Source organism: Physella acuta, unplaced genomic scaffold, assembly GCF_028476545.2.
Source record: "Physella acuta isolate Inbredline_101_S28 unplaced genomic scaffold, ASM2847654v3 ptg000482l, whole genome shotgun sequence".
In the NCBI taxonomy this organism is placed as follows: Eukaryota; Metazoa; Mollusca; class Gastropoda; family Physidae; genus Physella; species Physella acuta.
In genome coordinates, this window is record NW_026732001.1 from 1 (window position 1) to 72089 (window position 72089).

The 72089-nt window shown below is 39.7% G+C and overlaps 2 protein-coding genes across 2 annotated transcripts; one reads left to right on the forward strand and one right to left on the reverse strand.

Annotated features, from left to right (window-relative positions):
- Positions 1-503: 503 nt before the first annotated feature.
- On the forward strand, positions 504-35878 carry LOC131944123 (nuclear transcription factor Y subunit beta-like). The gene is made up of 3 exons (XM_059304635.1): positions 504-545; positions 29128-29848; positions 35856-35878. The coding sequence occupies exons 1-3, from the start codon at positions 504-506 to the stop codon at positions 35876-35878; spliced, it is 786 nt and encodes a 261-aa protein (XP_059160618.1).
- A 9290-nt stretch (positions 35879-45168) lies between these two features.
- On the reverse strand, positions 45169-45988 carry LOC131944124 (ESX-1 secretion-associated protein EspK-like). The gene is made up of 2 exons (XM_059304636.1): positions 45895-45988; positions 45169-45533 (listed from the first exon to the last, which is right to left on the reverse strand). The coding sequence occupies exons 1-2, from the start codon at positions 45986-45988 to the stop codon at positions 45169-45171; spliced, it is 459 nt and encodes a 152-aa protein (XP_059160619.1).
- Between the last annotated feature and the right edge of the window lie 26101 nt (positions 45989-72089).

A 72089-nucleotide genomic window follows, 5' to 3' on the forward strand; every position in this document is an offset into this window, starting at 1 on the left:
GACTTATAGGATCTTTAATAGAGGTAGCCATACTGGCAACTGGTGGGACATTATGGATCTTTGATAGAGGTAGCCATATTGGCAACTGGTGGGACTATAGGATCTTTGATAGAGGTAGCCATACTGGCAACTGGTGGGACATTATGGATCTTTGATAGAGGTAGCCATATTGGCAACTGGTGGGACTTTATAGGATCTTTGATAGAGGTAGCCATATTGGCAACTGGTGGGACTTTATAGGATCTTTGATAGAGGTAGCCATACTGGCAACTGGTGGGACATTATTGGATCTTTGATAGAGGTAGCCATATTGGCAACTGGTGGGACTTTATAGGATCTTTGATAGAGGTAGCCATACTGGCAACTTGTGGACTTTATAGGATCTTTGATAGAGGTAGCCATATAGGGTTCTGTTGGGAGATTATGGGGTCTTTGATAGGTAGCCATATAGGGTTCCGTTGGGAGATTATAGGATCTTTGATAGAGGTAGCCATAATGGCAACATGTGGGACTTTATAGGATCTTTGATAGAGGTAGCCATACTGGTAGCTTGTTGGACATTATAGGATCTTTGATAGAGGTAGCCATACTGGCAACTTGTGGAACATTACATGATCTTTGATAGAGGTAGCCACATAAGGGTTCTGGGGGACATTATTGGATCTTTGATAGCCATATAATGTTCCGTTGGGACATTATAGGATCTTTGAGAGGTTCCTAGGTGCTTTGACCACAGGAGCTTTGACCATAGGAGGTTTGATCACAGCGGGGCTTTGACAACGGATTGGCTTTGACCATAGGGGGTTTGACCACAGCGGGGCTTCTGCTGTTTTACTCCCTCCCTCCACTTCCATCTGCATTTTAAATGTAAGGTTAGGCTCTTGAAACTTCCTGGGGTGAGATGTTGGGGGCACTGGATTAAGTAGATATTTTCTTTATAAGTTATATATTATTTCTATTTCGTCTTGGGGAGGGGGGAGGTAGCATTGCTCGGAGGGGGGTGTCCCCCCCCCCCTTCCAACCACTTGAGAGATGCCTGAAAGAAACACATATTTCAAGTCTGAACTCGCTATTGCTATAATGACGTAAATATTCCCGGCCCGTCTTTAAAAACCCCGACTTGCTCATAACCTGGGTCCCTCCGCCGCCATTGATTACCTCATCAATAGCAACCTTGACCTCTGACAATGCCGGTAATTACAAGAGACGGCATCCAGCGCCGACGGACAGACCTAACCTATGGACTATCGACAACCAATCAAAGCCTTCATGCGCCCAATTAAAAACGTTAAGACATTACATTCATTGCCGAAAGACATCGGTATGTCTCAGGCGTATTGGGAGTATCTATTGATTAGACCTCATCTTTCCAATGATGAATCTATTTAGTCACGATAAACATTGGTATTTTCATCAATGTTTTTTCTTTATATTCGACGGCCACTACATTGCACAAGTTTATATTCAAAACATGAGTGATTTCTTCAGCTTTGTTCATATCATACAATCATACAACTATTAACTCATCTTCTTCATATATATATATATATATATATATATATATATATATATATATATATATATATATATATATATATATATATATATAAGTGTATATATATATATATATATATATATATATATATATATATATATATATATATATATATATATGTACATATATATATATGTACATATATATAAGTGTATATATATATATATATATATATATATATATATATATATATATATATATATATATATATATATATATATATATATATATATATATATATATATATATATATATATATATATATACACTTATATATATGTACATATATATATATGTACATATATATATATATATATATATATATATATATATATATATATATATATATATATATATATATATATATATATATATATATATATATATATATATATATATATATATATATATATATATATATATATATATATATATATATATATATATATATGTACATATATATAAGTGTGTATATATATATATATATATATATATATATATATATATATATATATATATATATATATATATATATATAATATGTGTGTGTGTGTGTGTGTGTTTGTGTGTGTTGTTTCGACTTAGATATTTAAAAATCGCTATAACCACTGTTCCTTAACTGGTAACAAAGTATACGTTTTTTAGACTGACAACAAACAGCCACAAAACGAAATGCCGACCATCGAACACCCCCCCCCCCCCCCACACACACACACCCTTCCTTCCCCAGTTACCGATGAGATCCTATCCTCATGATTGCTGGGTCGGCATGCCAGGTATACAAACACGTCCAACCGTCACGGTAGATGGCTGTCACGTGAACGTTTTGTTTTTATCTCCTCTCGTTACGAATTTGTGACGCCACTGTGACGCCATTGTGAAGCCGTTGTGACGCCATTTGTGACGCCACTGTGACGCCATTGTGACGCCTTTGTTATGCTATTGTGAAACCATTGTGACACCATTGTGGCGCCCCTACTTTCTCGCCTGAAAGTGCTTATGTTTTCGAAGTCTTATCACCCCCCTCACCCCCTCCCCCCACCCAATTTTTGCAACCCTCTTCTTATTTCAGCCCTGTACATCCTAAATTGTTTCCCATCTCCTGCTATTTGGCCAACCCTAATTAAACATTTATTTTTTAATCTTTCTAATTTCCTATTACTGGAAAGGTTTCTGATCTCCCGAAATAAAATATATTGTTTTTAAAAAAAAACTGTTTTATAATTAAACTACGCCCAATAAAAAAAAATTTAAAAAAAAATTAATTGTTCCCCCGACTTTGAAAACCTTGCGTGCAATAATTCCAAGTTTTCAGATTACAACCAATTTTCAGACAAGATTCCAGCGCCGCTTTACGAAGAAGGCGTGTATCCAACGATAGCATGCACGAAGGATTTCCCTCTATCTAGCGGCTCTCATTTCCTGGTCTGGCATCCTCCCTTTTTTACCCCCAGCTTCTAAGTGGCGAGCCCCCCACCCCCCGAAACAACCCCCCCCCCCCCCCACCGCTTCACCATTTTTTTTTATTCCAAAAAGACAGCCGGGCGGGTGTCAAATCGCCCGTAATCGCCCTTTACAAATTCAAATGTCGGTCGATGCTAGCGGAATTATTGTCCTTTACCCGACAAATTGCAATCTTTTGACGTCTTTCGATTTCCAACGGAACTTCCCGATTTTCATTACAGGGACAGTGGGTAAAGCCTCCGTATATTTGTGATGTCTCCCCCCCCCTTTTCTCCCTTCTTCACCCCCACCCCCTCCCACAACAAGAGTGGGGTAAAAAAATCTTCGTATGTTTGCGCTTCTTTTCTCTACCCCCCCCTCACTCCCCTATCAGACAAATACAATGACTAGTAGAATGGGTGAAGCCTCCATTTTAGTCTCCCTTTTTTTTTAACCCCCACAAACCATCTCACTGTCCTTCACGACCCTGGGTGTTTGTTTAAAAAAATAAAAATCAGAGGATCGGTTCCGGTGGTTGAGCTCCATCAGATTCACCCCCCTCCCCTCCCACCCTACCATATAGTGTCAAAGAGCGAGTAGGGAGAACTTAACGTTTTAGCGTTTTAAAGTTTCTGGGGGTGTGTTGGGGTGTACTTAAAATACGATTTGGCGAGTCAAAGTTGGAAAGGGGGGGGGGAGTAAATTTGATCTCAATACTAAAACATCATGTAGGAGCGAGATGGAGGGAGGGGGGGGGGGGGGGGGGTGAAGATCAGGTCTAAAAAACAAAGTGTAATTTGGGGGGGGGGGGGAGTAAATTCGATCTCAATTCTAAAACATCAGGTGGGAGCGTGGTTGGGGTGGGGGGGGGGGGGGGGGGTTGAAGATTTGGTCTCAAAAACAAAAAAAAGAGAGGGGGGGGGGGGTAGGGTGGGTAACGGGACAATGAAACAGGATCCATATAAAGATCAATATAAATTGAATTTGTAAAACCGCTGCAGACGATCGAAGGAAAGAGGTGCGGGTCCCTTTCGTGTATGTGTGTGTGTGTGTGGGGGAGGAGGGGGAGGTCTAGACGCTAACAATTCAGACAACGTACATGTCGATCACTTGAATATTCTTAACAAAAAATGACGGGATAAGACGCAAGAAAATGCCGATTCGGTCACGGCCGACCATACCTTTTCACATTTCAACCAATAAACTACGGTTCTGATGATGATGGTCCGACAAAAAAAAATTTACCCAATAAATCCAGAATTATACCCTTGCAATAATTTTATAAATTTACAAATCCGCTTTTAATTATTCTGTTGTCGTCTTTAAAAGGAAAACATATTTAGAATGCAGCTCCAAAAATTGACGTTAACTTAAATAAAAAGTTATTTCCCTTGAATATATGCATTTACAGTTGTGAGGAAAGTTCAATAAATAATTACTGTAAACATCTATGAATAAATTGATTACATTGTTTCCATTTTAAAAAAATATTTCCCGTATTAAATTGTAAATTAATGTACAACACTTTAAAATAAAACCTTTAAAAGTAAACGTTGTAAAATTTCTGTTACGGTATATTAGAAATGCTACCATATTTTATCAACATCCATTGAGAACCACGTTAAATTACTGAGCAATAAACAGCGTGAAACACGCTTTAGGAAGGGTGTGATTGTGACGACAAGTTTAACATTCGAATGTCGTCGTGTTAAAAAAAAACTCAGCGACTCTTCTATTCGACTAATCGTCTGTGTCGGGGAGTTAATCAAAGAACGATCGAGACCCCCACATCGATTGTTGAGTGGGGTGGGGATGGGGTGGGGGGTAGAGGGCAGATTCGATCCAGTTGGCTGCGTAGCTTTCAGCTTGATTAGGTTGGTGAGTGTCAAGACGCTGATGTTTGTTCCTTAGGTCATGCTGGTGGGTTTGTTTTCGATTGTCTTGGTATCTTCGCACATTAAGCTGATCTGTTGGTAGTCTCCGAATTTCCCTTAGCCCCCCCCCCCCTTTCCCGACAAGCCTAAAGTATTCGAACTGGCCTAAACTCCAAGACTAAAGTATTATTTGAACTGCCCCCCAAAATTTCAAGCCTAAAGTATTCGAACTGCGCCTAAACTCCAAACCTAAAGTATTCGAACTGCCTCCTAAATTTCAAGCCTCAGATTATAACTGGCCTAAACTCCAAGTCTAAAGTATTCGCATTGCCCTTAAACTTCAAGCCCAAAGTATTCGAACTGCCCCTGGACTCCAAGCCAAACTTATTCGAACTGCCTTTATACTCCATTCCACGCCTTAAGTATTTTAACTTCCAAGTTTTGACAAGCCTCTCAATATACCCCAACGTTAGGGCCGGACTGGTCGTATGTTAGAGCTCACGACCGCAAACACGAAATTCTCGAGTTCGGATCCCGTGCATGATCCTCTGTAAAACTCCTTGGGTCAACCAACCTGACTATCTGCAGACCACACATTTGAGTACGTTGAAACGAACTAACTAAATACTCACCCACCCCACGCGTCTTGAGCATGAACGGGAAAAGATGACGAATCGTACGATTAATTAAAATCTAAAATCATTAATTAAAGTTAAAAAACTGGAGGTTAATATTTGTCGTTCGTTTTTTTTTAACTAATATTTTTAACCGGTCGATATTTGTTTTATCATTGTAGAAACCTCAAACTTGTTTTTGTGAAAAGTTGAATGTCCATTTTGTCCTTTAGTTATGAATCGCAAATTTGCGATAGACCATTTGATACATATTTTTCAACACCAAAAAAAATTTAAAAATTCCTATGATCGAATATAAAAATTGTGAAAAAACTTGCCTCAACTAAACCAATATAATCCTTCTTAACGAATGTATCGAATTCAAATCACTTTGCATTTTTTTTTCCTTATTAGCTACTTGACACCTCTAATGTTCTACGGAGGGGAGCTTTTCTGCTTAAATGAATTTGAAGTGTTCGGGATTGGAACAAGGGGTTTTTAAAGCCGTTTGTAAAGCGAGTTTCATTGTTTTTATATGCAAAACTGTTTAATATCCTGTTCAACGGTTTCCATATGGTCAAATAATAGTGGAACCAATAACAAAGCCAACTTCAATTTTTTTATTTATTTTAACGTGTGTGGTGATTATGGAGATGTAAGAGACGGCTACACACTAAAAGCAGTTAGACAGCTACAAACCGCGGATATGTACACACCATACACAGCTACATGCTACAAACAGCTACACCACAGATACACTGCATACAGCTACACACCATAGACTAACAGCTACACACCACAGACAACAACACCACAGACAACCACACCACAGACAGATACACACCACAAACAGCTACACCACAAACAGATACACACCACAGACAGATACACACCACAGACAGATACATACCACAGACAGATACACACCACAGACAGATACACACCACAGACAGATACACACCACAGACAGATACACACCACAGACAGATACATACCACAGACAGATACACACCACAGACAGATACACACCACAGACAGATACACACCACAGACAGATACATACCACAGACAGATACACACCACAGACAGATACACACCACAGACAGATACACACCACAGACAGATACACCACAGACAGATACACCACAGACAGATACACCACAGACAGATACACACCACAGACAGATACATACCACAGACAGATACACACCACAGACAGATACACACCACAGACAGATACACCACAGACAGATACACACCACAGACAGATACACACCACAGACAGATACACACCACAGACAGATACACACCACAGACAGATACACACCACAAACAGCTACACCACAGACAGATACACACCACAGACAGATACACCACAGACAGATACACCACAGACAGATACACACCACAGACAGATACACACCACAAACAGCTACACCACAGACAGATACACACCACAGACAGATACACACCACAGACAGATACACCACAGACAGATACACACCACAGACAGATACACACCACAGACAGATACACCACAGACAGATACACACCACAGACAGATACACACCACAAACAGCTACACCACAAACAGATACACACCACAGACAGATACACCACAGACAGTTACACCACAGACAGATACACACCACAGACAGATACACACCACAGACAGATACACACCACAAACAGCTACACCACAGACAGATACACCACAGACACCCACACCACAGACAGATACACACCACAGACAGATACACACCACAAACAGCTACACCACAAACAGCTACACACCACAGACAGATACACACCACAAACAGCTACACCACAGACAGATACACACCACAGACAGATACACACCACAGACAGATACACCACAGACAGCTACGCCACAGACAGATACACCACAGACACCCACACCACAGACAGCCACACCACAGACAGCCACACCACAGACAGCTACACACCACAGACAGATACACCACAGACAGATACACACCACAGACAGATACACACCACAAACAGCTACACCACAGACAGATACACACCACAGACAGATACACACCACAGACAGATACACCACAGACAGATACACACCACAGACAGATACACCACAGACAGATACACACCACAGACAGCTACACAACACAGACAGCTACACAACACAACTACACCACAGTTATCTACACGCCACAGTAACACACATACGAAACTACACACGAAAGAAAGCAACACGCCGAAAATACCCTCTGGATTTCAGTACAGCATCTAAAGTTGTGTCGGTCAACATGTACCGTGCTCTACCCCCCCCCCCCCCCTCCCAACACAACACGTCTTGACGTTTTCTGCATCATGAACTTTGACCTTTTGACACACTAGGCGCGTGCAGCTCTCGCCTTTTGATGAGGACATTAGAAAGTCACGTGCCATAGGTCGAGATAAACACGTGCATCTTCTAAGGAAATTGATTGGACGAAATTTTTAATCTTAATTGTACGTGATTGGTTCATTGGGAAGAGTGATCCAAGTCTTTAAGGAACCTTATGTTCGGACTGACTAAAAAGGCTTTCATTCACACAATGATACACGTGGACTGACTAAAATGGCTTTCATTCACAAAATGTGTTACATGGACTGACTAAAAATGGTTTCATTCACAAAATCATATACGTGGACTGACTAAAATAATTTCATTCACTAAATGATATACATGGACTGACTAAAAATGGTTTCATTCACACAATTATATACAAACTCTGACTAAAATTTTTTTCATATACAAAATAGATTAGTGTCTCACTATCTAAAACATTTAGTATGTATATAGAGTATATATATATATATATATATATATATATATATATATATATATATATATATATATATATATATATATATGTATATAAAGAGAGGTAGAATCAATGCATATGGATTATTTGTTTTTCCGTTTTTCACTTTGACCGTTAAACATTAATTTAAACTCTCTTTTACAAAGTAATTTAAGACCATCGATTTTCTTAAGACCATCAAAATATCAACACAGCAACAACAAATACAGCAAAAAAAAATCACATCTTATATTTCTATAGAAAGATCTTGTGATTAAGCCAATTAGTGTAAACAGACCCTTCACTCGGCTCAATCAAGTAATTTAAACTTGGGCTAATTAAGTTTAATCCAACCAATCAATAGAGGTCTTGTGTATGGCAGTGTAGTGGGGTGGGGGGTGGGGGCGATACCACTTAAACCTGTTCTGGGAAGTTCCTGGGTTCAGTCCTACTTATCCCTGTTTTCTTTCCAAGTTTGGACTAATTGAAATATTATTTTTAAAAGAATTATATTCTACGTTTACTAGCGTTGATACCGTTGGTTAGTTTAGTTATTTACATTTAAAATCAAGTTTGGCTCGATTTTTCGGATGTCTTCTTGCCAAAGTCTGGAATCAGAGAGCTGCTGTAGGTCTGTCTCCACATCCTCCATCCATCAGAGACGTAGCCAGTGTTTCTTTCAGACTCTTTTCTCCGAGGGGGGGGGGGGGGGGGCGGGCACTTGATACTTGATATTTTCGAGGGTGGGAGGGAGGGCGGACACTTGTGAAAGTATATGTTATTTTCTATTTAAATTCCATTCCGTTCGAAAGGAGAAGGGGGGGGGGGATTTTCGGGGGTGTGGTGTGGAGAGATGCCTCGAAGAAACTCTGGGCGTAGCGACCCATTTCGGCACCCAGAGTGAACTATCAATTTTGTTACTCCCCCTATTAATGTATTTTTTTGTTCTCATTGACGAAAAAATCGCACCCCCCCCCCCTTCCTCCACCCAACAACATTTCGGAAAAGTCTGTAGCGTTTTTTTTTTGTCATGCATTGTCCCTTTGCAGTTTTTATATTTGGGATCACAAAATTGATGTAGAAAACAGTCCGTAAAACCAAGCATCATTCTATTTTTTTCCTTAAATTCGACTGTATAATTCAGTAATGAAGTTCAAAATGAGAACTTTATTTTATTTTTCTACCCCCTTTTTTTTGCCCCACCCCCATTCCAGGATAGGCGCCCGACAAGGCTGCTCCACCCACCCTCCCCTACCTACGCCTAGATTATCCTGCAAAGCCTACATCTGTCTTTTAGTATTTTCCTATGGGGCTTCAGTCACATAGCACCTTCGTCTGTGATTTGATATCATTTCCAGATGTCTCAAAATATATACAGACAGCTCTAGTATGTCTGATTGGCACCACCAGCACTTATCACACAAGTATATCATACATTAAGGGACGGCGTGGCCTAGCGGTATAGTGCTGGACCGCTAACCCGAAAGTCTCGAGTTCGAATCCGGAGAACGTCCCTGAGTCCACCCAGCTCTGATGGATACTTGACTCACGTTACGGAAAGTAAAGTCGGCTGGGCATAGTGTTTACCACACTATCCCTACATATGCCGATGTCTCCGAAACAGATAAACTCTACTTCATCCTGCCCATGTGTCTTGGACAGGAACAGGGAAAAGATGATGAGATGATGATATCACACACACACACACACCTGACATCCGTGTACAATTCTGTCCCACACTGACGCCAACGTGATACAAATTCGTCACACCAGTGTGTAGCGCCGTGACATTACGGATGTCAAGACTTCCAGAAGGAAGAAACATGAAAAAGAAGTCACCGTCACGTACGTGACCTTTGTGGGTTTTTTTTTTAACTCAAGGTCACGTCAACATTGTGATCATATAAATGTGAATGGTCACTGACAGCACAGATCACATTAATAGTTGTTTCTATACAACAATGTTTATCTGAAGATAGATCTATTTCTTTTTTAAATAATGGTGGAAAAAAAAAACGACTAGATACGGTTGTTAAACAAACAGATAAACAACGACAAAAATCTGAATTAGAAAAAAAACATTTTAAATTTGTAACCAACGGATAGTGACATCTATAGCATAGTGTGACATAAAATGTACAATATGACATCTACAAAAAGGTCCCGAGTTCGAACCCTCGAGCAGATGAGTCTGGATAACAGGGACAACTACCTATCTAGGATTGAAAACTCCTAAATCAAAACAACTGCAGCCTTGTAGTTTGGTCTTGGATGGACAAAGACTAAATCCTTAACCGAAAAGCTGGCTGAAATCGGAGTCAACGGCCTATATGGCGCATAACATGTCGATATGTGATATATGTGTTGGAGGAAATATCGCCTGAACGAAGAAGAAGAGTCTGAAATTTCAGCAAAGTGTAATGTCACAATTATACATAGACATTTTTAAAATAGTGAGACTTATCTAAGTATAACTACGCAGCGTGATACTGTCACGCTTTCAAGAGCAATCAACGTGACAAAATCACGCGTGTTATCAATAACAAAAAAAAATAACAACAAATAGCAACAACGAAAAAAAAAACAAACAAGGCAATTTTTCTCACTGGCAAAGTGTTGTAGTGTTATCAGAGGCTGATCTAGATCGGTCAGAGACAAAACAAGCAAGGGGACACAATCAGAAAGGGAGGGGAGATAAATCTCCGACGATTTAGCTCCCATTTGCATACATGTCGGCACAGGGGTCGCGCATGTCTGTTTCCAAGTGTCGAGCTTTTGAGCAGGGGCAGATCACTCCGTCTTCCTCTTCGCAGTTTCGTCCCTTTCATCAGCGAGTATCGTTTTAACTGGGTGTGTGGGGAAAAAAAAAAGAAAAAAAAGGCAAAAAAAAAAAAAAAAAAGAAAACAAACTCGTTTATATTTATTAGATGATGAGGGAGATATACAAGCGTCTTCATGTTTTAAGAATAGGAAGTCTTCCATCGTTTGCCCTCCGCGTAATATCCTATCGTGTTGTGGGTTTGATAATATCGCTTCGTTTTTCCGGATGCTTAGCTTTAAACTTATTTTGTAGAATTGATGCCGTTTAACAATGGTTTACGGTTTAAGCTCTTTAAAAAATGTAATTTGTTTTTATAAACAGACACTGATATATATATATATATATATATATATATATATATATATATATATATATATATATATATATATATATATATATATATATATTTGTGTGTGTGTGTGTTTGTATTTATTTATTTATGTATCTATATATATATATATATATATATATATATATATATATATATTTATGTATATATGTATATATGCATATATATATATATATATATATATATATATATATATATATATATATATATATATATATATATATATATATATATATATATATAAATATATTTATATGTGTGTGTGTGTGTGTGTGTGAGAGAGAGTTCTAAGCTTAGTAACTGTGCCAGTTAATTAACCTCCAACTTTATTACCTTGATGTCACAGTTAACCCAAGACTTTCATTTTGCACAAGCATTGCTCTCCACCCCATCTCAACTCCCCTCCCTCTGCTCCTCTCTCCCCCATCTCATCTCCATCCCCCCCCCCCCCCAATCACACCGTCGCTCCTGCTTTCAAGACTTCAGACCCACCAAGGATCACACCACTTAGCCCGGCCCCTCATCGCAGCCTCGCCTGGTTATCTTTTCGATCTGTTTCTACTCATTTGCCCTCTCGAACTCTTCACTCTACCTCCCCCCTCTCCCTCCTTTCCTCCAATTTCATCTTATTAAATACCATCATTGGAATGGTAGATGGAAAGTACCATCGTGATGCAGTCTACAAACCCGATTTCTGCAAGATAACATTTTTTTTTAAAAGAGTGATCACCCTTTAAAAAAAAATCTGTATTAGATACTTTAGCTTGATTTTCAAGGGAGGTGATTTGAAACTGGGAAGAAAATTGCGATACTATAGTTTTATAGATTTGGCGGGAAAAAGGTAGAGAGGAAGTGTGATTTCGTGATGAAGGGAGATAAGAAAAAAAATCGGACCAGGAATTAAACGAATATATAAAGTTTTTTTTTTTTAAAGGGAGGTAAAAATGTTGTAATAAAAGGCGAGAAAGCAAAGGGAAAGAATGCATCGATGAGGACAGGGAAAACGCGGAAATGAAGAGTTAAGAGTTATAAAAGAAACGAAAATATTTAAAAAGCGATGATGAGGGGGAAAAACGCGAAGAAAAACAAGGGGGAGATCATCGGTATTGGAAGAAATAACAAAACCAGCAAAGGGAGACAAATAGAGGAATGATAGGAAATTTGCTCTAAAAACACATTTTTAATAATAATGAAGTGCAGGGGCTTGGCTTTAGAAGGGAGTGTACAATAAAAAAATTAAAACTGTATGAGTTTTGAAATGAGAAATGGCTTACACGTTAACACATGGCATAGGCTAATACAGTGCGCAGTTTCAATAATTTATTCCGCTTAGGGTTGCTTGTAATGTAAACGCGTTTGTTCTAATGTTATTTTTAGTTTACAGTGTGAGCATGCGCAGAGCAGTATAATATGCCGCAGATTTCAGCAGAATTTTTTACCGGAAATATAATCAAAATATAGATCTAAATAAAATAAAAACAAGAAAATATATTTTAAAAAAAACAACTTAAATATTTTTTATGATGTTTTGGACTAATTTCTTCGTCATTATTAGACCCATTTTATTTTAATTATAATTATTCTTAGCTGTTGTCTTTTACACAGTAGCTACCGCAATTATTTTGAAAACAAAATATGATTCTATGAGCTCGCACCCAGGGCCGGCGCTACCTATAAGGCGAACTAGGCGGTCGCCTAAGGCGCCATCCTTGGGGGGGGGGGGGGGGGGGGGGGCGCAAACAGGTTTAATCGCTATTATCAAAAAGTACCTAATAATTAATAATTTTGATTATCTTTTATAAACTATGGATAGTAATATAGAAGGTAGTAGCGATCTATTTCGGTGCCCAGGACGAACTATCAATTATGCTCCCCCACCCCAAAATTGGGATGGGACGCAGTGGTCTATCGGTAGAGAGCAGGACTGCTAACCCTTAAGTCTCGAGTTCGAATCAGGGTTCAAGTCAGTAGACCGTCCCTGAGTCCACCCAACTAAGATGGGTACCTAACTCACGTTAGGGAAAGTAAAGGCGGCTGGGCATAGTGCTGACCACACTATCTCTTCATTTGCCGAGGTCACGGAAACAAGTGAACTCTACTTCACTTGCCCCATAGACCGTCAGGTTTGAAAGGGAAACTTTTACTTTACCCCAAAATTAGGTCTATATAGGCCTATATTTATTCGCGATGGTGAAAATGCAACCCCACCTCCTTAATTTGGAAAGTCACTGTGCCTTTTTATTTTGGTGTCACATAATTGATATAAAAACGAGTAAATAAGTTCGTAATTTAAATTTAGAACATTTCAAACGGTTATTTAATTTTAAAGTTGATTTAGTGATCGCTCCAGCGCATGACGGGGCGTTCCAAAACACGTGCAATTTTGGTTTTAATAGGGCTTGTAAGTCTCGTTTTCTCTGACTTTGAATTAGAAATAGTTTCTTGTGTATAGAGGTTTTCTTAGTATGGTCACTTGTTTTGGTAAGTTTTGATGAGCTTTTAGATTTGGGAGTAACGACGGAAGGCTGTTGCTGATATGGTTTCGTAGGTATAAAGTATCTAAGTGTTAAAGTGTCGTATTTTTTTTTTGGCTGTTATCGTGTAGTTTAGGTCTAGTAGAATCTGATTGGTAGCAGAGAAATGAGAATGTAGGTGATGTAGTATCATAGTTCTGGTGTTCGGGACTATCGATTCTTGTGGTATTCAGGTATCGAATTGTGTTGACTTTTGTGCATTTGAAGCGAACCAGCATCCATTTCAAATGGCTCAATGTTGTTCTCATGTTTTTGTGTTGAGGGAATCTACTATGAACGCCACAGTACTTCCATTTGTTTTTAATTGCTCAAATCTCTCAGGAATCCATTCTTCATTTTGTTTATAGTAATGCTGAAGTAATATTTTTCCGACTTTTCGAAATTTGGTAATTTACCACTCTCCGTGTCTTCAGCAAAAACAACTAATTTTTTTTCGAAACAATCCACGTCTTCAAGCAAGGCATAGGCTCGGTTTTCCTTTGCTTGCAGTTTTACATTTAGCTCGTTTTATTTCTTTATGATATCCACCATAAAGTTGAACGTTTCAATTCGGGACGGAATATTTAATAGGAAGTATATTGAAATAGGGAGTAACTGTATATTCTAATCTAAAAGAATAGCGAGTGTTTATTGTTTATAGTTATTATTTTATCGTTCATTACCGAGTGTTGCAGAACAATATTTGTATGAGTTCTGAAAAAAAAGTACTATATGTGCATCGAGCTGAAAAGCCGCATCTTAACATCAAAAGAGCCGCATGCAGCTCGCGAGCCGCAGGTTACCGGCTCCAGCCGTATTTTATTTTTTTAAAATGCGTCCCTTTTTTGGGGGGATCCAAAATTTATAATGAAATTGTGAGTACCTCGAAACTGTTGATAGTATGTTATCAAAATTGACTAGAAGTATATTATAATAAAGCTTCAGTGTTTAGACTTTAAAACGAAACTTACAATATATTAGTCAATCAGTAAAATATATTATTTTGACACGGTTACTTAGCTAGTATAAAAGATTTGTTATAATTATTATCTAATAAAATTTAGAGCGTTTTATTGTGTTTTTTCAAGCATGTCTTACATACATTTGGTTAATTTAGCTATTTTTGTGAAAGTTATTTCCCCTTGAATGAAATTTTGATATTTTGTATTTCCAAATGGGAGATAATTCGTTGCTTAACTTTACATTCGTTTCAAATTCCTGCACCTTAGGTTGGCCGCTTACTTTAAGTTATTATTTTCTATTGTAAAAACTATATAGAGCAGAAGTTCTAAACAAAATAGTTTGGTAGTTTTTTTAGCATTATCAGGTTGAAAAACAAATACATCAGTAGCCGTTATTGATTGCAATACTTAATGTTAGTAGACATACATTATGAGATAGTGCAACAAATGCAACCACATTCTCTCCTCTTTCTCCCAAGCATATTATATCCTACTCCACCCCTTCGAATAAGTAGCCTCATGACAGCACTAACCCCACCTCTCTGCCCCCAAACATTACATCACACCCCTCACCCCCCCCCCCCACACACACACACACACCATCACTAACGTCACTAGCCCCTGCTACTTGACTAAATCTATTAGCGTATTTAATTTGCTTGCGGGGAGAGCGAAATTCTGCTCACGTTTTCGTGGCTATCAGCGTGACTGTGGTCTTGTTGACATTTCATAACGACGCCCGATATTTGCTGGCTGTGTACCCTCCGTTGGTCTGTCTGTCTGTCTGTGTGTGTGTGTGTGTGTGTTGCTTCACTGCTCTCATGTTGCCTAATCTATGGTAACATTTATTGGTTGGTTTTTACCCAAAAAAAACCCAACAAAAAACCGAAGGTTGGATTGTACTGAGGAACACTTTGTTGCAATTTATTTCTTCTTCTTCTTCGTTCTTACTTTTGATTTTGGATGAAATTTAGGGGGTCGGCGTGGTAGAGTCGGTAAAGCTCCGAACCCGCGGGCAGATGGGGCCCGTTAGCTGGGGACAGCAACTCTTCTAGGAGAGACAACTCCAAAACAAAACAACTGCTGCCTTGTAGTTTGTTCTTGGTTAGACAAAGGCTATGGAGGCAAATCCAAAAAGAAAAGCAGGCTGAAAAGTTAATGGCCTCAATGGCGCATAACCAGTTGACACGTATACTTAATTGTGTTGGAAGCGTGGTCGAGTCGACAAAGCTCATGGTTGTTAAATTCGAAAAAAAATTTATCGAGTTCAACCCTCTAAACATTAAGAACGAAGAAGAAGAAGGACGAGCTTTCCTCCAACAGAGTTACATATGTTATGTGCCACACGGCCTGTTAACTCCGATATCAGGCTTTTCCTAACCTAACCTAACCTAACCTAACCTAACCTAACCTAACCTAACCTAACCTAACCTAACCTAACCTAACCTAACCTAACCTAACCTAACCTAACCTAACCTAACCTAACCTAACCTAAACCAACGTAACCTAACCTAACGGTGAAAAACTAATAAAAGGAATACCAAACCGTTATCAATGTTCCATGTCTTAGCAAGTGTCCATCATTAAAAAGTCATTTATTCTTTTTTTTATATTAAAGTTCTCAAATTTAGAAACGAATGGTCGTTTACTTGGCAGATATTTGCAAAGATCAAGTGTAATACAACAAAAGTATATGGTTATGACCTCTAATTTATCTACCCTATGGATTGTTTGATCTAAAAATAAATCCTAAAAAAACGTTTTAATTACAAGATTTTATGTAAAAAGAGGAATATTTGAATATATTTTTTTAAATGCTTAAGTAGGACAATATTGACCAATTTTCTAATCGATATTAATTTAATATTCATATTCTGTCATCTATCACAAATCTAAAATCGTATTCATTAACATTATAACTCAATTTGAAATCTAAAATCAAAACGATTGCACACCCCTTTCCCTCCCCTTACATCTTTAAACAATCTTTCAATCCTTGCAACGAATGTTCAACGTGAAATCTGAACATCCTCCCAAAAAAAAAAAAGTTTAAAAAATAAAATAAAAATTCTTCTATCCTGCTTTTTGATATTCGCCCCTGATTAGAAAAAAAAAATCTACAACATGGCCGCCCCGAGTTTTGCTGACGGTGGAACACGAGTGCCATTTTCAGCCGCCCCGTCTGCTCGTTTTAAAATTTCTCGCGCTAATTATCGTCTGCTGGGGATGCTGTAGTATCGACACTGGAACCGTGGAAGCCCCCCGGGCAACGGCGGCCATTTGGGCTTATTACGGATAAAGAGGAGTAACTCCATGGGCTTTCGAATGAGAAACAGGAAGTGGTTTCAGGGGACAGAGGAATCGGATTTTCCCTTTGTTCAAACTTAGTTTGTGTGTGTGTGCGCGCGTGCGGGCTTGTGTGTGTGTATTTGTGTGTGTGTGCGTGTGTGTGTGTGTGTTTATACAAGTGAACAAGAAGTCTTTGCTTTGTCATTGTTTGTGTCATTTCTGATAGATGTTGATCTCTTAACCCAATCGAGTTGTAGGCGTGGTCGGGTCTGTAAAGCTTCATGGTTGCTAAACCGAAAAGTCCCGAGTTCCCCCGAGTGGTAAAGCTTATAGCTGCTAAGTTCGAATCCTCGTGCAGATGAGGCTCGATAGTTGGGGACAACAACACATCCAAGAGAAAAAAAAAACCTCCAAAATCAAACAACTGCTGCCTTGTAATTTGTTCTTGGCTGGACAAAGGCTATGGAAATAAATACAAAGAGAAAAGTAGGCTGAAACCGTAGTCAACGGCCTATATGGCACAAAACAGGTTGACACGTAATGCTTAATTGTGTTGGAGGAAATACCATCCAACGAAGAACTAAGAAGACTAAGAAGCATAGTCTGCAACATACAACATAATTTAATTTAAAAAATATACACAGACTTAATTTTTTTTTTGTGGATATCGAGTCCAACATTACAATTAAGAAAGAAGAAAAAAAAAAGAACACATCAAATCGAATTTTAAATAGAACCGTAAGTCAATGTATTTCCTTATGCTGGACATTTGAAAAGGCTTTAAGTATTGTATATTAGGAGTCGAGTAAAGCTCATGGTTGCTAAACCGGAAAGTCTCGAGTTCGAACCCTCGGGCAGATGAGGCTCGTTAGCTGGGGACAGCCACTCTTCTAGGAGAGACAACTCCAAAATCAAACAACTGCTGCCTTGTAGTTAGTTCTTGGTTGGACAAAGGCTATGGAAGCAAATCCAAAAAGAAAAGCAGGCTGAAATCGGAGTCAATGGCCTCAATGGCGCATAACCAGTTGACACGTAACGCTTAACTGTGAAGGAAGCGTAGTCGAGTCGGCAAAAGTTCATGGTTGATAAATTAAAAAAAAAAAGTCTCGAGTTCGATCCCTCTGGCAGATAAGGCTCGATCCCTTCCAACACTAAAAATTAAGAACGAAGAAGAAGAAAAAGATTGTATATTAAAAACGATAATTATGTTAACGATGTTAATTATGTTAAAGGTTGCATAAATTAACTTTTAACCTCAAGGTAAAATATGGTAGCTGATATGTGTGTAAACGCAGTTGTCAAAACGTAACTAGGTCTTCTTCGACATCATTTTTCGTATGCGTTTATTAACTTTTTTTTACGTATTGATTGTTTCATTTCCTCTGCCGTGTCTTCTTCACGTTAAATACAAATTTATATTCCCCGATTTATATTGAATCAATAAAAGCTCTAGAAATAAGTTTTGTCTTTTTTTCTCTCGGCTATTCTATTATGTCATTGTTATTATATTTTATTATATCATTAACTAATCGTAATTATTAATAAATATATTTTGGAGATGTTATATTTTTTTTTGGTCTCACTGCAATTCGTTCTGGGGCGCATAATTTGATCTAGTTTCATTCGCATATATGCTGTTCATACACGAAGTCACGAGTTCAATTTTAAACGTTTAGCACCCCCCCCCAATCCCTTCATTGTCACAAGAACCAGATTCTTCCATCTTAAAATGATGACGCTAAGTTCCACCCCCACCCCTCAGCTCTCAACAATTACAATAACGTTCATTCTAAATATAAATCAATGAACTCAATTTAATTCTTGAAACAATTCATGATGTAGACTACGACACAACACTAACACCCCACACCCCACATCTCCAGTCCCGTCTAGTTCAGCATCTCTAAACTCAGACCCCCCCCACACACACATTGCAGTGTTTCTTCCAGACTTTTTTTCTCCGGGGAAGGGGGGGGGGCACATTGAAATTTTCGAGGGGGGTGGCGGTCAACATTTTTCTGGGGGGCGGGGCGGACACTAGTAAAAGTGTAGGTTTATTATATAAAATCCATCTTCTTCTGGGGGGGAAGTGAGATGCCCGGAAGAAACTCTGACACATTGGCCGAGTGACGACCACCCCCCCCCCTCTAAAATAAAATCATAAACCAAGAGTACCGGAAATGACCACATCAGACCGGAAGTTGCGTCACTCGATGAAAACACCAAAAGAGCTGGCAGACGTTTCGAAAACATCGTGAGCATAGACACGCGACCCTGTCAGACCTGAAGCACCAGTCTCACGTGATAACCGTCCAATGTATTATCCTTTCATACTTTGTGACGGTCAAATTTATTAGTTCTTTCATATTTTGTGACGGTCCGATATATTAGTCCTTTTATATTTGTCTGACGTCCAATATATTAGTCCTTTCATATTTTGTGACGGTCCGATATATTAGTCCTTTTATATTTGTCTGACGTCCAATATATTAGTCCTTTCATATTTTGTGATGGTCCAATATATTAGTCCTTTTATATTTGTCTGACGTACAATATATTAGTCCTTTCATATTTTGTGATGGTCCAATATTTTAGTCCTTTCATATTTTGTGATGGTCCAATATATTAGTCCTTTCATATTTTGTGATGGTCCAATATAATAGTCCTCTCATATTTTGTGACGGTCCGATATATTAGTCCTTTTATATTTGTCTGACGTCCGATATATTAGTCCTTTCATATTTTGTGATGGTCCAATTTATTAGTCCTTTCATATTTTGTGACGGTCCGATATATTAGTCCTTTTATATTTGTCTGACGTCCAATATATTAGTCCTTTCATATTTTGTGATGGTCCAATATTTTAGTCCTTTTATATTTTGTGACGGTCCGATTAATTAGTCCTTTCATATTTTGTGATGGTCCAATATATTTGTCCTTCCATATTTTGTGCTAACAATCCAAAATATAATAGTCCTTTTATATTTTGTGACTGTCCAATATATTAGTCCTTTCGTATTTTATGTTGCAGTCCTCTTCTTCTTCTTCTGCGTTTTTAATTTTAGTGTTGGAAGGGATCCCCTCTAGCACAATTTAGAATACGTGTCAACTGGTTAATCGCCATTGAGGCCATCGACTGCGATTTCAGCCTGCTTTTCTTAGCGTTGCTATATATTAGCCTTTTCATATTTTGTGATGTGGTCCCTTTTTGTTTTATATTTTTTCATAACACTCCCATAAATTAGGCCTTTTATATTGTGTGCCAACAGTCCCATGTCCTTTTATATTTTGTATAAAGGTCCCAACACTAGTCCTTTCAATATTTTAAACCACGATTTTAATACTTCGCGTTTTTTTTTATAATCCCTCTGTTTTTGACCACCGTCTTCCCCAATTTTTTTTTGTCAAACAATTTATATAAAAAAAATACAAATAGAGGGGAAAACGTTTTTTTTTTTATTTCGTGAGTACCCCGCTATGGCCGGCACGTGCGAAAGAATGCAATCTCGCGCAAGAGGCTAGCATATCATGGCGTCCTTTTAACGCCTCGCTAATAGATCCTGTTTGAAACTTTCATGATTTCAGAACTCCGTGGGGAATTTACGCGGGTCTAGGGCGATAAGTGGTTTTTAAAAAAATGTAGAGGTTTTACAGACAAAACGTCTACATTTTTTGGCAGTGTGTGGCTGTGTGAATGTTTGTTTTTATGTCGGTCATTTGTTTTAAAAAAAAATATATTTCTGATCGCATCCGTTTCCATCTGATTCTTTCTGTCGTGGATTACAGCATGGATACATAAAGGAAATTGTTGCAGTTCACAATTGGGATGTAGAGCTTTATAGTTGCGGTATACAACGGTTAGATTCTAACCAATGGACTTAGACTTACTACTAGCCGTAGCCATAATCCTAACCCTAGCCATATTCCTAGCCTTAATCTTAGCTATAGTCATAATCCTAGCCCTAGTCATAATCCTAAGCCTTGCCATTCTCCTAACCCTAGCCTTAATCGTAGCTATAGCCATACTCTTAATCCTAGCCATATTCCTAGCCCTTGCTATATTCTTAATCCTAGCCTTAGCTATAGCCATAATCCTAACCCTAACCCTAGATATAGCAATGTTACTTACCCTAGCAATAATCCAAACTAAAGCCATATTCACAACCTTTGCCAAAATACTAACCCTAGACATAATCCTAACTAAAGCTATAATCATAATCATAGCCATAATCCTACCTACAGCCATATTCATAATCTTAGCCATAATTCTACATAAAGCCATATTGATAACCCTCGTCATAATCCTACATAAAGCCATATTCATAAACCAAGCCATAATCCTAAAGACAGATTCATAAACCAGGCCATAATCCTGAAGCAAGATACATAAATCTAGCCATAATCCTAAAGCCAGATTCATAAACCAAGCCATAATCCTGAAGCCAGATTCATAAATCTAGCCATAACACTAGCCCTAGCCATAACAGTAGCATGATGCGTATTCAAAAACATATCCTTCACTCGACCCGTGTCATTGGCGAAATTGTCAACACATAGACGCCTGTTTGGCTAATTGATAATCCTCCTTATTTTTTAACTGCTGGCAAAATGCTATCTAGCATAAACTTTACAACTGAAGAGATATGATTGTATGAAGATGACATACGTTTTGCTCAAAGCAAAAAAAAAAAAGCCCTGCTAATCACTACAATTAAAAAATACTCGATTTAACACCGAATTTCTCTAGCAGTTTAAGAATGTAAAAAAAAAAAATATTCTACACTAAAGAAAAGGGCTTACCCCGACTACGTTGCCAAATTTTAGAACCTTGACATTAAAAAAAAAATTGGTTTCGATGTTCGATTCACAAGTTATCAATCCGCCCATCTTAACGCCGATCTTCAGTAGTCACTTGAGAAATTCAATCACAGACACGGCGATAGCGCAAAGGGCACACGAGAAAACCCTTTACAAAACTGGTGGCGCTGATGTTGGGGGATGAAGTGTGTGGAACCATTACATTAGGTTTTATGGGACCGTCAAACATTGCAACTATGTCGTGGGAAGTTGCAAGTCAGTGTTGGTACTGCTTTAGGTTAGTGTTAAATAAAAGGGATGCGTTTAAAAGTAAACACTGCTTCATATTTTTCTTAGAATAAGGGGTTTTCAATCCAACATACGTCTTGAACAGTTACCAAAAGCATTTTCGTCATATATAACAACATTGTTAGATATATAACATCTCCTTGATACAAAAATCCCATTCTACATCTTCTCATACAACAATCCCTAGTCTACATCTCCCCTATACAAAAACCCAACACTAAATCTCCCCACAGTTCCTTATACAAAAAACTCTAGTCTACATCTCCCCTGTACAAAACCATAGTCTACATCTCACAACAGTCATCTATACAAAAACCCTAGTCTATATTCCCCCTATACAAAACCCCAGTCTACATCTCCCTTATGCAAAAACCCTATTCTATATTTCCCCTATATAAAAACCCTAGTCTACATCTCCCCTATACAAAAACCCAACTCTACATTTCCCCTATAAAAAAACAATATTCCACATCTCCCCTATACAAAAACGCTACTCTACATCTTCCCACAGCCCCCTGTACAATAATCCTAATCTACATCTCCCCTATACACAAACTACATTCTACATCTCCCCCATACACAAACTACATTCTACATCTCCCCTATTCAAAAAACCCTAATCTATATCTATATCTCCCTATACAACCAATGTCACCCCTCCCCACATCAAACCCCCCCCCCCCTCCTCCTATTGACTCCTTCAGTAACAGCCTACTCAAGTGGAAGTCCAAGACCGAGCCAGAAATTTATTACCAATTTTATTTTCCTCTTTCGCCGAGCCTTGCATCGAGTTCTAGAACAATCGCGTCCCTGCCGGGTCTTCAAGGCTTCCCATCTTCAGCCTCTAGAGCCGGATGCTGTCGTATACTTCACTGCCAATTATGTGAACCACACTTATCTTTGGTGTCTTTAAATGTTTATCAATACCGTACAGTTTAATTTACATACTTTGAATGTTATTACAGAAATGCTGAGATATCATAAAACAGTAACACAAACTGGTTTATAAAGTTCGATTCGTTGTGTGATAAGTAAACGCACTTGAACTATAAGGGGGCTTATCGTAGTTTTTCCTGAGCTATCAAATTTGATTTCCAATATTTGGACATAAAAAGCCTCCATAATTGGATTGCTGACATACACGGACTCTACTGCCTCTGCCCTATATGCAATTCTCGCCTGTCTAACAGTGTTTTTTATTTTATTATTTTATTATTTCAATTCGTGGTTTAATACTTTCCTGTTTGTCGTTTGAATTGTTTTGACAATGGTTTAGTGTTAGAGGGAAACGTTTGACAACGTCATACTGGAACTGCGGAGTTGTTTGTGTTTTGTTTTTGTTTTTTTCTGCTTTTGTTTTGCTATTTAACTCAAAGAGTATCCTGCCGTGCCCTCCATATCCTACAGTACCCTGCCGTGCCCTCCATATCCTACAGTACCGTGCCGTGCCCTCCATATTTTACAGTACCCTGCCGTGCCCTCCATATCCTACAGTACCCTGCCGTGCCCTCCATATCCTACAGTACCCTGCCGTGCCCTCCATATTCTACAGTACCCTATGGTGCCTTCCCTTTCATCACAGTACTATGCCGTACTCTCTGTACCTTCCTACAATAATATACTGCCGTACCCTACCGTACCTTCCGTACCATCGGTACCCTCCGTACCGTACCATCGGTACCCTCCGTACCGTACCATCGGTACCCTCCGTACCGTACCATCGGTACCCTCCGTACCGTACCACCGGTACCCTCCGTACCGTACCATCGGTACCCTCCGTACCATCGGTACCATCTGTACCGTCAGCACCTTCCGCACCCTCCGTGCCCTGCCCTACCCTCCGTGCCCTGCCCTACCATCCGTACCCTGCCGTACCTTACAATACCCTGCCGAACCCTCTACTATACCGTTCATTACTGTCTTACAAACCCTCCGTACCGTACATAACCCTGCTGTACCCTACAGTATCCTTCAGAAAAGTCTTAGACTACTTACCAGAAAATCAAATCAAGACATCCAAGTAATTGCCCATTTTGTCCTCAATAATTTCCTTTTGACACGTTTGACGTTCCTCCCCCTCCCCTAATTAGAGAAAGTGTGGAAATAAGTCAAACTCTGTTTAGTACCCAACATTACCATTCTTAGGTAGGTTTAAGCGATGTGATAGATTTGTGTAGTACCCAACATTACAGTCTACCATAGGTAGGTGTAGTAACTGCGATATATTATAGTACCCAACATTACAGTCTATCTTAGGTAGGTTTAGGCACTGTGATAGATTTGTGTAGTACCCAACATTACAATCTATCTTAGATAGGTGTAGGTGCTGTGATAGATTTGTGTAGTACCCAACATTACCTTTCTTAGGTAGGTGTAGTTACTGTGATAGATTTGTGTAGTACCCAACATTACAATCTATCTTAGGTAGGTGTAGTTACTGTGATAGATTTGTGTAGTACCCAACATTACCATTCTTAGGTAGGTGTAGGCACTGTGATAGATTTGTGTAATACCCAACATTACAATCTATCTTAGGTAGGTGTAGGCACTGTGATAGATTTGTGTAGTACCCAACATTACCATTCTTAGGTAGGTGTAGTTACTGTGATAGATTTGTGTAGTACCCAACATTACAATCTATCTTAGGTAGGTGTAGGCACTGTGATAGATTTGTGTAATACCCAACATTACCATTCTTAGGTAGGTGTAGTTACTGTGATAGATTTGTGTAGTACCCAACATTACAATCTATCTTAGGTAGGTGTAGGCACTGTGATAGATTTGTGTAGTACCCAACATTACAATCTATCTTAGGTAGGTGTAGGCACTGTGATAGATTTGTGTAGTACCCAACATTACAATCTTAGGTAGGTGTAGGCACTATAATAGATTTGTGTAGTACCCAACATTACAATCTATCTTAGGTAGGTGTAGGCACTATAATAGATTTGTGTAGTACCCACATAACCTTAGATGATTGTAGATTCTGTGATAGCGGGTTGGTGCTATGATAGATTCAACAGAAATCCATTTTAGGAATACCTGTGAGTTTTGTACCCAATAGTACCCAATATTACCATTCTGAGGACTATCTTTCGAAGCTCTAGAAGCTATGATATATTCCTTATAGTTCGTCCCTTCTGATATGAATACTATTTGAAAACAAAACGCTGAATACATGTTTTATGAAAGTCAACGTCATTAGTTTAGCCTATATAAAACATAGGCAGCATATTTGCATTAGGCGACTCAACTGAGAGATTAGCATAATTTTTTGCTTCTTCAGCCGATGTGTGATGACGGGGAGGGGGGGGGGGGGGGGGGGGTCAGATGTTGCGACGTCACACTTTTGCATTATAAAAAAGCAATGTTAGAAAACGACGTTTTGGTCGTTATTTCGCGTTTTAGATAACTGTTTTAATAAAATGTAATAGTTTAGACAAGATTTTTAGAAAAATATCAATGTTTTTAAAAAATTCAACTGCAATTTTGAGGGGTATTGTAGGCTGAGGTGTGGCGTTATTTTAGGGTGGGGGGTCTGGCTTTTTGTGACGACGTGTGACGGAGGGGATGGGGGGGGGTGAGGTAAAAATCGTCAAAAAAAGCGTGACGTCATTTATGGATGACCCCTTTACCAATACTCATGCTCAGCTATTACGTCTACATCGTATCTACTATATAAAGTGAATGACGTGATCAACTCTATATGCAACTGATAAGCCCCCCTTTACCCCAACCCCAGCCCATATACTTTATAACCCCAGCCCATATACTTTATAACCCCAGCCCTTCACATTTAACGGTCAGTGTAACCCGCCCATGAATGAATAACAAATCCCCCCCCCCCCCTTTTCCCATCCCTCTAGACCTTACAAACCAATCCAACTCGAAATTAGAAACATTTCCAACTGCCGTGACGTCATGCATAGAGTCCCTGATAAGGAGAAGAGAACAACGAAAACGAGGCTCATAAAACCAAAGGTCGCCGTGGACTATTAAACTCGTGGTGACGTCACAGGGCAGGTAAAACGTCGGCAATATTTCTTGCTACAACTGGACGGAGGACCGTCCCTGACTGCAATTAGCACTGATTGTGTTTAATTATTCATCATGTAGCTTTCTGACGACGTCCTTTTGTCTCATCCGGCAGGGGGAGTCAATGAGCGGGGGTTAACCTTCGTTGGTTGTCTTTTCTTTAGGAACAACACCGTCAGAAGTGTTCATGACATAAACACCATCAATGGTGTGTGGTACTACACCATCAAAGGTGTGTGGTACAACACCATCGTATTTGTTCACTAAACATTATCAGATGTGTGGTTAAACACCATCAGATTTGTTCGCTAAACACCATCAGATGTGTGTTCTACAACACAATCAAATGTGTGTGGTATAACACCATCAAAGGTGTGTGGTACAACACCATCAGAAAAAGAGGGGCGTCGCATGACACTCACCAACCCTTATCTAGATTTTCAAACACCCAAAATAAATTCTATTCCATAATTAGAAAAAAATGTATTAAATATAAGTAATTTAACTTCATAATCATTTTTTTTCTTATTAAAAAACAAAACAAAAAAACTATTGTTAATTTTGAGTCTTCTACTATAAAATACCATCAGTTAGATTTGGTGTCGTGCGTAAACGAGTGATCTCCCTTACAAACTAGAATTCAGCATTTTAACAGCTCCAGTGGATAGAGAGTTCTGTCTTGCTCGTTTCATACACGACAGACTATTTTTATCGCAATCTTTTTGCGTTAACTGTGACAAGTCAATGTTTTGTCCCTGTGATTATATTGTTGTTTGTGTCTTGTCTTTATTTAGCGAACAGCACAGGAAAGTAAGGATTTATTTGAAACAGTTCACGCAACTCTTGACAGCAAAGGTTACTGGGCGAGTTAAATCAGGGGTAAAACAAAGCGTGCTTGATGGGCTAGTAACTGCCTGTAATCACAAAATAATACAATTGTTTGGTCTTTAATATGACCTCATGACGTTGTCAAAACAGGGAAATAAGTAAGGAAGAACAGTTTTAACTCTCACTCCACTATAAATATATATATATATATATATATATATATATATATATATATATATATATATATATATATATATATATATATATATATATATATATATATATATATATATATATATATATATATATATATATATATATATATATATATATATATATATATTCGAGTGTGTGTGTGTGTGACTATACAGCATCTATTTTTGGCAATTATAGATTTTTGATTATTCATAAATTAGCATCACCCCCCCCCCCCACCCACCCACACGAGCTGTGAGAAAACACACCACACCGTCTGCCAGCCATAGGTCGCAAACATCGCGTAACCAGACGTAAAGATTTGCCAACCCAACAAATGCATCGCTCTTTAAACCGTATTTCCTGATGTGTCACCACCCCACACGGGGCTGATATATCACACGGCTCCCACAATGCATTTATATCGCGGTGTTTACGATAAATGTGATTTTTATCCCGGGCCCCGCGCACGTGACCAGAATCTATCCAATCAAATCGGTGCTTGAGGTTTGAAGAAGGTCGGGGGTTTTAAATAACGGTAATTTCCTTAATTAGGAAGAGGCGTGGGGGGGGGGAGGTCCTGGTGGGACTGTGGGTCAGTTTTAATTCATTTGGTATCAAGAAGGTGGGTTGTTGCATTGACTATTGCTTTATTTTCTTGGTCTACTCTATTAATGAAATTGGCCGAGTCAATGTTTTCTAGCAGTTGACTCTCATAGCGAATGTGTTGATACATCTTCAAGCGGGTGTTTGAAGGGGATTATCTGGAGAGGGTGTTTGATTAAGGGGAGTATCCGGAGGTGTTATATCAACGGGATAATCTGTAGAGGGTGTTTTATCAATGGGGTTATCTGTAGAGGGTGTTTCATTAAAGGGAATTATCTGGAAAGGGTGTTTTATCAATGAGATTATAGGAGGTGGTTAATCAACAACATTCTGTGCAAGGTTTGTTTGATCAAAGAGATTATCTAAAGCATGTGTTTGGTCAACAAGATTATCTCTAGTTGGTGTTTGATGAAACAGATTTTCTATAGCATTTGTTTGATCATCACGATTATCTCTAGTTGGTGTGTGATAAAAGAGGTTATCTACGTAGGTGTGGTCTATTATCTATACTTCACCCTCTAAAACAGGGGTTCCCAACCCTGTGCCCGCGGGCGCCATGGCGCCCGCTGAACGATTCGTATGTGCCCGCCTCTCACTATTTGACAGAGACAGAATTTTTTTCATAAACATTATTTTAAAATATGATTTATTTTCAATTATTTGTAACAGTTTTAATTTTTTTTTTGACTGCCTAGGTTTATTAAATATGTTCGATACTTGTCCCAACTTGTCAGACTGCACTATTTACGCTTGCCTGGAAAGGCTAGTGCTATTTGCACATCACACCTTGTACACGCAGAAAACCTTTCTCTACGTTTTGTAACTACATTTCTCTGTGTGTATGCAATTCGAAAAAAATGCCAAATAATTTTATTATTTTGAAACATTTTTGTTTATATTACTTTTTTATACATTATGACTATAAAAAAAAGAAAATAAATTATGGGAAAATGACAAGTTATGGAAGGAGTTTGTCGATTTAAAATAGATGGTGCCCGCCACCCTACAGATATTTTAGAATGTGCTCTAGAGTAAAAAAAGGTTGGGAACCCCTGATCTAAAAGATGTAAAGTTAGACAAAATAGACTTGACATTTTGACCTTAAACAGCCACATCAACAGCCACATCAAACAGCCACATCAAACAGCCACATCAAACAGCCACTTCAAACAGCCACATCAACAGCCACATCAAACAGCCACATCAAACAGCCACATCAAACAGCCACTTCAAACAGCCACATCAACAGCCACATCACCCAGCCACATCAAACAGCCACATCAAACAGCCACATCAAACAGCCACTTCAAACAGCCACATCAAACAGCCACATCAACAGCCACATCAACAGCCACATCAACAGCCACATCAAACAGCAACATCAAACAGCCACATCAAACAGCCACTTCAAACAGCCACTTCAAACAGCCACATCAAACAGCCACATCAAGCATCAACATCAAACAGCCACATCAAACATCCACATCAGACAGCCACATCAAACAGCCACTTCAAACAGCAACATCAAACAGCCACATCAAACAGCCACATCAAACATCAACATCAAACAGCCACATCAAACAGCCACATCAAACAGACACATCAAACAGCCACATCAAACATCAACATCAAACATCAACATCAAACAGCCACACCAAACAGCTACATCAAACAGTCACATCAAACAGCCACATCAAACAGCTACATCAAACAGCTACATCAAACAGCTACATCAAACAGCCACATCAAACAGCCACATCAAACAGCCACAGCAAACAGCCACATCAAACAGCCACATCAAACAGCCACATCAAACAGCCACATCAAACAGCCACATCAAACAGCCACATCAAACATCAACATCAAAAACCACATCAAACAGCCACATCAAACATCAACATCAAACAGCCACATCAAACAGCCACATCAAACAGCCACATCAAACAGCCACATCAAACATCAACATCAAACAACCACATCAAACATCATAACAGTGGACTTCTATTGTAGACGTGTTTCGATACATAATCAGCCATCCTCTCCAAGATCGTATTACACAGCCATAATTTCTAACACTAAGCCTCTAGTTATCTAGGCATCGAATAGAAGTAATTCTTCTACGCCCCTCTCTGTTGGGTAAAAGATCAACCATACTATCATCTACTTTACTCCTAATTACCAGCTTTTGATATAATAATAAAGTCTTAAGTAAAACTCTTAGTTATCAAACTCCTATGATATTCCCGTCTATATTGAGGTATCATATAGCAATAACATGCTATACTAATCCCATCTATATATCATAGGGTCATGATTTCCTACAATAATCCTGTCAATATTAGGTTATACAGCCATAATACACAGCCCCTATTCATCAAGGTATCATATACCCTTAATGAAATAAACCCTGGTTAATCAATATTGCATTGATTACGTATTAAGAGCGAAAACACATTCATGCGCAAATAAACCTACTTAATTTTTTTTTCTACCCTTGTTAAGAAACTTAATTAAAAGAACTTAATTAAAACGTGCACTTTATTGCAGTAGTTTCCGTCTTAATCTTTCGTTATTGCGGGTATCAGTACGTGGCAGGCCTCTTGCTCGTTCGCTCTATGTAGCGCATAAGGCAACGGTTCACATGAGCATTGTGTCAACAGTGTTGTTGGTCACCCGAGGTTTGTTAAGTAAGGGGAGGTAAGGCTGTTCAAGGGAGATAATCGGCGTAAATACAGGGGTTAACTCAAAATAGCAAGCGTAAAATAGTTAGAAATATAATTTTTTTTGTTTTTCTTTCTAAAAAAATATAACATAAAATATATTATACACAGATTTAATCATCACGCCAGCATTTTTATTTCTTTTTCATATATTCAGAGTATAGGGCCTATACATTTGTTAATTCTTTGTAATGGTGTGATATGGACATTGGTGATAGGTGAATTTTGATCGTTGGACTTAAGATTCTGTCCGAGCATGTACTTTACCTGTTTCTTTCGTATAATTATATCATAGGTCAGGGGTCGGCAACCTGCAGCCCGCGAGCCGCATGCGGCTCTTTTGGTGTCCAGTTGCGGCTCTTCAGCTCCATGCACAAATATTAATAATTATCTTATTTTATTTTCAAAACTCATAAACATATTAGTCTGCAACACTCGGTAATAAACGATATAACAATAGATATAAACAATAAACATTCACTATTCTATTATAATATTTAGTTAATCCCTATCTCAATGTACTTCCTATTACATTGTCCATTCCGAATTGAAACATTCAACTTCATAGTGGAGATATCACAAAGAAACTAAACCAGCTAATAATAAATAATTAGTGTAAAACTTAATGGAAAACCCGGACTATGTCTTGCTTGAAGAAGATGATTGTTGCGAAAAAGAAGAAATTACTTCATTTTGTTGAAGACACGGAGAGCGGTAAATTACTTTATTTTGAAAAATCTGAAAAAGAAAAATCGTGATAAAACCAATACTACTATTAACATGAATCACTTCAGCATTACTATAAACAAAATGAAGGATGGCTTCACTGAGAGATTTGAGCAATTCGATAAATAAACCGGTAGTGATCTCCCCTAAACTTTCTCGAATATTCTTATATAAAACAACAGGGGATGGTAACTGGGGATATAGTTATGATTTTTAATCCATTTTAAATACTTAAACTTTTAAAAATAGAATAGAATCTCATAAAAAAAACATTGCGCACCAAGCAAACGCCGAATAAAAACGCGTATAATAGTGCGCAATATTATTAGTACTTTAAAAATTTACATTAGTTTTTTGAGAAATCGGAAGTAGCGTAAATTACTACTTCCAGTCAACGGAAATTACTCAAAATTTAACAGAAGGTAGAGAATTAGATCTTTTACTTACATGTGAAATTTCATTTATCTATTTGAAATAGTACTCAAGTTATAGGCTTTTGAAAAATTCAAAGTAGGAAAAGTACCACTTCCGGTTATCGGAAATCGCTCAAAAGTTGATACGGATCTACGATTTTGATAAAATACTTATATATGAAATTTCATCAACCTAGCTGTAACGGTACTCAAGTTATCGTGTTTACACACGGACAGACACACAGACACACACACACACAGACATACGGACAAGATTGCAAAATTATGTTTTTCCGTATCAGTGAGGTGTAAAACGTCGAGATTTGTAAAAATCTCGATTTTTTTTTTTTGCACGATTACAATACTTTCTCTATACTACGTATATACGAGAAAGTAAAAATGCAAGTACCCGGACGTTCATAGTAGATTCTCTCAACACAAAAACAAATGAGAATAACTTCGAGCTATTTGGAATTGATGTTGGCTCTCTTCTAATGAAATAGCTGGATGGTAACTGGGGATATAGTTATGATTTTTAATCCATTTTAAATACTTAAACTTTTAAAAATAGAATAGAATCTCATAAAAAAAAACATTGCGCACCAAGCAAACGCCGAATAAAAACGCGTATAATAGTGCGCAATATTATTAGTACTTTAAAAATTTACATTAGTTTTTTGAGAAATCGGAAGTAGCGTAAATTACTACTTCCAGTCAACGGAAATTACTCAAAATTTAACAGAAGGTAGAGAATTAGATCTTTTACTTACATGTGAAATTTCATTTATCTATTTGAAATAGTACTCAAGTTATAGGCTTTTGAAAAATTCAAAGTAGGAAAAGTACCACTTCCGGTTATCGGAAATCGCTCAAAAGTTGATACGGATCTACGATTTTGATAAAATACTTATATATGAAATTTCATCAACCTAGCTGTAACGGTACTCAAGTTATCGTGTTTACACACGGACAGACACACAGACACACACACACACAGACATACGGACAAGATTGCAAAATTATGTTTTTCCGTATCAGTGAGGTGTAAAACGTCGAGATTTGTAAAAATCTCGATTTTTTTTTTTTGCACGATTACAATACTTTCTCTATACTACGTATATACGAGAAAGTAAAAATGCAAGTACCCGGACGTTCATAGTAGATTCTCTCAACACAAAAACAAATGAGAATAACTTCGAGCTATTTGGAATTGATGTTGGCTCTCTTCTAATGAAATAGCTGGATTTGAAAACCAAACATTTGTGGAGTGGTAAGTTCACAGATATCAAGAGCAAGTTAAAAAAGATGGAGGTCTAGTAAAACATGCACGTTTCGCTACAGAAGTGGGCAGCTCTAAAAGAAATGCCGCGAGTTGAGGCACTATTTTGTGACGCATGTAATAGTCTCCCAGGATGCTACAGTGAGGTGAAGAACTTTGCATATGGAGTTCTGACGATCTTCGGGTCTACACAGTGGCGTAGCGAGGTCGGGTGTCACCCGGTGCGGCACTTAATGGTGTCAACCCCCCAGAGGCATAGAGACCCTTCCCAGGGACAAACTTTCAAATTTTCGATTTGCAACACCCCCCCCCCCCCCTCAAACTTTCGATTTGCACCCCCCTCAAGTTTTCGATTTGCACCCCCCCCCTCAAACTTTCGATTTGCACCCCCCTCGAGTTTTTCTCTATTTATTTTGCTATTTTTTGCCTTGGTGTCACCCCCTTAAATGGTGTCACCTGGTGCGTTCCGCACCCCCCCCCCCCGCCCCCCCCCCCCCCCTCGCTACGCCCCTGGGTCTACATATGCATGCGAACAAGCGTTTTCTTGCATGAATATAATATAAAAGATAAGTAAAAAGCCTACTAACAAATAAAAATCTAGAGGCGTGCTTGAAACTGAAAACAACAAGTTATGAGCCAGGTTTAAACAAACATTCAAAAGGCTTGCAACGTCAAACTATTGTAAATATTATTCAATAATTATTGTTTTATCATTTGATAACTGATTTTATTATTCTAGAAGAGCTAGATAAAATATGTTAATATTTTTTCTGTGAAACGTGTGTATGTTTTTATATGAATAAATATTGTTTCATATTTAAAGCTATTTATTTTAATATATATATATATATATATATATATATATATACTCTTAATCAAATATCATAATATTGAAATAAATAGTGTAAGAGGCTCTCTAAAAACTGGGACATTTTGTAAATTGTAACTTTTGGCCAGAGGCGTAGCGACCCTTCCCGGCGCCCGGGGACAAACTTTTCGATTTGCACCCCCCTCGAGATTTTGATTTGCACCCCCCCCCCCCCCTCAAACTTTCGAATTGCACCCCCCCTCGAGATTTTGATTTGCACCCCCCCTCAAACTTTCGATTTGCACCCCCCCTTCGAGATTTTGATTTGCACCCTCCCCCCCCCTCAAACTTTCGATTTGCAACCCCCCTCGAGATTTTAATTTGCACCCCCCCCCTCAAACTTTCAATTTGCACCCACCTCAACCTTTCAATTTATTTTTCCAACCCATTTTTGCGCCCCCTAAGCTCGGCGCCCGGGGACATATGTCCCCCCCCCCCCGCCCCCCCCCCCCCCCCCCCCTCGCTACGCTACTGCTTTTGGCTTTTCCCTCTCAAAAGGTTGCCGACCCCTGTTATAGGTGCAGGATAGTAGGAAACTGGCTTAGTTGATTAGCTACTGAATCATGTGCGGTGTATTCGTATCATAAAAAAATGGTCAATTGTCGATGGTGAATGGTTAATTGTCAATGGTGAATGGTGAATAGTCAATGGTGAATGGTGAATAGTCAATGGTGAATGGTGAATGGTGAATAGTCAATGGTGAATGGTGAATAGTTAATGGTGAATGGTGAATAGTCAATGGTGAATGGTGAATAGTCAATAGTGAATGGTGAATAGTCAATGGTGAATGGTGAATAGGCAATGGTGAATGGTGAATAGGCAATATTGAATGGTGAATAGTCAATGGTGAATGGTGAATAGTCAATGGTGAATGGTGAATAGTCAATGGTGAATGGTGAATAGGCAATGGTGAATGGTGAATAGTCAATGGTGAATGGTAGGACGTGGGTAACGTTGAGCGGCCGGGGTGTAGGTAATAGAGGAATACGTCATGGTAAGAAGTGTTGGCGTTATGGGAGCAGATGGATCAACCGCCCCCCCCCCCAAAACCCCACCGTGTGAAATTCTTTGTTAAAGGTGAGTCGGTCTCTCTCCCCACCCTTCTTGTAAACATTTGTATTAACCCGGAACAAAAAAAAACATGAAAATAAACATTGTTTTAAATTTTTAATAATTAAAATAAAATCTTGACGCCGTTTTTATACACTCACTGTTTCCCTTGCACGCAGGGCCGGCACTACTTATAAGGCGAACTAGACGGTCTCCTAGGGCGCCATCCCTAAGAGGGGGGCGCAAAAGGTTTAGTCGCTATTATCAAAAAGTACCTAATAATTAATAATTTTTATAAAGGTATAGCGATCTATTTCGAAACCCAGGACGAACTATCAATTTTGCACCCCACCCCAAAATTAGGTCTATATAGGCCTATATTTATTCGCGATAGTGAAAATGCAACACCATATCCCTAATTTGGAAAGGTCGGGGCGCTTTTTACCAGTCACTTTGCCTTTTTAATTTGGTGTCACATAATTGATGTAGAAAACGAATAAATAAGTACGTCATTTAAATTTCGAAAATTTCAAACGGTTATCTAATTTTAATAGGGCTTGTAAGTCTCGTTTTCTCTGACTTTGAATTAGAAATCTGTCCTGGTATACAGAGTTTTGTAATGACGGGGTGTTCAAAGTGTTGTACTTGTTTAATGTTTGATAACTTTTGATGAATCGTTTAGATTTGGGAGTAGCGGCGGAAGGCTGTTGCTGATATTGTTTCTTAGGTTTTAAGTATCGAAGTGTAAAAGTGTTATGATTTTTATTTGGCTGTTTTGTAGCTGAAGGTCTAAGTGGAATCTGATTGGTAGTAGAGAAATGAGAATGCCGGTGATGAAGTATCGTAGTTCGGGAGTATTGGTTCTTGTGGTTTTAAGGTATTGACTGTAGAAGTGTAGTAGTATGTCCAGTGAAATCGTTGTTGATTGGGAGTACCGTTTGTAGTGCTTGTTGAAGTTAAACGAATTAGTGTCTTCCAAAATTTTAATATTTTGATCTCCAATCTTCAGATTCATTACAATTCTCGGTACGCCATCGAAATTGAATAAAAAATGTTATAATAAGGCTACCATTTTCAAATTTTAAAACAAACCGTACAATTAAGTGTTTGATTGGTAAAATAAATTATTTTTACAAGGTTACATAGCTAATATAAAAGATTTGCTATAATTATTATGTAATGAAATTTTTAGTTTTTTTCATACATGTCTTAGTTAAACTTGGTTAATTTAGCTATTCTTCTGAAAGTTATTTCCCTTGAATAAATTTTTGGTAATCGGATTTCCAAATGGAAGATAATTCGTTGCTTAACTTTACATTCATATCAAATTTACCGCTTACATATAAATATAAATACAACTTTAAGTTATTATTTGCTATTGTAAAAATTATATACAGCTTAAGTTCTAAACAAAATAGTCTGGTAGTTTTTTTTAGCATTATCAAGTTGAAAACAAATACATCAGTAGCCGTTATAGATTTCAATACTTAATGTTAGTAGACATACAGTCTTAGTCATAAATTAAACATCTAACTGTCTTTTCAAATTTTTCTCCTCTCTTAAAGGATTTATATATAACAATTTTAGGCTGGAATCTATATTATTTATTACCTTTTATTTTTCAAAATAAAAAAAAAAATCGTTGCGTAATCACACAATATAGACATTTCACAATTATACCGAAAGACAGTCAAGCTTAAAACCGGTAAGTTCCGTTTTGGAACTCACCTTGGCAGGTCTGCAGAGAGCCCAACACTACAACAACTCTTTTTTGATTCAGCGTTTTTTTTTCCAGACTTTTTTTCTCACGGGGGGGGGGGGGGGGGGGGGGGGGGGGAGGAAGTGGGACTATGTCGTTAAGTACAAAGTAGACTCGTGCACTTAGCAACAATTTCAATAAAATGTGATTACGCTTGCAAATTGGAATTGAAGGAATTAGTACACACTTTTGAGACGAAGGAGGCAAGTAAAATTTGATTTTGATGTCTACTGATAACGTGTATGCAATTGATACACAATTAATATGTCATTTTAAATTAATTACTTGTTTTCTTATACATATGTTTTAATAATTAATTTGTGTGAAAGGGGGCGTTTTACTAAGTTATGCCTAGGGCGCTAAATAACCTAGCGCCGGCACTGCTTGCAAGGAAAACCTGGCGACGCCCCTGGGATGGAGTGGGTGGATGACGCCGAACCGGTGGGGGGGGGGGGGGGTGGGAGTGTAAGTCATCATCAAATATTGAAACGACGTCTTTTAAACTGTCGAAAGGTCGCACAAAGCCTGTCTCATGTTAAAACAGCTCACAGTTTACATTCTGTACGCTGCTTTAGTCGCCGTGCTACGTCAACTAAAACACGAACATGCCAATCGTTTCGCTTTAGCCCCGATATTTTTTCTGGCCTGATCGTGTTGGTCTACCCAAAAAAAAAAATCCCCTTGCCTTACACACACACACATATTATATATATATATATATATATATATATATATATATATATATATATATATATATATATATATATATATATATATATATATATACACACGCCCAAAACCAAAAATACAATGCGCCCTTATCAAATCCCGCTAGACAAACTATAAATAACTTATCAAATCCCGCTTCAGACAAACTGTAAATAACTTATAGATTCTAATTCTGATTCCGACATTAGTCCAGGAAAGGAAATATTGTAAAACAAAACGCAATTAGAGCGAATGTTATCTACCCTTTTCCTTACTTTTCCTTATCTTCCCCCACCCCTAAATCCACACCCCACCCCTGATATTTTCTACACCCTCACCAAATGACAATATTTTCCTCCACCCCACCCCTCACACCGTCCACTCCCACCTCACCCCTCACACCGTCCACTCCCGACCTTAATACCTACATACCCCGTACTAACCATTGATACTTTCCTCACCCTCACGGAATCATACGGTCACCCACCCCACCCAACACCTCATTTTGTCCTCCCCTACCCCACCCATCACACCGTCCTCCCGCACCCCACCCCACCCCTCACACCGTCCTACCCCACCCCACCCCTCACACCGTTCTCCCCCACCCCACCTCTAATACCGTCCTCCCCATACCATTCTCCTTTGTCACGTCCCCACCCCACCTCTAATACCGTCCTCCCCCATATCATTCTTCTTTCATACTGTCCTCCCCCATCCCTCATGCCGTACTCCCCCACCCCACCCCTCCTACCTTCCTCCCCTACCCCACCCCATCATTCGATCATTAGGTGACAGACGAAGACAGCGGGGGCCAATTTCACCAGATTAACAATTTAAAGTTCCCCTTCCTGTTTTAATAGCATCAGCTGGTTAGCATTGGGCTCAGGACGTCAGAACTGGCTGTCTTATGGTAGAATCTCAAGTCATGTCTACATAATCTCAAGTCATGTCTACATAATCTAAAGTCATGTCTACATAATCTCAAGTCATGTCTACATAATCTCAAGTCATGTCTACATAATCTCAAGTCATGTCTACACTGTCTCAAGTCATGTCTACATAAGCTCATGTCATGTCTACATAATCTCATGTCATGTCTACACTGTCTCAAGTCATGTCTACACTGTCTCAAGTCATGTCTACATAATCTCAAGTCATGTCTACATAATCTCAAGTCATGTCTACATAATATCAAGTCATGTCTACATAAGCTCAAGTCATGTCTACATAATCTCAAGTCATGTCTACACTGTCTCAAGTCATGTCTACATAAGCTCATGTCATGTCTACATAATCTCATGTCATGTCTACACTGTCTCAAGTCATGTCTACACTGTCTCAAGTCATGTCTACATAATCTCAAGTCATGTCTACATAATCTCAAGTCATGTCTACATAATATCAAGTCATGTCTACATAAGCTCAAGTCATGTCTACATAATCTCAAGTCATGTCTACATAATATCAAGTCATGTCTACACAGTCTCAAGTCATGTCCACACAGTCATAAATCACCAAGTCATGGGGATACTAACATAAGATCTCAATTCATGTGTAAATAATCTCACGTCATGTCTCACCATAAATCACCAAGTCATGTCACTAGCATATGATCTCAAGTCATTTCTACACAGTCATAAATCACCAAGTCATGTCGATACTAACAAAGGATCTCAAGTCATGTCTACAGAGTCTCAAGTCATGTATGCACAGTCATAAATCACCTAGTCATGTCGATACTAGCCTAAGATCTCAAGTCATGTCCACACAGTCATATATTATCAAGTCATATCCGTGCAAACATGATCTCAAGTCATTTCTTCACAACCATAGCCTCTAAAGTCCTGTCTAAACAACAATTAATTCTTAAGTCATGTCTACAAATCCATTTTATTTCTAAAGTCATGTCTAGACACTAATCCTCTTAAGTCAAGACTGCAGATTTTCGTGTTCTAAAGTCGTCTGCACATCGACCAACTTTTAAAGTCATCTGCGCACAACCGATAGTTTTCAAGCCGCGTCTTCATGACTAAATTACAGAACGTTGCTGAAACTACTAACTGGGGTTTCCTTCTACACTTTTCCCTATAGCTTTATTTATCTTCTGTTTATTCTAGTCAACTTTTGTAATTGCGTATCTAAACTTGTGTATCTAAATATAATGCCAGTATAATTAAACCATTTCGTCTAAATGGTTTCACATTATGAAATTACATGGCGACGTTTAATGGTGTGTAAACGTGTAATAGACATATATCTAGGCTGATTTTTAGCGCAATTTCCATACTGGCAATTGCGTTTAATAATGCGTCATTTCTGGATGGATGGATGGATGTGTGGATGTGTGTCCGCAGCTTTAAGTCGTATCTCCTCCTCAACGAAGCAATATCGAGGACTAGTTCCAAAAGCAAATATGTTAAGCAAGTTCCGAGGATGATTGTGGGCCAAAAAATATTCCCGTAATTCCTTACTGGATTTCCCGGCGGAAAAGCCAAAAAACCTCGAAAGAATGCAGTTTTTGGCCCATATCTCGGCAACCAGACCACTTAGCGACTTGAAACATGTACCAATCGATTCCTGCCATAATTTAAAACAATATTGCCGAAGAAAGTTTTCAAAAATATCCTTTCGTTCGGTCACAATTTTTTTTTTAAATTACATAAACACCTACAAACCGATCGTTCTCCTAGCTTGAATGCACCCCAGCATTATACGTTTTGTGTTTTGTCCCCGTGTGTGCTTTACGCTACGACAGATCTATTTTTAGATAACATAAGGAAATTGCGCTTAAATTGTCACTAGACTTTTTATTAACTTGTTTTTCTCTAGCCCGTATAGAATCACATATATATGTTTGTGATATGCCACTTTTTTTCCCAGGTATACACTCAGCCTTTTCCATACATTGCACATAACTACCTAAGTCACAGCAATCTTCCCTCCCCTCCCCCACCCCCATCCCCGATTTCTCATAGACGTGTGACGTGAATACCCCTTAAGATTGGATAAAAAACAAGGAAAAATAACTCATGGTTCTAAAAACTGACAAGAGGTACACACACAAACTTTTACACGCAAACACATTCACACACACCTTCGTACATACACAGCTTCATAAACGCACTCACCATTACACACACGCCTTCTTAAACGCACACACATTCACACAGACACACCTTTACACCACACACACCTTCATGAACACACACACCTTCACATACACACACCTTCTTAAACTCACACACCTTCACACACAACTTCATGAACGCTCACCTTCAGACACACACATACCTTCATTAACACAAATAACTTCACACACCGATACACTCACACCTAGTTACACACAAACACCTTCACACACACATGTACACACACATTTACACACAATCCCTTCACACATAAATACCTTTACACACAGATACACACTTACACACACGTTCACACATACATACATACACACACAGACACACACACCTCCCCCCCCCCCCACCACCAAGAGGTAATGCTTGTTAAACTAACGAGCTAGACATGACAACAACACAACACCACCAACACAACACCACCAACACAACACCACCAACACAACACCACCAACTCCCCGTGTGTCGTGTCACGAAACATCAAGCCCTTTCACAGCTCCGGGACTCAAACACTGACATAAGAGGATCAGGTGCCAGTCATCTCCCTTGTGTTTTTATTTTTATATGTCACGTGATGATGCCTGCACTGGTAAACAGAGGTAGATGTTGGGTGTTTTGGTTCACTCATTGATCTCTAAGAGAGATGGCGTGGCTAAGTGGTAGAGCATTTGGCTGCTAGCCCGAAGGTCTCGAGTTCGGATCTCGGTGACCGTAGAACGTCCCTGAGTTTACTAAGGTCGGTTAGGTACATGACTTACTTTGGGGAGAGTAAAGGCGGCTGGGCATAGTGCTGACCACACTATTCCTCAATCTGCCGAGTTCAAGAAGCATGAACTTTAAATATTTACTAAATGACTAGGACCAAAAAGGAATTTTACTTATTACTTACGTATTTTTAGAGGCACTGAGAGTGTCCTCACCACTGTTGGATGAGGGGGGAGGTAACTTTTTGTTCCAAAAAATATGTAAGCTGTGATGAAATATCAAATAGAGTGAGTCCGATACAAGTTTGTACTCACCATCGTCATTCGTTGAAAATGTGTGTCAGTCTTCTAGACGGGGTTTGTAATTTAGTTCAGATCTGGTATAATTTCAATTGTTCCGTAGCTTGTGAGTTAGCATGTGTTGTTTACCCACAGTTAAGCTTTTTGATGGTTTGATTGATATGAGGGGTTATGACCCACTAGGTTGGAAAATTTTCTTAAGATTTAGGTGACGTTAAAGAATTAGCAGAACAAGATACGTTGCTGTTACCTGTCTCCTGTAGACAACACTAAATCACGTGATACATACAGTCTTACGCCATAGCTCTTTGAGAGGCCTGATTTAAAGGAAAAACATAACAAGAACACGCATTGGCTGCTCATTAAAAAAAACAAAAACGGATGAGATGTCTTAATGAGACTTGCACACACACACTTTAATTTCTAATTTCAGAAAATATAGTAACTTAATACAATTTTTAAAACGCATTTTAAGTTTCAATTATTTACAAGTTTTGTTTCTTTTAAAAAGCAAATAATTTTTTTTTAAAGTATCCTTTTTTAAAAAGGAGGCTATTTTTTAAAAAGCAAAATCCGTATTTAAAAAAATCTTAACAGCGATGAAATATTCTACAAAAAAATCCGATATAGTAATTAATCTCAGTTGAACGGCGCCAATAATGAAAACTCGAATGCTGTTAAATTCAGGTTGAAATTTCCATTACGCTCAGCGTGTCTGAGTCAGTCGACTCCACTTCGCCTTTAGCGCTAGACAGTTCTCTTTCAGCCGGTGGATTGGATAGGTCCTGATCGCATTCCAATTACCTATTGTGTACCATTTTATTTTTGGATATCATCAAGTTTTTGGTCGGCGTGGTCGAGTCGGTAAAGCTCATGGTTGCTAAACCGAAAAGTCTCGAGTTCGAACCCTCGGGCAGGTGAGGCTCACTAGCTGGGGACAGCCACTCTTCTAGGAGAGACAACTTCAAAATCAAACAACTGCTGCCTTATAGTTTGTTCTTGGTTGGACAAATGGACAAAGGCTATGGAAGCAAATCCAAAAAGAAAAGCAGGCTGAAATCGGAGTCAATGGCCTCTATGGCGCATAACCAGTTGACACGTATCCTTAATTGTATGGGAGGGGGATCCCTTCCAACACTAAAACTAAGAACAAAGAAGAAGATCAAGTTTTGTAGAAAGTCTTCCCATTTATTATATTATACCCCCATTGGATGCGCCATTGTAAACTATTAAAGTTTGGATACCATTATGCTTTAACTCCATTACATAAAGCGTAGTCTTTCTCTTTGTTTACATGAGTCCATAGAACGCCGTCTTTCTTTACGTATTTCTCCTTGTATTCACTCTTCCTTGTGAATACCTTTCCTTTGCGGACATTAACCTATTAATCCCTATACAGCTTGTGAATACCTTTCGTCTGTAGGCATTTGCCCATCAAACCCTATGAAGTATGTGAATACCTTTTATGTGTGAACATTAATCAATCCTAATAAAGTATACCTCAATTGTGTAACATCTCTAAATAGAATACCACCTCATTAAGTACGTTAACCGATCCATCCCTTTAAACAATATTCAAATTATATACTCTTCATTATAAACCATCCCTCTATTGATTGCATACCTATCTTTTTTTTTACTATTGGCTCCATACTATCAATCTTTACCACCAGAATCGTATAGCCTACCTTCTCTCAACTGTATACAATCCAGTGTAGATCATGACTTGACTCCATTAACCCTTCATCTCTCTCATATAAAAGTATACAATCTCATGGTTGTCTTGTACTTTTCCACTTCAAGATCAACAACCATCATTCAACATCAACATCATGTTCCGTTCGCACTCAAGACACATAGGGCTGATGAATGAATTAGAGTCCAACTGCTTCAGAGACCTCGGCATACGAAGAGATAGTGTTTCCAAAACGTGAGTTAGGTACCCACCAGAGCTGGGCGGACTCAGGGATCCTCTGATTTGAACCCGGATTCGAACTGGAGACTCTCGGGCTAGCAGCCTAGCTCTCTACCGCTAGACCACGTCGTCCCATAACAACCATCATTAGTGTCTAAAATAAAATTTTAAAGTTTCGTCTTTTTTTTTAAATCCTTAAAAAATAATTGCATTTGTTCCCAAAAAAAAATCCCATCCTGGCCTTCATACAGCATCAGCTTCCCATTACCCATACACCATAAACCACCCCTTAGGGTATTCACATACACTACATACATCCTTTCAAACACAGAAAAACAAAAATCCATAAACCCTAAACCAAAGACTCCCTTTAAAACCCAACCCTAATTTCATCAAAACTATAAACCCGCACCCTCCAGCCGGGAGATAGTTTTACACGTCTGCCGCCATTCCTGCAGCCGGCGGCCATTTTTTCCTAGCTAATATCCGTCACAAATGCCTTGGTCTTCACCCCCCCCCCTCCCCACTCTCTCCCCCCAACCGCCACATTTGCAATTTTTATCGCATTTTCTTTGACAAATTTTCTCCAATGATTGCTCATTTCCAAAAACGATACCTTCCCATGCTGCTTCGAATACGTAATCGATACCGGTTTCGATGCGATAGTTTATATCATTGTCAATATCCATCTGTGTGTCTATTTGTCCGTGTGTCTGTCTGAATTTACGTCTGTTCTGGCTGCATATTTTTATGTCTGTATTGATGTCTGTCTATATGTTTGTCTTTGTGTTTGTCTATATGTTTTCTATATGTTTGTCTATATGTTTGTCTATATTTTGTCTATATTTTTGTCTATATGTTTGTCTACATGTTTGTCTATATGTTTTTCTATATGTTTGTCTATATGTTTGTCTATGTGTTTGTCTATATGTTTGTCTATCTGCTCGTTTGTTCGTGTAGAAAATAAAATGATAGGGCGAGTGTTGGAGATTTTCTTAATATGATCACCACCCTAACCTAAACATATACCTTAACGTTAGCTAATACCAACATCATCTCCCTAGCGCTTACCCTAACCCTCATCCCAAGTCTAACCCAGAACATTGCTACTAGAACAGACATAGTCAGGGTTTTTCTGACACTTTGCTTGGATGGAGGGGGTGGGGGAGATTGAAATTTCCAGGTGGTTGGGAAAAGAATCGTTAAAGTATATTTTCTTTTTTTTTTAGTCTATACATGTGCCGCGATAAAAAAAATTACTTATGTAACATTAACTTAGTGCGAGTATAGAATACATGTCGCAACATGTATAACATACATGTCGCCATTGTAATTGCGATGTAAGAACTGAACATGTGTGTGACTAAATTTATTCTGGATCCTGTCTGATGAGTTTAACGTGGGGAAGGAAGAACATAAAGGAGATGGGGTAGGGGGGTGGGAGGGGGATCCCTGTCGTTGACATGACAGGTAGCAAGGTCACAAATCACGTGCTTGTAATCTGATGCTCATGTCATCATTAAATCGCTTGGGGTACTCACGGCTGTCATTACACGTGCGGCCTGACCTCACGCGACTGCCTCTGTACACAGTGGTGTTTTACCTGGGGTCATAGGGACTGTACCTGGTGTTTTACCTGGGGTCATAGGGACTGTACCTGGTGTTTTACCTGGGGTCATAGGGACTGTACCTGGTGTTTTACCTGGGGTCATAGGGACTGTACCTGGCGTTTTACCTGGGGTCATAGGGACTGTACCTGGTGTTTTACCTGGGGTCATAGGGACTGTACCTGGTGTTTTACCTGGGGTCATAGGGACTGTACCTGGTGTTTTACCTGGGGTCATAGGGACTGTACCTGGTGTTTTACCTGGGGTCATAGGGACTGTACCTGGTGTTTTACCTGGGGTCATAGGGACTGTACCTGGTGTTTTACCTGGGGTCATAGGGACTGTAACTGCTAATGATATTTTACCTGGAAGGAACTGTACCGGATATTTTACCTGGGAGGGATTGCACCCACTGATGATGATGATGGTTTACCTGGGATCATATGAACATTACCTGATGTTTTTCCTGGGGTCATAGGGACTGTAACTGCTGATATTTAACCTTGGATCATAACTACTGTACATTCTTGGGACGTTTTACCTGGGACTGTTCCTGCTGATCTTTTACCTTGGAGGGATTGTAACCACCGTTGATGATGATGGTTTACCTGGAATCATAGCGACTGTACCTGCTGATGATGTTTTACCTGTGACTACCTTTTGATAACGTTTTACTTGGGAATCTACCTTCTGATATGACTTCACCTTTGACCTCCTGCTGACTCTCAGCTACATCATCACCTCCTTCGTCCTGACTGTCCTCTGTCCACTCATCCCCCATTAACGATGCCAGAGTAAGAAGACGCCCGTCCCATGGGTCGATTACATCACAGCTTGTTATCCCACCACAGACCCGCCTGACTACGCCGCGATGTAGTGTGGGAAACATGAAATCACGGGCTTAGTTACCGGGGTGTGGGAAACATGAAATCACGGGCTTGGTTACCGGGGTGTGGGAGCAAATCGTAATCCACCACGTAGCTCTAGCTGTGAGTTAGCAGTACAAGAACATTAATCTTGTCTCGAGTAGTTCATAAAGTAATGTTAAGTTCCCCTTCCAAACCTGACGGTCTATGGGGCAAGTGAAGTAGAGTTTGTGTGACCTCGGCATATGAAGGGATATTGTGATCGGTACTATACCCAGCTACCTTTACTTTCCCTAACGAGAGTTAGGTACCCATCAGGGCTGAGCAGACTCAGGGACGGTCTACTGACTTAAACCCGGATTCAAACTCGAGACTTTCATATTACCAGTCTAGCTCTCTATAATAGTTAAAAGCAAGGGTTTAAAATGCGAATACAACAAATTATTGTAATAGTTTTCTGAAAGTGCCTGGTCAATCTAAAATTTAATAAGCGATTTTTTATTGATGACTTAACCGTGAATTCTAGTTATCTCCAACTATCATCGAGCGTCCATATACTGATGACGTGAAGATTAGGTAGTATATCGCAGGTATAGATGAATGAAAGTGTGTGTGTGGGGGGGGGGGGAAGCTAGGATTAAACTAGTATATTTCATTGCTGTCAGGTATTTCAAAACATCAGCCACGTTTTTAAAAAGTTCAGTATTATTTTCATCGTTAGTGAAGGAACTGAATGTGAGATAATGCCTGCGTCTGGGTAATGTATGTCTGTTTGTGTGTGCATACGTGTGTTAGTATGGGTACGTCTGTGCGTGTGTGCGTGTTCTTAAAGTATGTAGTTGTGTGTGTTTACGTGTGTGTGTGTGCGTGTCTGCTAGTCTGGAATGGGAGTATGAATGTCTATGAGTATGTGTGTTTGTATGTGTATTTGTGTGTGTGCTTGTGTCTGCTTGTCCGGAATGTGAGTGAAGTGTAAGGAGGGGGGGTGCCGGCCTATATGATTTAGGGGCGTGGGCAGGCATACGATGACCCTCACATCACATCCTCATCTTAAAGCTATGCATATCGGATGCACGCCCCCCCCCCCGTCCCCCCTTCTCCGTGAGCAATATTCCTATTTAGTCATCGCTGCATTAGCCTGGATGACCCCTCATGAAACGAATTCGTCATTCGACGTGAGTGTTCCCATGATAGTCACTTCTTAAACAGATGGCACGCGCTCATTCAGAACGCTTATTCCTTCAGTCAACGACCTTCACCCATATCTTTTTTATACACTTATGAAGTAGGTCCCACCACCGTTGCTCCCACACACAAACATGAGAATCTAAGTTAAAATACTTGCTCGAAAATGCTAAACAAATTTTGTTTTTAACCATTACGTAAAAATATATATAGACACTAATTCATTTTTTGCATGACAAAAGTGGTTTCCACACTCCTTAATCCCCCCCCCACCCCACGTACTAAACTGCCTACCCTCTCTCTCCTTTTAATTTTACATACACTTAAGACTGGCTTGTACAATTTGATGTGTGACCCTCCCCTCTCTTACCTCCCCTCCACCCTCCCCCACCCCCTCCTTTTAGCTTACAAACACGACTTGCCTGCACAATCTGATATGTGAATACCGCCCTGCCCCCCCCCCCCCCCCCCACCACACACACACCATTTTAAGCTTACAAAAACTTAGACACCTGCACAATCTGATGAGTGACCCCCCCCCTGCACCCTCCCAATTAAGCTTACAAACACGACTTGCAATTTGATGAGTGACCACCCCCCTCCCTACTTCTCTCTCCCCCCCTCCCCTCATCCTTATAAGCTTACAAAACACTTACAACTTGTCTGCACAATTTAATGACTGATCACTACCTCCCTACTGCCCCTCCCCCCCCCCCCACCCTTGAAAGCTTACAAACACTTACAACTTGCCTGCACAATCTGATGACTGACCAGCACCCCCCCCCCCACCCCCCTGGCCCCACCGTTTACTCAGCCTCTTAAAGTCGGCGCCCTCGTTTTTTATCCCGGGTCTTTTTTCACGCCGTGAATACACCGTATTGATTCCTCTATGTCCCGCAACGTCTCGAACATGTCCCGCGTGCGCCGTAAATCATCATTTCCCGGGCTCGGTCTCTTCGCGGAGCTCAATAAAAACACCGGGGCTCTAAATGCGTTGAATCGCTAATGTACATGATAAATCATGGGCGGGGTTGGGGTCGGGTGGGGGGATGGGATGGGGGAGGGGGAGGCGAGATGGACGGTGTCGTGTAAGGAAATCTAGTACATCCTCTCATGTAGTTTAGAGAAATAGCCTACGATCAGCTAAGAAGAGAGGAGAAAAAGGTTGAGAATTGTAAAGCTATGTTACAAACAAGATACATAAGTTAATATGAAAGATGTGTCTGTTTTTTAGCAACTTTAAAAAAAAAATGATATTAATAGTTTTTTTAAAATAAGTATTAAATCAGTATAGCTTTTAAGCATTCGATTGTATCAGTAGTCTTACATCGCACGTTGTTAGTCAGTCGCCCTCTCTTTATCATTTAATCGCATTCCATTCTTAGTCTTTTAGTAACCCTCTCCTAGCTTACTTTAGTCACACTCCTCTTGGGTTACTTTAGTCGCACGTTACTTAAGTCACACTCTCTTTAAATCCATTTAATCACACACTCTTTGGTTACTTTAGTCACTCCTTGCTTACTTTAGTCATTCTCTCCCTGGTTACTTTAGTAACACTCTCTCTGGTTACTTTAGTCACTCTCCTTGCTTATTTTAGTCACACTCTCTCTGGGTTACTATAGTCACACTCCCCCTGGGTTACTTGCTTATTTTAGTCACTCTCTCTGCATTTTTTTAGTCACACTCTCTTTGTTACTCGGGTGCCCATCTCTTCTGAACACCTCCTTAGTCATTTTTAGTCCCTCCCATCTGAGTACATTAACCCCCCCCCCCCCAACATATCCCCTGTACTCGTAATCGGCTCGTACAAATCATATTTCAGCCAACCCTTGCTATATATCCTGCCTCCCCCCCCCCCCCCCGTAAAACACTTTAAAACAAAAAAAAACTTAACTCTTTCCGTTTCACGCAACAGTCCCCCACCACAATCTGGACGCCGTTAACCCCTTTATTTACCACAGACCCTTCGCAGTATTTACTTGCCAACATCGCCACGAATCAAAGGAACCCCCAAATTAACCCCCATTACCCCCGAACGTCCTAGACGCCAGCCCGGCATTTATAGACTGTTGGCTTCAATAATGTAAAGAACCCCCCCCCCCCCCCGCCTTCTAGGATGTCTTTGACTTCTTCAGCCCAAGGTGTAATCAATCATACTCCACCACCCCCTCCCCCCTCCTCTCCTCCCGTTTGTGGTCATGATCGTACACCCTCACACCCCCTCCTAAAGACGGATCTATTTTGTGTGTGTATGGGTATATTATAGTACCCTTGCGCGATAATTGCTGTGTAAAATTGTCATTTAGGGTTAGTTAATGAGTGAGAAAAATTGGGGGATAGACAATGGCAAGGGTAATATTTTTGGTGTGTGTGTGTGTGTGTGTGTTATGTATCGAACATTTTTAACAAATATCTCGTTTAGATTTAGATTTTAAAATTATAACATGATGATTAGCTCAATAATATAAACTTTATTTTATTTTTTTGTTTTAATTGTAAGTTTTATTTTATTAAATCGAAGTTTCAAAACATGAGTTATGTAGTTTTCAAACACAAAATCCGATAGATTTAATGTTATTTCTTTGTTAAAGTTTAATTGAACAGCAGCTCTAAACACATTAGCACATCTGACTGAAAAGAAATTATACGTGTAGTGAAGTTACTTGATATAGTTGTGGTGTAAATAGCGTGTATTATGTCAACATATTCACCCCCCCCCCCACCCCGTCCCTGGTCTTATCGCACTGTTGATTGTAATCTGACCTGCTCATTAATGCAGGCAATTTTAAGATTATTTTAAATAAGTCATTTGATATTTACGCTTTAATTAAAGCAAACGACTAACTTCTACAGCCTTAAATTATACTGATAGGCCCGCTAAATATGATATATATATATATATATATATATATATATATATATATATATATATATATATATATATATATATATATATATACACATATATATATAGTGTGTTTGTGTTTGTATGTGTATACCAATATGTATGCATATATTTGTGCATATATATATATATATATATATATATATATATATATATATATATATATATATATATATATATATATATATACATACATATATATGTGTTTGTGTGTACATATATATATACATATAGGTTTTTGTTTTTGTTTGTATTTGTAATTGTGTTAGCGTTATGTTTGCGTTTTGTTATTTTGGTTGGTTGTGGTTTGGGTGGGCAATGCCGGGTTTATGATGATTACTAAACACACAGGTAATGTTCTTTAACAGAAAGGTTTTTCACAGAAGCCAGAGCAGGGCCTGGCCGGGACGGCTAGTTGTATATATATATATATATATATATATATATATATATATATATATATATATATTATATATATATATATATATATTATATATATATATATATGTGTGTGTGTGTGTACCAATATATATATATATACATATATATGTGCATCTGTGTATTTTTTCAAAAAGTTTTTGTATTCCTGTAGGCAACTTAAAATAAATCTAATTAAAAAGCTATCTTTCGTCTCTATTTCTAATTAATCAATCCAATCAAAAGCTGTTGGTCAGCTATTCTAATCACATCTCAAGATTCGATCGTTTCCCCATCCAGCTTTTTAATTCCAATATCACCCCCTCCTCAGGTTTATTAAGAAAGAAAAAAAAAACTCCTCTTCCACCATTCCTCTTTCATCCTCCCCTCCTATCCCCCCTCCTCTCAAGTCTCTCATCTCACGACTGTGTTGATAACTTGCGGGCCCTGAGGCATTGATTAAATTCTTTGTTTTGCCGTGGTTTAAGTGGCCGCTGCAGAGTGAGAAATTAATCTGGCCACTTGTTGCTGGGGGATATTGGTGAGCCTTTTTTTTTCTTTGTTTTTTTTTTTTCGGTTTTTTAGTCGGACCGGTAAAGTTAGTACTGGACTGGAGGAAGAAAATTAAAGGAGGGCGAACGGAGATTGGGGTATGTCAAAGGGATTGAGGTAGGGTGTCATATGGGTGAGTAGAATTCTAGGTTTTATTTTGGTGGGTCGGGGAGTAAGGGAGCTGGAAATAATACGCGAGGGTGAGGGACCATTGTATAAATATTGTTGTACGACAGGAGTTATTCCTGCATTACTATTCCGAATCGATGGTGTGGAGGGTGTTTCTCAGGGGTGTGGAGGGTGTTTCTTAGGGGTGTTATGTGGAAACTAAAGAATGTGGGGTTGGTGTGGGGGATTGACCAATATCCTATCGTCAATAGCTCATAATTTGAATGTAATTTTTTTTTTCATTTTAAGAAATCAAAACGACTTTTGGAACGTAAGTCGCATTTCCGGGAAAGCGTTTAGTTTTTGTTTTAGTTTTGTTGCTATGACGCCACTCTGAGTTTATTTTATAGCTTTCGGATTTTGTGTGTTTTTCCCCGGTATATTTTTAATTTATTTTTTCATCTGCATGTTTGTTTCGGTACATCTGTGTATATCCCATATGGCGTTTCTTTCTGATGTTCTTTTCGTAATTTCTGTATATTTTCTATGGCTCTGTTCAGTGTATACGTTCTGTGGCTGTCTCCTTTGTTTACATTGTTTTCTGTACTTTCTGTGTATACGTTCTATGGCTGTGTTGTTTGTGTATGTTCTTGTCGGTATTTGAGTATTTTTTATGGTTGAGTTATGTTATGTTCTTATCGTTATTTCTGCGTATATGTTCTACGGCTGTGTTCTTTGTGTATGTTCTTATCGTTATTTCTATGTATATGTTCTATGGTTGAGTTCTTTTATATGTTCTGATCGTTATTCCTGTGTGTATGATCTGTGGCTGTCTTCTTTCTTTATGTTTTTTTCGTTATATCCGTGTGCATGCTCTACGAATATGTTCTTTGTGTGTGTTCTTATCGGCATTTATATGTACGTCCAGTATATGTTCTACGGCTAGGTTCTTTGTGTATGTTTTTATCGGTATTTATGTGTACGTCCTATGGCAGTGTTCAAAAGCTCAACAAGGTATTCTGTGGTACCACGCAAGAGAAATGACTCGATCGACAAAAGAAACAAGGGAGATAAGCCGTTTGTTGAAACAAGGACGGTAATCAAACCTTCACACTCGAAGCAGTGGTCATGTTCTGCGCATGCGCAGCATTTGTCATCACGTGAGCGATTGAGAATTTTTTTTTCCAGCCAGGACAACTTTTTTTATGCATTAATTAAAAATGGCGAATCGTTTTTATTCGATTACCTCGAATTATTAAAAATTTCGCTATTGTAGAAATGTTGTTACAGGAATTTGTCCATGATAAAGGTTATCTTCCTGTCTTCTGTTCAGGCAATTAGTGTTCGTACAATGAAGCGATTTCAAACATCGAACAAACGTTATGAGTATGTTTTGTTTTCGATCAGTATGAGGAATAATATAAAGATACATTTCTCTTACTTATAAAATATTGTTTTTTTTATTATATGAACATTATCATGTAACAGCTTCAGTATTTGACACTAACTTAAAAATTACAATTAAACACCACGTTTTTGCCGAAGAGTGAGATCCTATAATTCAACTACGAAAGAAAGATTCAAAGATTCAAACCCAATTTTTTTTTAAATATAAAGTTTAGGAAGAGACATGATTTTTAGAAATATTACTAGGTTTAATATTAAGCATGCGTATGACTAAATTAAATATCGTTTTAATAAACAAGGAATATTTGATTACAAACCTCCTAGAAGACGAACAAAAATTAGTTTATTGAATGATTGATTCCCCGCTTGTGTGAGGACTGTCCGGGAATTTTCTGATTAACTTTTGGTGTCTAAGACAAGAACGGTAACTCTCGTAATTTACCCCCTGTCGGATTGTGTCCCTTTAGTGGGAGCCGAAGATTTTTTTTTAAAGGGTTGATTTACGGAATATATTTAAGAAGACATGTGTAGGCCCTACGTGTGTTTGTGAGTGAGTGCCTGTGTGTGTGTGTGTGGAGGATGTGTGTGTGTATGTGTAGAGGGTGTGTGTGTGTGTGTGTGGAGGGGGGTGTGGCTTGTTCAGGCTTCCGGTTCGCTACAGACACAATATGGGATGTGGTTTATGGGGGGTGGTCGGGGGGGGGGGGGGGGGTGGCTGTTTTAGCGGTCAGATGTTTTATGATTTAAGACGAAGCCGTCAAGTCCTGAATCGTGTAAACGTCTGAAGGTCTATTCGTCTCAATTTATATTAGTGTCATCTGTGGGGGGGGGGGGGGGGGCAAAGGATGGAGAGGGGAGGGGATTTCTTACACTGCTCTCATTGGTTTGGACAAGTTCACATCTCATTTTTCTGGAACTTTCTCTGGGTGTCGTTCTAATGTGAAGTGGTGGTCAAAATTGCAAGATTTGAGGTCAAACTTCTTTTTATTTCTTACTTGTCTGCGTCTTCATTTAAGTGCATATATATATATATATATATATATATATATATATATATATATATATATATATATATATATATATATATATATATATATATATATATATATATATATCAAAGCATCCGGACATCGTAGCTTTTTGTATAATTTGTCTCTCTCAAGAATTGCCAATGTTATCATATCAACTCAAATTTGCTCGTGTATTTCCACGGCTGTCTGTGAATAATTTATAATAATTCTCTACTCAAGTAGACCAAATATATACGGTCATATTTTAACATTCTTTGTAAATGGCCTATCTAGGCCTGTGAATATTCAAAGATTCAACCTTAAGCTCAGAAATTTGAAGAGAGGGAAAAAAATACAAAGGAGAAAATATTATTAGACTGGACAATGAAAGCAAGCTGGATGTCCCCCCCCACCCCCCCCCCCCCCCCCCACACACACACTATCCCCATATTTCTCCTTTTACAATCCGCGTCCTTCTCGGTCAACCATCAACATATTTCTCCTTCAGCAGCCTCATCTTTGCCTCCTACCTTTCCCATGTTTGCCTACCATTTTCCACATGTCCTCCTCCCACCATCCCCATCTTTCTCCTTCCATCATCCCCACGCCCTCCTTTCACTATCCCTATCTTTCTGTCTCACCATCCCCATCCTCCTGGTTTCTTCTCTCGCCCTACATAACTCATCTTCAACAATCCCTCCCATTAGCGTGCCTCGTGAATCGCCTCCGCTGTCTTATTAAATTGTTTGATTTGTATCCCAGTGACCGGTCTAAACGCGTCCTTCCGTGTAAAAATCTACATTCTTTCCAACCATTTTCTGGTCATTTTGTGAGTATACCACGCCAACCATTTTTCGGTCATTTTGTGAGTATCCCACGTCAACCATTTTCCGCGTCATTTTCCGAGTATTCTACGTCAACCATTTTCCGGTCATTTTCCGAGTATTCCACGTCAAAAAAAACCGGCAACTTTTCCTGCGACAGTTCCGGTAATAGGGCGTGGCACCTCCCGGCGTCGGGCTGCCCTTTTGACGGGGTCTGGGGCGAGTTGACCGGCGGTGATTCCGTGCCCGGGCCCCGCCGTGAATGACCGATCTTGTCTTTTGTTTGGCCCGTCCCCCGGGCGGGAGGTGCTCAATTATTTACCCGCGCCAGGAGTGAAGGCCCGCTCCGAATCTTACACGTCGGCAATGTCCAAGTGTCAAACGAATCAAGTTTTACAATGCGTTGCCTCGCTTTTATGTTGATTTTTATTCAAATAAGCGTACGTTTCGCAATGCTTAATGTGCTTTCCCTTTCAGAAGATCTTCACCCCAATTTTTTAAAAAATGAATTATAAAAACATGCTTCTAAATACACTTGAATACATCCCCGATGACTAACTTTCTTTTGCGTAGGTGTAGATAAGTATAATCGGGGTTTCAATATTGTTTAAAAATAGATCCAAACGCTCATCGTGGGAGGTAATTACACAGGAAATGAATGCTAATAATTAAAGGGAAAGCACTCTAAAACCGATAGTACAAAGGGGCAGACAACTATCGCGGCCAGATCATTGAGGGAAATGAGAACAGCACCGCGGCAGACATTTTCTGTTATTGTTGCGCTTTCCGTTTCAGGCGCTCCCCCCCCCCCCCCCCTCCGCGAGAAGTTAGAGTGTTGGGATAAGTCAAGCAGATGGCAGAGGTGTCCAGCGGTGAGTCACACCGACACTCCAGTTATATGGGGCCACTAAAACAGTCATATCGACACTCCAGGCCTTGACACTCTCTATCGTTGATTACTAACTAAATGAGATATCGTTTTTTTTTCTTGTTATCTGATTTTGGATAATTTGTACCACAAAGCGATTATATCACAAATCATAGACCCCTTTAAAAATAGTAGAAGTACTTTTGGGTTCAAAGCATCAATCGCAGTTAAGTGCAAAATGTTTGGGGTCTGTTTTAAGTGATTCCTTAAAATCCTCTCCTTCAGAAATCAGAACGTTAATTTAATAATACAAACATGTCTATTATCACAAATTACTTTATAATATATCTGTGAGGGTGGGGGTTTTATGAAGGCCGGAACGAATGAATCCAATAACACACAGTTCAAGTTCCAAATACAAAGTTCTTTATTAAAATGATATTTATGTTCAAGTTTCTACCTAACTAATCTACACTGTACTACTTCTATCTGACTGTCCATACCACATGCTACCTACTACTACTAACTGTTCACTATACTACTAACTACGCACTCCCATGACCAATCCTAACACTAACTTTCTCTACATTCTACCACCTAACACCTTCTACCTTCGCTAGCTAAACATGAGCTCCTAGCTATCTACATTCTCGGCCGTCTCTGACCGCTACCTAACAACTCCTGGCCCATCGCTCTACTGCCCCACGCCTCAGTGGTCAGCTGACCGTCCCACGTGACCGGTCAGCCCTGTGCGCCCATTGGCCTCTCTACCCAACCAACTAGGCCTATCGTCTGTTTCTGCTAAACATGTCTGACGTAATCTTGCGTCATCACATATCTCCCTCCCTTTCTGTAGCTGACAAATTATATTTTTCAGCGTCTGCTACTAATCTAATACATCAACAACTATCTATCTTACTACTCTATTCTATCCCTAACATCAATCATATAAATCAAATACAAAATGGGACAGCACAGTTTACAAAAACATAAATTCTTGTGTCTGTGTTCCTGAATAAAAAAATGTCATTGTTCTAGTTCTCGTGCAAGTATCCTGACGTCTGTGGTGTCTCTGCTTGATAATGTATGTCTATGTTTCATGGTATGTGTGAATCCAATCATGTGCAACTCAGTTCTGGCTAGGTTGTCGTGTACTGGCCTTGAGTGAATGTAGTGGAAATGTGTAACTGGTTGAACGGGCTCTGCGAGCAGTGTAAGTGTGTGTGTGTGTAAGTGTTATGTAATTATTGGCGTTCATCTGTGGTGGGTGGGTTGTGGCGTTGGTCTACGTAAGTTCCCGTGAGGCGGGTGTAGGCGTAACTTTCGTTGGTCAATGTGATGACGCAACAAACTCAACGCTGGTTGAGACGTCCACGTAGAGTGGTTATGCGATGAACTGGAGCTGTCTGATGCGGTGGCGAACAACGACGTAACGTTCCGACGCTGGGAACTTGGACGATGGGTCGTCTACCCTTTGTATGTGCCGACGTAGGTGTACGTAGCTGGCGGTCTTGTTATTCAACTCCAGTGCCGGGGCGAAGCGGTGGCGATGCGTCCGCTATCTTGACCAGGGCAATTCGCTGTTCGGCAGGGCTGTTCGCTGTCCAGGTAACTCAACGTAATCAGGGCTTCAGGTGGCGGCATTCTTTGAAGTGTCTGCTTCATCTCGTCTCATTCTGAATAAGCGTAGTGGGTCTGAAATTGTATTACGAGACCATGAGCAATGGTTTTACGTGGACTTTTTATTGCCCGCGCAGACAAGTATTCAGACAGAGGTACCTTCCATTAAAAAAAACTCAATCCCAAATTTATACGTGCTGAACATTTGTCTGGCGGCATAAAAAAACATAAAAAAATAACATTACAACATAACCAAATAAAAAAAAATCAGTACACTCTAATCTAACAACAATCTGTAAAGCCTAATAAACTCAATAGACGTAAACACTACTAGAGCTTAGAAATAGCTTCACAAAAAGAATAGACATGTGAGTGTATATAATAATCGTGCCGTTTCAAATAACATTTGAACACGTAATCATATAGTGGAACAGCTCTCACTATGTGACTTCTGACTTGACTTAAACTGGCTGGTTGACTTAATGACTGACTTCACTTATGACTTCAGTAACCTGTCTTATTTCACTTTAACTGACTTCAGTAATTTCACTTATTTCACTTTGCCTTCAGTAACGTGACTGACTTCAATTTAACGACTGATTCCACTTTGACGACTTCAATTACTTCAACTTGACGACTAACTTCACTTTGAAGACTAACTTCACCTCGACGACTTCACTTCAATTCAACTTAAAAGACTTCACTGACCGACTCAAACTTCGACGACTTAAACGTCTTCACTTTGACTTCAAAGACTTTTCCTTGACTTCAACGACTTCAATATGACTTCAAAGACTTCACTTTGACTTCAACAACTTCAATGTGACTTCAAAGACTTCACTTTGACTTCAACAATTTCAATATGACTTCAAAGACTTCAATATGACTTCAAAGACTTCACTTTGACTTCAACGACTTCAATATGACTTCAAAGACTTCATGATATCACTTTGACTTCAAAGACTTCACTATAACTTCGACGATTTCACTTCTTCACTATGACCTCAACGACTTTAATATAACTTCAAAGACTTTTCTTTGACTGCAACATGACTTCAACTACGTCACTATGACCTCAACTACGACTTCAACAACTTATTGACTGACTTGACTGACTTCAAATAACTTCTTTGACTTCAGTTCTGATTTATACTTCACTGACTCCAATAACACAATTGACTTCAGATTTGACTACACTGACTTCGACTTCAACTATATCGACTTCACGCCGACTTTCTTGACTACTTAGATTAACACAAAATTACTCGACTTGACTTCACTATTATGTCCGTTGTTCAAAATCATTTATGGGGACGGTCCGGGTCACATTCTTGGTCATGGGGTTGATGTTCTAGGGCAGTTGCGTGTTATCTATGTGTTGTACTTTCCGTTTCATTAATTCTAACGCTAACTCTGCTTTTGTTCTTGACATTTCTTACTATCTTGACTATCTTGTTTTCTAACCTATTCTCTACAAATGTTTCAACTTCTTCTCCTGTTTTGTCTAATGGTATGCCCTGTTTATAGCATTGAAACTCTGCCTCCATGGTTGTGTATGTGTGTGTGTGTGTGTGTTGAGGAAAGTAAACAAAACTAAGGCAACAGGGCGTAACAATAGAATGTGTGAGGCAGAAAAACCACTGGTACAAACTGTCCAGCACGGGTATAAACCCAAACGTTTAAAAAAATGATGGAAGGTACTTATCTTTTTGGACATGGTAACTTTTCCCTTGTGTTGGTAATCCACACTCGTTCCGGTTGAAGAAACCCGCTGTTGTGTTGAGTTGAAGAAAGCTGTACACCAGTCGTACTCCGTCATGAATAGCTGATATACGTTCTTTCCCTCACTCGACCCGCGCTCCACCAATTGTGAGGGTGGGGGTTTTAGGAAAGGCCGGAACGAATGAATCCAATAACACACAGTTCAAGTTCCAAATACAAAGTTCTTTATTAAAATGATATTTATGTTCAAGTTTCTACCTAACTAATCTACACTGTACTACTTCTATCTGACTGTCCATACCACATGCTACCTACTACTACTAACTGTTCACTATACTACTAACTACGCACTCCCATGACCAATCCTAACACTAACTTTCTCTACATTCTACCACCTAACACCTTCTACCTTCGCTAGCTAAACATGAGCTCCTAGCTATCTACATTCTCGGCCGTCTCTGACCGCTACCTAACAACTCCTGGCCCATCGCTCTACTGCCCCACGCCTCAGTGGTCAGCTGACCGTCCCACGTGACCGGTCAGCCCTGTGCGCCCATTGGCCTCTCTACCCAACCAACTAGGCCTATCGTCTGTTTCTGCTAAACATGTCTGACGTAATCTTGCGTCATCACAATATCAATAACATTATTTTAGCGACATTTGCTTGTTAAGTGTTCATTAGAAACATGGATTTCGCTATAAAAAAACAACAAATATTTAAATGTAAGTATATGTAGGTGTCTGCTTTAATTTTTTCAACCATATTAAACAGCAGAAATTTGTGATTTTATTAGAACCCCAGAAACAAGACAAAAAAGACCACATCAGAACCACACATTTAACTCACAAAAATACCCAATCAGAACCCCACATTTAACTCCCAAAAAGACCTCACCAGAAACCCACATTTAACTCACAAAGACCCAATCAGAACCCCACATTTAACACAAAAAGACCCCATGAGAACCCCACATTTAACTCACAAAGAGACCCAGAAACCTACATATAACAACACAAAATGTCCCTACCCAAATCCCACATAAAACATCCCAAGATGCCCCATGATGACCTCACATACAGTGATCCCTATCATAACATAAAATACAACGACCTCATTGGGAGATCAAATACACAAAATATCCCCAGTAGAACCCCACATACAACAACCTCCCCCCCCCCCCCCCCCCCGTCAGACTCCCGTATACAACACACACACACTAAACCCCATACAACACACACACAAAACCCCATCAAACCCCCACATACAACACACAAATATCCCCATCAGACCCCCACATACAACACAAAAATCCCCATATACCCACACGAAATATCCCCACCAAATAACATCACTTATTCCTCGCGATTTCTTCCTAAGTTCTCCCCGAGGGAGGATTAAGTCAGGAGGACGACTTTCTACCGGCCCTTGGGCCCACGGGCCGGATTGGTCCTTGGCTTATGTTGTCTCATATTCCAAAGTTATGGCGTACTTGTGTCTGGTATCTAATCAGATACAGGCTCGTTAGTCACTTGCTTGTAATCGATTACGCAGGTTAGGTTTTGGTAGCTTTGTTAAGTAAGTAATGATATCGTTCTTTTTAACGCTGAGCAAGTCATGATATCATTCTTCAACACTAAGAGAGTCAGGATATCAGCTAACATCAAGAGAGTCTTTATATCATTCACTAACACCACGCTCAGTTTGATAGCATTCCTCAGTACTAAGAAAGTCATGATATCATTCATTATCATTCAGTTCGTCATGATATCATTTTCAGCACTAAGACAGTCCTGATATAATTTAATACCAAGATAGTCATGATATCATTCCTTAACACCACGCTCATTTTGATATCATTCCTTATCATTCAGCGCGTCATGATATCATTTTTCAACACTCAGAAAATCCTGATAATATTGAACGCAAACGAATTCATGATATCATTAAACGCTAAGATTGCTATGATATCATTACTGATCATTTTTTTCGTTGTATCATTTCTCAGCAGTAAGAAAGTCATGATATCATTTAACGCAGAAATACTCATGATATTATTCCTCAGCACCAAGAATATCATGATATCATTTAATATCAAGATAGTCTTGATATCACTCCTTAACACCTAATTTATTTGTATTTGCTCTTCATGGCCTTAGCACACAAAAACATCCACGCACTAATGCAGTCATCGAATTTTGCAAATATCGCCCTTTCCCAAACCCTTGGTTAAAGTGCTAGGCAAACAAGAAGATTATCGTGTGAAAATCGTAATTACTTTTCTTAAACCCCATGTAATCAATAGCACTAAACTCCGTAATGTTATGCCGATTAATGTAATACCGTTAATCTATGGTATGAGTTCCCTATTGCCCTAAGCAGTCTTTACGGTATAAATGGCCGTCCTAAGTAAGACTCAGACCCCCAATAATGTGTGCGGATATATAGCCATACGCTTAATGATGGACCTTATTTATGAAACTGTGAAGAATTCAGATAAAAGTGCAAGAATCGTCAACATGTGGGTAAAAGGCACAATCAACACGAAAATAATATTTTACAAGTACATTGATTCAGTAACACTACGGGGTAGGTTTAGAAGTTCATTGTGGTATCCATAGCCACCAATCTTACTCCATCCACACAAACCATTCATCCTTCATCTCCTTCACATGCAACTCATCCACCCATCATATTCCATACTTATAAACACCAATCATATTTCTTCCACCTACATCATCGACCCATCACATTCCATCCACCCAAATCATCCACCCAAGCCAATCAACCATCATATACCATCCACCCATAATATAACATCCACCAAAGTCACCCATCCATCATATCATATCCACCCAGATCAACCCCCCTTCTTCGCCTACCAACACTTAAGTACTTTACAAAAAGACAACCCCCTTTCCACCCCCCACCCCCTCCCATCATTAAACTTTACTGCATTAAAACCCCACGTCCCATTTGCCTAAGATATTGATTCCCGAATATTTTAATCACATCACCAGTCCTCCGACTCACCAATCTACTCCCAAAACTACGTGACTTGCTTGAAGAGTTTTCTCCCTCTGTACACTACACTAAAAGTAGCGTCCCTTTTGTTACCAACTCGCTGGCGGGTTGCGGCCCTTTGGTTATTTACAACACTATTCCTACGGTGACACGGGGGGAAACGGAGAATCGACGGGACCCCTACGGCCATGGTGCTTTAACCTTTATGTCAGGTCAGCCCTAGGGTCGGGCGCTGGACTTCGTGGGTAAGAAAGAGGCGCTAAATCTACTTTATATGGATACCATATACTTTCAGTAAATTAAAATTTGAAAGAAATAATTATTATACATGCATTGTTGTCTTGGCAAGTTGGCGGTCAAGATTACGAAATTCAAAACCTTTTGTTCTTATGTTGCTTCTTATCATTCCTTTTCATTTAGTCCCTGTGCATTTTCTGGGCCTAGATTTTAGAATTTGCTACATAAATATTTGACCCCGAGTTTCTTCCAGGCGTTCTTCCGTGGGGGGGGGGGGGGGAACCACACCCCCTCCCAAGAAAGTCTACCACCCACCCCCCCCCCCCCCGAACGAAATGGAATTTATATAGAAAACATATATTTTTACTACCCCCCCCCCCCGAATATATCAAGCACCCCCCCCCCACCCCGGGAGAAAAAAGTCTTAAGATGCACTGATTTGACCCTGGACAAAAATAATATAACAGTTAATTTACTCAAACGACCATACGTAGATGTGTCTTCGGACACATGTTTAAAACTAGTACAGAATGATGTTACGTAACCAGACTATGAGAATTACCCTATGAGATGTGGCTGGAGTTTCCATGCTATGGTGCCAGCTTAATTGACGCAATCCGCATGTCGCCATGACCCTGACCTTCGTGCACCAACACGAGAGCTCCAGAAGGATTTTGACTTTAAACCTGTATTGGCCAGTTTTGTAGCGTCAAGTGGATTTTGTTAAAATATATAAAATCCAGCTGTAACGTTTGGGCTATTTCATGTCCTTTAGTAAGGGCGCAGTGTTTCTTTCAGACTTTTTGGTCTCGAAGGGGGGGGGGGGGGGAATGCACTTGAAACTTTCTCCAGGGGAAGGGGCGGAAACTGTTAAAACTGTATGTCTCTATATGAAATCAATTTCATTCCGGGGTGGTGGGTAGACATGGTTGGGGGTGGGGTGGGTGGGGGGAGGGGTTGACGGGGGTGAGGTGGGAGTGTCTCAAGAAGAGATGCCTGAAAGAAACACTGTAAGTGCGAATGTTTAATTTCAATGTTTTGAGATGTGGTTTGTTTTCTATTTGAATATCAATAGATAATTTAATTTTAAGTAATTTTAATAAATTTAACTTCTGCAAGAAGTGCTTCTGTTAATATTTCAAACAAGTGTATTCTAATATACATGGCGACACTCAAGAACATTTTCATCCGTCCATCTATACACATTAAAAAAAAACAACATTTGAGCATTTTTTTTTAAACAAAAAGGGCCGCTAGCTCCGGAAAAACCCAGTGCATTTTTTATGGAGACCGAAACCAATGTTCGACAATTTACATCAGATCCAATTGGGAATTCCCGCACTTAAATCATAGGTTTTATTTTATCAAGGATAAAATAAATCTATTTTGTTTCTATTTTTTTAAACAACAAAAAAAATAAGTCAAAAGGTTTTAAAACTCCCGATTTCATGTTAGGGAATTATTTTTTTACTATTGTTTTAAAAAAAATAAGGAACTTGAAAAAAAAATTGAAAAAAAAAATCAAACCTACCCAATCATCATTTTGGACAGATCGAAAGCTCTCTATAGCTTTATATTGTTTCTATTAAAATAAAAAGTCAAAAGATTTAAAAACTCCCGATTTCATGTTAAGAAATTTTTTTTTACTATTGTTTAAAATAAAATAAAAAAGGAACTTGAAAAAAAAAAAATTGAAAAAAAAAAAATCAAACCTACCCAATCATCATTTTGGACAGATCGAACACTCTCTCTAGCTTTATATTGTTTCTGTTAAAAAAAAATAAACAAAAAGTCAAAAGGTTTTAAAACTCCCGATTTCATGTTAAGGAATTTTTTTTCCATTGTTTAAAATAAAATAAAAAAAGGAACTTGAAAAAAAAAAAATCAAACCTACCCAATCATCATTTTGGGACAGATCGAACTCTCTCTCTAGCTTATGTTGGGCGCGTTTTTTCACCGGGGGTCAATTGCCTCTGCCGGGCTGCACGAAATGACAGGGCGCGCGTCCACCAGGGGACGAATTCACTGCGACGTAATCACTAACATTTTGTCATTGCTATCAATGGCATGGAATAAAAAATAAAAAAAATAAAATAGGAAGGGGGGCAGGAGGAAGATCTCGGCCATTTTGCCGTGTCCATGACAACAAAAGCCAGCTGCGGAACGCTGGGAAATGACGCCCGCTTTAGCCCGCAGACTTTTTCATAGCTTTTGAGGCTTCATTTTTTTTTTTCTGAAGGGGGTAAAAAAAAAAAATCTGTAGGCGTTTCGGCTCTATAGGAAGCCGCCGTGAGGAGTCCATTTTGACACGTGATGGTTGCTAATGCAGGTCATTAGGTCCCCTTGAAGACTCCCCTCCTTTCGTTTTCTCGCTTCCGAAGAAAAGGAAAAAAAAATTTCGTATTGGCGCGATAAAACTGTCGATAAAATCTATGTATGTGTACATATATTTTATGAAAAAAAAGGGATGGGCGGGGTTGTTTTGTAACAGATGGAAAGTTAATGTGCTGAAGCTAAAGGAGGTTGTTCGAAAATGACGTCAGACGTATGGTGAGCAGTGTTTCTTCCAGGCTTTTTTTTTCTCCATGTGGACACGATATTTTTTTTTGGGGGGGGGGGGGGGGGGGGCAACATTTTCTGGGGGGGGGGGAGGGGGTCGGACACTGGTATAAGTATATGTTTTCTATAGAAATTCCATTTCGTACGGGGCTATGCCCCCCCCCCCCCCCTCACCCCGAAGAGATGCTTGGAAGAAACTTTGATGGTGAGAGAGGATTTCTTTTTTAAAATACTTAGCACATATCAATGTATTATAAATCTTTCCGACGAATAATTTTCGGGTTCAATGCTTGGGAAGTTTTTGAGCCCGCTCAGCTTTAATGGGTACCTGTCTCAGGTTTAAAAAGGAGAGAATGTTGGGTATACACTTGACCATATGGTCCCTCTCTATCCTAAGATCACACAAACACAGACTCATCTACCCAGGGGTCCGGGCCAGCAATGTTCGCTTCTCCAACTCGACCACCCCGACCGTTATTATATTTGCTGTAATGCAAAATGTCTCCAAAATAAAGGGAGATAATATTTTAAATTGTATTAGTTATTAAGCGCCAAACCAGCTTTATCGTTATCACTCTATGGCACATATTTAAAAAGAGATTGGTTTAAGATACAGCCTAGACTTAATTCATAGCAGAAAACTAATGTTCTGGCAAAGCTGCTACTTTTAAAAAGTCCTGGTAATGTGCTGTAGAAAACGGTATAGTTTTATGCAAAAAGTAATAGTTAAAACATGTAGTGTTTATAATCTCACCAATTAAAAGCTAAAAATACATTGCACGTTTTGCAAAACCATTTTTCCCCCACGGAACATGTAGGCCTATAATTAACTGCGGCGAGTTGTTTTTTCTAGACATGAATAGTATACATGTCGCAAGTGTAAATGCGGGGCAGACAGTGGTTTATATTAGGTCCATAAGGAGAACATTAGCCGCGCCCAAACGTTCAACCTAAACCGAGGGACGGAAGAAGAGGAGTATAGACCTAGTTACTCACACTAAAGACAGTTTTAAAAAAAAAGTTTTATTGAAGCTAGATATCTTACGATCATTTAAACGTGTGTGGCTAAGCTAATGGTGGGTGTGTTTGTGTGTGTATTTATGTATATATGTATATATATGTGTATGTATATATATATATATATATATATATATATATATATATATATATATATATATATATATATATATGTGTGTGTGTGTGTGTGTGTGTGTGTATGTGTGTGTGTGAGTGAGTGTGTGTTCGCGATACGATTTTTTGAAATCGATAAATTTTAGTCGTGTTTTGACGGACAGGGCGGATTAAGGCGAGCCCGGGGCAAAAAATGGCGATATGATCTCCTGTGTCATTTGAATATAAACACGAGCTAGGATTACACGGCTGTCACCCTGGCTGTGCTATGAATATTGGGCCTTAAAGATCAGGGGGGGGGTGATGTGGAATAGGGTTGGGTGGAGATGTTAAGAAGTGGGAACGGCGATGTTTGAATGTTGGTGAGGAGAGAGGTGGGTATAGTTCATGCGACAATCGACTTATAACAGGTAACCAGTACACAGAATTACAGTTTTATAGATACGTCTGCCCGAAGAAAGTCTACTGCTCCCCCGAACGAAATGAAATTTATATAGAAAACATATACTTTTAACAGTGTCCGCCCCCGGAAAATTTAGTCCGCCCCTCCCCCCCTCGAAAATATCAAGTGCCCCCCCCCCCCCTTCCGGAGAAAAAATTCTGGAAGAAACACTGTACGTCTGTATATGGAGCGGCGTGGTCGGGAGGTAGGTACAGTAGAGCGCACGAATAATTCGGATCCCGATTCTACGGTCGAGTACCTGATTCAACATTGGTGGGAAGTTAAGGCGACCGGGGACAGAACTGTATACACTATCCATTCATGTTCCAATGTAACAGATACATGCGAACACTATTTCAACAACCGTATAGACTGTCAGTGTATCTTTTTTTTAAATACAATAGTATAGAATTGCTTTTTATACTATATATAACAAATAATTCTTCTTCTGCTATTCCTAATGCTAATCAACATTAAGATACCCTTAGTCTATAATCTTATAGTAATTTAACAGTTAAATGTCCTTAAAGAAGAAATGGCTAGAGTCTGTGCACTTAATGCATATCGGCGTTGTTTGGAGATAGGTCGGTAAATGGACTACCTAGCCTTTTTAATTCAGAATTTTTACATGTTATAGGTTAAATGATAGCCAGGTTAAATGATAGCTGCCAGTTTGTATGTGATTGGCATTGTATTTATCATACTCTCACTTCACTTTCCGTGAACATAGAAAATTGTGAACTCTACTTCATCTTTCCCTTTGCGCCACCAAGGAAAGGTTACCATTTCCATGATTACAGTTAATTACCACACCATGACGTATGTTACTTATCAAGGTTCTCTTTTCAAACCTGGTGGTCCTTGGGGCAAATGCAGTAGAATTCACCTGTTTATGTGACCATTTGAAAGGATAATGTGGTCAGCACTATGCCCAGCTGCCTTTACTTTCCCTAACGTGAGATAGGTACCCATCAGAGTTGGGTGGACTCCGTGACGTTCGACTGACTTGAATCCGAACTCGAACTTCAGACTTTCAGGTTAGCAGTCTAGCGCTCTATTGCTAGGCCACTCCCTCCGACTTCCTTAACAGTACTAAAACATTATTCCTCGCGTCTTATGGAACATCTAATTCACAATGTTCCAGACAGTACTCGGGTCTGGAAATTCCCAAGTCTTCATAAACAACGTGTCACTTGACCGGAAGTAATGATAGAAAAACAACCGGCCTCCTGATTGGTCAAAAATCGCAAGACAACAAATAAAAAAGATAAAGAACACATAACAGATTTTCCTAATCTCACGTATAAACCATAAGTCTCCCAACCACTTTTGCCGGAGTTACAAACTCCTATTACACGTCATCTCAGACGTTTCTTCAATTTCAATGAACTCTGGGAAATTTGTCTCGATGCCAGCCCAAGCGTTGTGTCGTCTGCTCCGACCGCGCTCAAATGACAGGCACAATCTGGCCGCTTTTGTCCGCTTTAGCCAAACAAGAGCGGACAAATTGTGGCTGTAGGCCATCATTTGTCCGGAGCACAGCGACACATGAGAAGGGCAAAAGCGATTCAATAACAAAACGGGGTAGAAAATGTATTTCAAGATGTCATCTAATTCGGTGGCGTAAAGGATTCAGTCAAGAATAAGTCACGCTATGGAGAAATTTTATCGCTTTTTTTTAAAAAAAAGTCATATTTTATGTCTTGGGTTTCCGTCTAAATTCTTATTGTTGATGTTTAAATCTTTTTGTTTTTACTCTCAAGCTAGATAAACTCAGTTCCCTGATCATTCAAGGAATTTTGTGAGCACACTTTATATGGTGTAGGGTTATAGGAAAACAAACAATCCAATAAATAAATGAACTCAAAGAATTGCATTGTTTTGCTTTATGAAAGTAATAAAGCAGGCGTGATCTCACCTACATTTTCTCGAATATACTTATCCAAATATATAAAAGAACATGTGCGCACTTCTCTCTCTCTCTCTCTTCCTCTTTCTGTCTGTCCGCAGGCTATGAGATCAGTAAAAAAAAAAAAAAAAAAAAAAAAAAAAAAAAAAAAACAAGGACGTCACATGTCACATGTTTAAACTACGGGTACATTTATTTATGTATTTATTTATTTAATTACGGTAACAATTGTAGGCACGGAGGCACAAAACTAATGGCGTCATCTTCCAATTTCAAAATATGAAGAAATGAATTATTTCATTTAGATCTATAGATCTACTAACTATTGAACAGCTGGATTTTTAATGTATCCATTTTAGTCTCTTAATCAGTGTGTGCATGTAATATGGTGTTGCGTTGACTAATAATGTATATATGATCTAATTTGGTTTTAATTTTTCTAATATGTATTGGTAGCCTATGTTATTTTAAATGTGTCTGATTTATTATTATGTGTTATTTCTTTGCTTTGCCACTAATACCGTTCAGCATGTAGTAAAGAACATTGCGTTTTGAACAATAACTATTTTATTAATTATTTATTCCAAACTAGCATAACATTAAAATATGAAACGGGTACCATTGGCTAGTATAGCACTACTGGGGATGGCAACTCGGGATATAGACATTATTTTTAATTACTTTAACTTTTAAAATAGAATAGAATCTCGTAGGGAACAGAATTGCGCATAAGTGATAAGTAAATAATATATGCATAATAAATAATAGTTGAAATATTAGTACTTTATACATTCATATGCGTTGTTTTTTTGCTGTTTTTTTTTTTTTTTTGAGAAATCGGAAAGTTCTACCTCCGGTAATCGGAAAAAAAGTGAGTATTGTAAAAAAAAAATGTTTTAATTTGTGATTACATTTCTTTCCCTGAAACTGTTTACTTCGCCCTGTAGACAAATTATGACTAGTTATCTCCCATAACAAGATAAATTATAGTTTCAGGGGAGGCGACTTTAAATACAATTTTACATTGATTACCAAAATAACAAAGAAGTATAAACAGCCATACTTATAGCAATATTTATTAACTATTTTTAATGATCTTTGCATTCTTAAAATGCTTTTAAGAAAAATATAATATTAATGTATTATGTATAATGAAATTTGAAGCTGTACTAAATATGCAAATCTTCAAAGCTTTTATTTAATCATAGTATTTAAAGATATAAATAAACTCACGTTCGCAACATCGTTCCCCATAGGTGAATTGTAAATAGAAATTTTGACTCCCTGAATATCAGGGACATGTACTTATAATCGCATACCCCTCTGAACACTCTAAATAGAAAAAAAAAAATCGTCGAATCATCTTACAATTACACATTTGCATTTTCAGGTTTAAATTTCAACAATAATAAATCCAATTTGTTATGATTGTGCATATATTATGTAATCTATATAGTAATATATAGAACCATCATCCTCATCATTCTATTTACCTCAATCCAACCCGCCGACCCAACCTTCAACTTCTTACCAAACCTCACATCCACCCTTCTACCACACACCACACCACCCTCCAACCACACAACCTGCCCTTCTCTTACCACACCCACCTACCGCATTATAACCACACACCCAGCACCTCCATACCACACCCCACCACCTCCCCATCACACACACCACCTCCCTATCACACCCCCACCACCTCACTATTACACACCCCACCACCTCCATATCACACACACCACCACCTCCCTATCACACCCCCACCACCTCACTATTACACACCCCACCACCTCCATATCACACACCCAACCACCTCCATATCACACACCCCATCACCTCCCTATCACACCCCACCACCTCCCTATCACACCCCCACCACCTCCCCATCACACCCCCTTCACCTCCCTATCACACCCCCACCACCTCCCTATCACACCCCACCACCTCCCTATCACACCCCACCACCTCCCCATCACACACCCACCACCTCCCTATCACACACTCACCACCTCCCTATTACACCCCCACCACCTCCCTATCTCACACACACACCACTTCCATATCACACACCCACCACCTCCCCATCACACCCCCACCACCTCCATACCACACACCCCACCACCTCCATATCACATACCCCACCATCTCCCTATCACACACACACACACCACCTCCATATGACACCCCGCCACCTCTCCATCACACCCCACCATCTCCCCATCACACCCCACCACCTCCTATCACACCCCACCACCTCTCCATCACACCCCACCATCTCTCTATCTCACCCCACCACCTCTCCATCAGACCCCCATCACCTCCCTTTCACACCCCCACCACCTCCCTATCACACACCCCACCACCTCACTATCACACCCCACCACCTCCCCATCACACCCCCACCACCTCCCTATCACACCCCCACCACCTCCCCATCAACCCCCACCACCTCCCAATCACACCCCCACCACCTCCCCATCACACCCCCACCACCTCCCTATCACACCCCCACCACCTCCCTATCACACACCACCACCTCCCCATCACACCCCCACCACCCCCCTATCACACCCCCACCACCTCCCTATCACACCCCACCACCTCCTTATCACACCCCCACCACCTCCCTATCACACCCCCACCACCTCCCCATCACACACACCACCACCTCCCTATCACACCCCCACCACCTCCCTATCACACACCCCACCACCTCACTATCACACCCCACCACCTCCCTATCACACCACACCACCTCCCTATCACACCACACCACCTCCCTATCACACCCCACCACCTCCCTATCACACACCCCCACCACCTCCCTATCACACACCCACCACCTCCCCATCACACCCCCACCACCTCCATATCACACACCCACCACCTCCATATCACACACCCACCACCTCCCCATCACACCCCACCACCTCCATATCACACCCCCACCACCTCCCCATCACACTCCACCACCTCCCCATCACACCCCCACCACCTCCATATCACACACCCACCACCTCCCTATCACACACCCCACCACCTCCGTATCACACACCCCACCACCTCCCCATCACACCCCACCACCTCCTTATCACACACCCCAAAACCTCCCTATCACACCCCACCACCTCTCCATCACACCCCCACCACCTCCCTATCACACACCCCACCACCTCCATATCACACACCCCACAACCTCCCTATCACACCCCACCACCTCCATATCACACCCACACCACCTCCATATCACACACCACCACCTCTCTATCACACACACACACCACCACCTCTCTATCACACCCCCACCACCTCCCTTTCACACACCCCACCACCTCCATATCACACACCCCACAACCTCCCTATCACACCCCACCACCTCCATATCACACCCACACCACCTCCATATCACACACCACCACCTCTCTATCACACCCCCACCACCTCCCAATCACACCCACACCACCTCCCTATCACACCCCGCCACCTCCCCATCAGACACACCACCACCTCCCCATCAGACACACCACCTCCCTATCACACCCCCACCACCTCCCTATCACACCCCGACACCTCCCTATCTCATCCACCACCTACCTATTACACCCCGCCACCTCCCTATCACACCCCCACCGCCTCCCCATCAACCCCCACCACCTCCCAATCACACCCCCACCACCTCCCTATCACACCCCACCACCTCCATATCACACCCCCACCACCTCCCTATCACACCCCCACCACCTCCCTATCTCACACACACACACCACTTCCATATCACACACCCACCACCTCCCTATCACACCGCCACCACCTCCCTATCACACCCCCACCACCTCCCTATCACACCCCCACCACCTCCATATCACACCCCCACCACCTCCCTATCACACCCCCACCACCTCCCTATCTCACACACACACACCACTTCCATATCACACACCCACCACCTCCCTATCACACCGCCACCACCTCCCTACCACACCCCCACCACCTCCCTACCACACCCCACCACCTGACACACCCCCACCACCTCCATATCACACCCCCACCACCTAAAACACCCCCACCACCTCCCTATCACACCCCCACCACCTA

Coding starts and splice junctions, on each gene's coding strand:
- LOC131944124 (XM_059304636.1), bottom strand. CDS start 45,988: ATGGGGGATGAGTGGACAGAGGACAGTCAGGACGAAGGAGGTGATGAT. Junction 45,534..45,894: donor AGGTGAAGTCATATCAGAAG/GTAGATTCCCAA, acceptor CTATGACCCCAG/GTAAAACACCAGGTACAGTC.
- LOC131944123 (XM_059304635.1), top strand. CDS start 504: ATGTGGGACTTTATAGGATCTTTGATAGAGGTAGCCATACTG. Junction 546..29,127: donor TGATAGAGGTAGCCATACTG/GTAGCTTGTTGG, acceptor GACCTTAAACAG/CCACATCAACAGCCACATCA. Junction 29,849..35,855: donor TCAAACAGCCACATCAAACA/GCCACATCAAAC, acceptor GCTGTTTTGTAG/CTGAAGGTCTAAGTGGAATC.